Source organism: Mus caroli, unplaced genomic scaffold (assembly GCF_978045245.1).
Source record: "Mus caroli unplaced genomic scaffold, Mus_caroli_1 scaffold_14, whole genome shotgun sequence".
Taxonomy (NCBI): domain Eukaryota; kingdom Metazoa; phylum Chordata; class Mammalia; order Rodentia; family Muridae; genus Mus; species Mus caroli.
In genome coordinates, this window is record NW_028227269.1 from 74,696,305 (window position 1) to 74,768,393 (window position 72,089).

General features: G+C 44.0%; 2 protein-coding genes across 2 annotated transcripts in view; one reads left to right on the forward strand and one right to left on the reverse strand.

The window, feature by feature from the left end:
* Window positions 1-2,390: 2,390 nt before the first annotated feature.
* LOC110306936 (coiled-coil domain-containing protein 170-like) lies at window positions 2,391-45,100 on the reverse strand. Its single transcript, XM_021179105.2, has 10 exons — window positions 45,011-45,100; window positions 43,449-43,799; window positions 38,007-38,135; window positions 26,616-26,872; window positions 21,659-21,794; window positions 19,044-19,349; window positions 15,736-15,918; window positions 10,485-10,691; window positions 7,772-7,990; window positions 2,391-2,632 (listed from the first exon to the last, which is right to left on the reverse strand). The coding sequence occupies exons 2-10, from the start codon at window positions 43,584-43,586 to the stop codon at window positions 2,474-2,476; spliced, it is 1,734 nt and encodes a 577-aa protein (XP_021034764.1). The 5' UTR covers window positions 43,587-43,799; window positions 45,011-45,100; the 3' UTR covers window positions 2,391-2,473.
* Window positions 45,101-53,588: 8,488 nt separating this feature from the next.
* The window catches only part of Mthfd1 (methylenetetrahydrofolate dehydrogenase, cyclohydrolase and formyltetrahydrofolate synthetase 1), a 64,478-nt gene continuing 45,977 nt past the window's right edge, over window positions 53,589-72,089 (forward strand). Inside the window, exons 1-2 of the mRNA XM_021178764.3 lie at window positions 53,589-53,922; window positions 69,070-69,154. Coding sequence (XP_021034423.1) covers window positions 53,882-53,922; window positions 69,070-69,154 — 126 coding nt within the window. The 5' untranslated portion in view covers window positions 53,589-53,881. The remainder of the gene's footprint in view (window positions 53,923-69,069; window positions 69,155-72,089) is intronic.

The following is a 72,089-nucleotide window of genomic DNA, read 5'->3' on the forward strand; positions in this document are numbered from 1 at the left end:
GGCTCAAGCCGCACTGTTGGGATCTTCAGGACCTCATGTTTTGTAGCACCCCGAAAGCAAATTCTGAACAGGAAGGTGGCCCTGGTATGACCTCCTGCTATGACCGCCAAAGAACAGAGGCAGAATACAATATGTCTCAGGGCTGTGCCTTCTAGCTTAGGTGCTTCTGGTACCACAAGATCCTGTAATTACAGAAAGTGTTTTGTCAGAGTAATTGAAGCTGCCCACAACCCCATCATTAGAACTCAGAGATCCAAGTCACATTTATTATCTTGAGATAATGTTAAGATTCTAAGCAGCTCCAACCTTGAACCAAGCTGTTCGTTCTGCAAGAACTAAGCAGTCATATAAATCGTACTACCTGATCCAGAGCTTTTTGTACCTTTGTCTCCCTCTGCTGTTTGATTCGGGACACTGCAGTCCTCTCTGATTCTTTTATTCGCGAGAAAGGGCTGACTGTGGAAAGACCTAAGGCTTCTGTGCTTTGGAGCCAGCTTTCTGTCTTTTGTTTGGGTTGTAGCTGGCAGCATGTGTACTGATCTCAGGCAGCCTGCAGCGCAAGCAGTCAGGAGACCTGGTCTAGCTATCCTGTGTCCTGTGTAGACAAGGGGGATGTGGGGAAGCGAGCACAGAAAGGCTCCTTTGGGCATAGATACCCACATCAGCTCACTGTCTGCCAAACAAAAAACAAACAAAAAACAAAAAAACAAAACAAAACAAAACAAAAACCTACCTCACAGGCAGTTGCACTCCAGGGTCCCCTGTCTATCTCTAGGCTCAGTGAATCCGACCCTGGCGCTGCCCAAGTCCCAGCTCTGGGCTGGGGTGCAGCCCCTGGCTGTAGCTGTCTGCCTGGGGCTTGAGGTCAGAGCCTCTCTGGAGCTCTCTGTAGTCGCCTCGGACAGAGTCAACTTTCAATCCACACACTGCTGCAGCCTTAGATGGATGCCCCAGCCATTTATTCGGGGGGGGGGGTGGCGGGGGCGGGGCAATGAACTTTTCTCTCAGGTTAGTCAATAAATGCTGCAGTGAGCTTTCATAATTACACTAAAGAAAGATAGAGGCGGGCTGGTGAGATGGCTCAGTGGGTAAGAGCACCCGACTGCTCTTCCAAAGGTCCGAGGTTCAAATCCCAGCAACCACATGGTGGCTCACAACCATCCGTAACGAGATCTGGCGCCCTTTTCTGGAGTGTCTGCAGTGTGCTTACATATAATAAAAAAAAAAAAAAAAAGAAAGATAGAGGCTTGGGACACCTTTGTGTTCAAGGAAACCTTCAGTTCTAAGGATGAAGCCACAGGTGTGCACACGATAAGGCAAGCCCATGTAGAACCTGTTGTTTGAACTTAGAATGAGCTTACAGAAGGAAACACTGCTTTGAACTTGTTCTTGATACCTTTCTGAAAACTCCCTTTTTATGGAACATTTTATCTATAAAGTAATTCTTTCTTACATAGAGAACTTTTTGTCTAAAACGCTATAAAAAGGCTGATAGCAATAAAGAAAGGTGGTGTAGCTATTTTCCACTTCACCCAGAGTGTGTGTGTGTGTGTGTGTGTGTGTGAGTGTGTGTGTATGTGTTCTCTGTGTGACTTCCTTCCCTTTTCTCTTTTCTTTTTTCTTTTCTTTTCTTTTTCCTTTTCTTTCTTTTCTTTTCTTTTTTCTTTTCTTTTCTTTCTGGTTCAAAAAGAGTTAACGAGCTCTGAGCCTCTCAGAGGCTTCTAGCTGACTTGCCAGAGAAAGGAGCAGCAGCAAGAAATCCTTCTTTGTAATTTCCCAGTGTTTATTTAAGCATTAAGAGGCAAGTTTGTTTGTTTGTTTGTTTGTTTTGGGTTTTTTTTTTTAGTGCTTGTGGAAGGCACAGAACAATAACAAAGAGTTAAGATTCCCCCAGAGTTTATTTAAGCACAAAGTGTTAAGTTTCCCCAGTGCTTCTTTAAGCACAGAGAGTTGAAGAGAAAAGAAGCCAGCAGTTCTCAGCCACAGAATAAGTACAAGAGTGTTAAGTTTCCAGAGCCATCAGCTTCCAGCCCCCAGTAGAGTCAGGGAGAATGACAAGGCTGGAGACCATCAGGCTTTTGGCTTCTATCAACTCTGATCCACGTCAGCTCCAATCTCCAAAAGGCCAGGGCCGGGCCCCAGGCACTAAAGAGGATTGTTTATCCAATAAATCACTCATTCAAGGCATGGGCTATTGACTATAATGATAAATATTACAGCTAATTATATGTTTATGGTTCATATCCTGCATGAATGCAGTCAGCAAAAGTAATTAGATAAATGTCGTATATCTCAAGTGACAATACAGACTAAGCCAGAAATAATAGAAAGATCATCCCAAAGTGGAGCAAACTCCAAGCACAGGAGAGAAGAGATTTTCAGTTGAAACGTTGCAATTTTATTCACAATGTAGCTAGATTCTGGGTGCTGTAGGAAACAGCTGTATATAACCGCATATAGAGGTAGAACTTGCTCACTTGGCCTGACCAGGCTCACAGTGAGAAGCCATCTTTGATCTTTTAGAAATTTCATAAATTTGGACGACAAGCTTCAGCTGATTAAGGACATCCTTGTCTGCTGTTTTCATGTTAAATCCCAGCATCTTCATGATGGCTTCCCGGAAGTCAGCAAGCTGTAAAGAACCACCACACAGATCAGTATGTGACTGCTGAGCCGCCCACTCATCATGTACGATGCAATTAGTGTACTCTGCAATTCAGCTTTACGAAACATTTCCTTAATGCAATATGTCTTAGGGGTAGTAAAGGGTCCTGCTGTGCAGCTAAGCTAGCCTTGAACCCACCTTCTTCCTCCCAGTCTCCCAAGCACTGCAGTTACAACCAGGCTTCACGCCATGTGGTATTTTCAAGGTAGAAAAATCGTTTCTATTTACAAGAATTCTTTAAAATTTCCTGTGCATTTTTACCTTTTTCTCATTTTTCCCAATTTTATTACTACTTATTATATTTTGCTCATAATGTAATTACTTTTTTTTACATTTATTTGTACATACATACATGCATGTGGAGGTCAGAGGCCATCGTATTTATTTATTTAATTGTATTTGAGTACAATGTAGCTGTCTTCAGACACACCAGAAGAGGGCATCAGATCCCATTACAGATGGCTGTAAGCCATCATGTGGTTGCTGGTAATTGAACTCAGGACCCTGGAAGACCAGTCAGTGCTCTTAATGACTGAGCCATCTCTCCAGCCCCCAGAGGACATCTTTCAGAAGTCAGTTCTCGCCTTCTACCATGTGTCTCCCCAGGATTGAACACAGGTTGGCAGGGTTAATAGCAAGCAAGCATCTTTACCCACTGAGCCATCTTGCCAGCATATTTTTTGTAGCCATACTTTTTGTGTTCTGTTGCTCAGTTTAGCCTTATAATTCCTGGGCTGGAGGGACTCATGAACCTCAGTCTCCCAAACTGGGAACTGTCAGCATGTGCTACTGGGTTAACAAACTGCCTTTTGAGCTACTAATTTGTTTAATGATAATGGCCATCCTCAAAGCACATTTCTCAATCCATCCAAAGCCAAAGAGATCAACAAGGACAGCAAATAAGAAAATAGCCACAAAGCTAACAGAAAACTACAGCTTACACCATGCCCATGAGGGGGGTATTATGGATATCCCAAGCCAGCAGAGGCAGCACTAGAGGGCCTTAAACTTGACACCCACTGGTGTGGAACACAGTCACAATGCCAAGAACAAGCCTGAGAGCCGCAGGATCAGCACACTGACCTGTGGGGAATGAAAAGATATGAGACCCCAGTAATAGTGACTCTAGAAGACAGAGTTTCTGAGGGGAGGCTGCAGAGTGCTTGCAAGGGAGAGGCAGCTAGCAGAAAAGAGGAACGATGGAACTAAGGGATTATATAAAAAAGAGTATTACAGAAGGAAATGTCATATACACCCTCCGCCTCCAAATAAAGACTTGTCAAGAAACCACTTGCCCCTGTAATACCAGCCACAGTTCAAGGTCTGCCTGGGCTACAGAAGGAGTTCAAGGCCAGCTCTGACAACTGAGTGAGACCCTGCCTCAGGAGAGAAAGTTTAAGGACTGGGTTCAGAGGTCAGAGGCAGTGAGCTTTCCTAGAATCTGCAAGGCTCCCTGCAGATACCTCAAAAACCAGAAAAGTAAAGAGCACCCTTGCTTTAACAACAGAAGAGGCCAGTGCTCAGCTGGAATAACCACATATCTTAGTGGAAACGTGGAAGGTGCTCTAAACGAGAAATGTGGAGAGAGCTGGGCAACTGCAAGGGTTTGAATGTGAATGGGGGTAGAGAGGCTGCTCAGTGCTTAAGAGCACATATTCCTCTTCTAGAGGACCAGAGTTCAAGTCCGAGCATACATGCCAGGGCCTGAGTTCAATTCCCAGCAGCCACATGATGGCTCACAATCATCTGTGATGGATAAGTGACTCTGGCCTCAGCGAGAGTACCACACATGCATGGTGTATGCTCACACAGACATACACGTGATTAAGAATAAAGTAAATCCTTTGAAAATATAAAGTGATAGACAACGGTAAGTTATATGGAACTGCTTTAGGACAGAAATGGAAAGACAGCACCATCTAACCTGTTCTGGTGATAAAATGCATCCCAATACAAACACATACACATACATGTACACACAAGTACACACACGCATACATATATACACATGCATATGTGCACACACATATACGCATGCATGCATGGGCACACACACAACACCATGGACCATGATAGCCATGTTCAGATGCAGCACTTTGGCAGAATGAAATTATCAATTAAGAATTTTCAGACACGGAGAGGATATTTTAAGATGGAAGTGTATTTGGAATAGAGTTGGCTAAAGACTATGACCAAGGGGTCTCTTGAATAGGGACGGCCGAAACCAAGAAATAGCTGCAGGAAATCGCCTCAGAGATGAAGCGTGAAAGAGCATGCCCAAGGAGGAGAGATGTGACTGACGGTCCTGAGGGGACATGCGGGAGCAAAAGCAAGCTAGAAAACACACGTGCAGAAAAGAGAAAATGCCAGCACGGCTACCTGCCAGTGTATCCTACAGCAGTGGCTCAATTTCTAATTACTTAAGCAATTACTATAGAAATACAACATATACTTAATCACCCCCACACTATCACGAGGCCCCTTGGGTTTGACCCCCAGTACTACCAAAATATTTATATGTTTTGCTTTATAAATAAAGTGATGTTAATAGAAACTCTCAGAAAAAAAAAAAAGCCATACCTATGTTAAACATTGTATACAAGGCTGACTGTTGCAGGTGCAGAGACAAATTATCCTAGCTGTCTTGTTCTCTCCAGTAACATTTACTGTCCATTGTTATGTGACTATTAGGGAAGCTCTTTTAGAATGTACAACAGGCCCCTTGCTCCCACCAAGGCAGAGGCTAAGAATGGCATCAAGTAGCATCTGAGACAGAAAGCAGTGATTTCCGACTTCACTGTACAACATGCCTACCTGAAACAAACACGTGCCTGCGGTACAACCACTTGAAGCTTACCCCTGACTCAGGGATAAATGAGACTCAGACTATGGTTATTTTATTTGGCTTTGACAATTACGGAGGGACCACCCCTAATCTACTTTTCTAACTGCCGGCCTGGCCACCTCCCCATTGGGGTACCCCAGATGCTTGCTGTTTCTCCTGACCACGTGCTCACGGTCCATCTCCCCTCATGGCAGCTTCCTCTCTCCTCCCCTCGTTCTTCCTCCTTCTCCTCTCTGGTCTCCTACTTCTCTGCTTCTCCACTCCCAACCAGGTAACTCAAAACCCACCTATCCCCCTCCAGGGATTGGCTGTAACCAATTTTACTTAGCCAATAGTTTTAAATCAAGGAATAAGGTTTGCACAGCAAAAGCTTGTAAACTTGAGAAGTCACTCTATGGTTATCTGGACCTCTGGGTATAGACTTTAGCATTACAATATATAGCAACAGAACAAACAAACAAACAGAACAAACAAACAAACTGAGATGGCTCAGTGCTCAGAGTTCAGGCTGCTCTTGGTTGCAAGCACCCATATGGCAATTCACAACACCTGTGACTCCAGTTCCAGGGGATCTGACACCTTCTGGCCTCCTCAGGCATCAGGCACACATGTGGTATGCAGAATAAGTGCATGCAAAACACTCATTAGATAGATAGATAGATAGATAGATAGATAGATAGATAGATAGATAGATAGATAGGCAGGCTGCAGGGACGAATCAGTGGTTAAGAGCCCTATCCATCTCCTCTTCCAGAGGACCCAGGTTCAATTCCCAATACCCACACGATCTGTAGCTCTAGTTGCAGAGGCTCTAATACCCACTTCTGGGCTCCAAAAGCAACAGGTACATACACACATGGTGTATGTGTGTACATGCAGGCAAAACACACACACATAGGAAAATTAATAAAATATAATGTTTAAAAAGGTCTTTTCAGGCAAGTGGCACATGCCTTTTGTTGGCATTTTGTCTAAGCTCGACCTCACAGTAACCTGGCAACAGCCAGGTGTGCTTGACTCACTATAAAAGGGCTGCTTGCCCCCTCCTCTTTCTTTTGCCCTCCTGCTCTTGCTCTCCCTCCTTCTCCCCATTCCCCTCCCCCCTCTCTCTCTCCACATGCTCATGCCCGGCCTCTCCTCCTCTCTCTCTCTCTCCTCTCTCTCTCTCCTCTCTCTCTCTCTCCTCTCTCTCCTCTCTCTCTCTCTCTCTCTCTCTCTCTCTCTGCCTTTACTACCCTCTCAACTCCCCTCCCCATGCCCTGAATAAACTCTACTCTATTCTATACTGTCATGTGGCTGGAGCCTCAGGAGGAAGGGATGCCTCAGCAAGGGCCCACAGAGGCACCCTCTTCCCCCACACTTGACTGCACATCCACCAAACATATTTCCTCTCTCCTTATCTCTTTATAAAACACAATACCTTTAATCCCAACACTTGGGAGACAGAAGCAGGAAGATCTCTGTGAGGTCAGGGCTAGCCTTGTCTATATAGAGAGCTGAGGCCAACTAATATTATATAGTGAGACACTGTCTCAAAACAAACAGTAAATAAATAATAACAATAAATGTGTCTTTGATTTATAATGTTCTTTGTTCTGTTACTATAAAAACTTCATGAAACTGCTAGCACATGGGAACATGGTATTTGGGGTAGGCTAAGCCATGGTCACTTGTGTCTGCCTTCAGAATATGTTGTGTCTCTTATCCCCTTTGAGGTGACAGCCATGGGTTTTATCTCAAAACAGAAAATCTAGGCATGTTTGGGTGTGCTAGCCCAAGGACTGTGATATAGAACATAAAACACGGTTTCTTATCTGACATGCTTCGACCATCCTAGTTAGAGATTGTGTACCCAAACCTAAGCTAAAATAAGCATATATCCCGGCCCCTAGCCATATTGTATTAACATGGAGACACACTTGACCCAACCTGGGGTTATGGCTCCTGTCACAGACCCTAAACATAAAACTACATGCTTCTCAGTGGCCATGTTTCCTGTCACATGGGAAAAACAGCTGCTATTGAAACGGACAAGCTGTCTCACAGACACGAAGAAGAGAAGGAAAAAGGCCTTGTCAGATATTAAGTGCTGTTGCTGGTGTACGAGGACACATCTACCCTTCCGAGAGGCTCAGTAGTTCAAACCATCTATAATGCCATTAGCTAATAAATCCTTTATTGTCAAAGTTAGGTGAAGTCTAAATTGAGGTAAGTGTTGATCACGTCAATGAAATTAGTTTTTAGCTTCATAAGAAAGAGACCTCTTGCTCTCGTCCTGAGAGCTCTTTCAGCACAGCCTTGACTGTGGAAGGGTCCGGAAGGCTCTGGGCTGGGGTCTGGTGGGCCCTCTCCTTTTCTGGTCTTGCTTCCTGCTCCGCAGGATCTGATGGGGTTTTCAAGTTGTCTGTTTTGGCTGCTGTCTTCTCTTTCAAGGTTTCAACTTTTGTTACGGATTGCCTGAGCCTCTCAATTGTTTTGTCCTGTGTAAGGATAAAAGGTAAGGGGAAGAAAATGTGCTTAGATTTTCTGGAAATAACAGACATGACAAGTCATTTTTCTTTGTTTTGAGGCAGGGTCTCACTGTGTAGCACTGACTGGTCTGGAACTTGGTAATGTGGACCAGGATGGCCTTGAATTTCTAGAGGTCCTCAGCCCTCTGTCTCTGAGTGACAGGATTAAATAGTTGTAATATAACTCCTGGCTCACATGACTTAAACACAAAACAAAACACGGGAACCAGGAGGTGGTGCCTTTAATCCCAGCACCCAGGAAGCACAGGCATGCAGATCTCTGTGAGTTCAAGGCCAGCCTGGTCTACAGAGCAAGTTCCAGGACAGCTACCACTAGTAGAGAAACTTTGTCTTAAATACAAACAAACAAAAGCAAGACAGACATCCCCCCCCCCCAAATACCAAACAAACAAACAGAAAAAAAAGACTCAATCTAGGGTTGGAGAGATGGCTCAGCAGTTAAAAGCACTGCCTGCTCTTCCAGAAGACTGGGGTTCAATTCCCAAGCAAGCACATGGCAGCTCACAACTGTCCATAACTCTAAGATCAGAAGCCCTCACACAGATACACAGGCAGGCAAAACACCAATATACATAAAATAAAATAAATTACTTTTAAAAAATACATAGGAAAAAAACCTCATCAGTTTCTGAGTTAAAAGAATATTTCTTCATTATAGTATTCATTAATAACCTATCTTATCCTAGCAATTCTCTATCCTAGACATATAGAATTTAAAGAGGCTTCGCACATTTTCTGTGTTCTCAATGATATTATACTCTACATTAAATATCAAAACCGAAAGTAACTGATTTTGCAGTAGAGAAATATTGATGAACGGCACACTAGTTGGCCAATTATTTAGTGCATGTTTGACTTTAGATGCAACTAACACTAAAACAGTATATAGCGCAAGAGGCTAGAAGGCTGAAAACAGAAAAAAAGAGAATTAATTAAAATAATCTTTTGACCCAACAAAATACTATAGTAAAAGCCAAGTGTGCATACTTGTGACCTCAGCAATTTATAGGCTGAGGCAGGGGGATCGGGAGTTCCAGACCAGCCTGAGCTATTGGGTGAGCTCCTCTCTCAAACACTTCATTAAACCAAGAGAAGGAGCTGGAGAGAGAGCACAGCCCTTGGGAGTGCTCACCTCTCTTGCAAATGACCTGGGTTTGGTTCCTCTAACCCACATTACAGAGCTCACACCCTCCTCTAACTCTGGTTCCAAGGGATCTTGGAATGCCCTCTTCTGGCCTCTGTGGGCATTTGGGTGCATATAGCCAACAAAGTCATGTAGGTGCATGCCCATAAAATAAAAATACGTATAAATAAACCTTTAAAACCTAAAACAGAGAGCTAATGGTTCATAGTCCTGACAGTTTGACTACTAGTTACTTTTAAGAAGTAGTGAGCTACGCTTGGGCTTCAATAGGAAAAACAACATTTTATCTGGTAGCTTCACAGATGCCCAATTTATGATCACTTAACAGCGGTTCTGAACCTGTGGGTCATGACCCCCATGGGGGTCAAATGATGCTTTCTCAGGTGATGTTATTACAGTTATGAAGTAGCAATGAAAATAATTTTATGGTTGGGGTCACCACAGCATGAAGAACTGTGTTGGAAGGGACGAGAACCCCTGTCTTATAGGCTTTAATATTATTTTACATGTATGCAAAATCACTATAAGAGTATAGATTTTAGACATTCCTAGTGTGTATATGCATGTGTGTGTGTGTATTCATGTGTGTGCATGCATGTGTGCATGCATATGTGTGTGCATTCACGTATCTGTGTGTGTGTGTATGACACAATAAGTGACCTAGAAGAAATGAAGGTGTTCAAAGGAGACACTGTGTCTCTCAATCTGACTGAGACTATCCCAACAACAGTTCCAAAGTAATGGAAATTTCCACAGAAATCTCATGCTGAGAGAAGGAAAGGTCACCAACCAGAGGGCAGACCTGTCTCCTAGGAGGAAAGGTTATAGAATTCTAACAGCCTGTCAGATTAGTGAGACAGAGACCCAGACAATGATGGGTCTCCTCAAGTGCGGAGGACCACGCCTTGACCAGGAATGTGCACATTAAATATGCATATTTAAACTCCATTTAAACTGTGATCTCACTTCAAGACCCCAAAGATGGACTTGGGGTGAGGGCAGTCACTAGATCTCTTTGTCCTTCTTCGTGATGTGGCCAAACTGAGTAAGTCTTCTAGCTTTCCACTCTTAGTTTCCCTCTTTTAACTCAACACGATTAACCTGGATCTTTTCCACCATAATAGTCCCTTTCGCCTACCCTGGTCCCTCAAGAGCGCCCCCACTTTATTCTGCAAACCACACTTTATAATGAACTAACCAAGTAGGAAGTGTAAGAGCTCACGGGGAGACACAGGTGAAAACAGAAGGACCCCAAAGCTCGGGCGGGTGCGCATTTGAAATCCCAGCCCCTGCACTTACTTTAAGGACATTTATTCTCGTCAGTTGAGTCTTCATGTTTTTGTTTGACAATTTCAAATCACTAAGCTGCTTCTGAAGTCTCTGGATTTTCTCCTCCATCCTTGGGGCTGCAGCCATCTCGGAATTCTGCTCAATACCCAATAACATCTCTAACTTTTTGAACTTGCTGTGTTTATCTATGTGGGCAGTCCGGGTCCTGGAGTTTTCCTTTGAGAAATTAACAGTATTGAAATTGAAAACTGTGCTTTAAGATGTTGTTCTGGGTGAGGCCTAATGATAATTGCATAGGTAAAGTATCTGCCAGCATAAATATAAACTAATAAAATAATCAGGAAAATCAAATGTGCTAGCATAGATGTGTCCATCTTTTCTGGGAAAGTATTAACATATGTTAAGGATTTGGATAAAGATTCACATACATCTTGATACTCTTCATAATTTGTAATAGAAAAAATAGAAATTGTGTAAATGTCATACGAGAATATTTAAAATATGCATAATATATATGTATATATATTCCCTACAAGTTATTTTTAAAATATCTATTAAACATAAATAATAGAGATATAGCTAAATAAAAAATATATAAAAGAAACTGTGCTTATTTTAATTATGTTAAGATATTCAGAGAATACCAAGTTGTGGTGGCACATGCCTTTAATCCCAGTACTCTGGAAGCAGAGGCAGGCAGATCTCTCTGAATTTGAGGCTAGCCTGGTCTACATAGTAAGTTCCAGGACAGCCAAGGTTACCCAGAAAACCCTGTCTCAAAAAAAAAAAAAAAAACATAGCTACAAATAGAAACTCTGTCTCAAAAGTATGTGTGTGATATATACAAATGTATACATAGAAGAAAATCAAAAGAAACTATTTCCATAAAATACTGGTTGTCTCAGGAATTTATTGGTGTCTTGGACGTAGGTTTGTTAGACAGGAGCTCATGTATTCATTCCTGGCTGGCCCAGAACTCACCATCAGGATAGCCCTGAACTTCTGAGCCTCCAGCCTCTGCCTCAGCGTGTTGGAATTGCAGGCATGTGCCACCATGCCTGGTTGATGTGTTGCTGGAGATGGAACCCAGGGCTTCCTTTATGCTAAGCAAGCACATTACCCCCTGAGCTTCTCAGTCCATGTGTTTATATTTTTATTAATTATATACCACCTTACTGGAGTGTCACATCGAGACCAATAGTTTTCTTTCTTGGTATTCTGAGAATGTTGGCTATTTTAGATCTGACTTTGACTCATTATATTGTTCATAATAATGTATTTCTTGTAGATGCCCTCTTCTCCCTCATCTTTTTCTCCCCTCTTCTCCTCTCCCCTTTCCTCTTCTCTCCTCTTTGCCCTCTCCCCATCCCTACTGTGGAGGAAATCAAACTAAGGTGTGTGTGTGTGTGTGTGTGTGTGTGTGTGTGTTTTAAAGACTTTTTTCATTTATATGAGTACACTGGAGCTGTCTTCAGACACACCAGAAAAGGGCATTGGATCCCATTACAGGTGATTGTGAGCCACCATGTGGTTGTTGGGAATTGAACTCAGGACCTCTGGAAGAGCAAGCAGCCAGTGCTCTTAACCACTGAGTCATCTGTCCATCCCCCAAAACCAGGGTTTTTAAACATGCAGTGCACATGTTCTACTGCTGAGGTCCACCAAGAGTCCCTAGATGTGTAGATGTATTGCCTCTAGATGACAAAATATCCTTTTATAGTTTCTTTCTCTATTTACACAAATTGTCTTAGTTACTGTTCTATCGTTGCAGAGAGACTTCATGATCAAGACAACTTGTGAAAGAAAGCATTTAGTTGGCACTTCCTGATAGTTTCAGAGGGTCAGTTATGACCATTATGGTGGGGAGCATGGCAGCAGGCAGGCACTTCATCAGAACAGTAGCTAAGAGCTTCTATCTTATTCACGAGCTGAAGGCAGAGAGAGACAGGGTCTAGGCCCAGTGACAAACCTCCTCCCATAATCCTAATCCTTCCCAAAACAGTTCTACACACAACTAGGAAATAATCATTCAAATATATGCACCCATGAGGGCCATTCTCATTCAAACCACTATACAAATATTGCATATTTTCACCTTCCATAAGTGGTTTGCCTAGCTGTCTATTTTATCTTCCTAAAGAACAGTTTACTAGTTTATTTTGACATATATATTACAGATAATTAGAACATAATAGACTACAATATAATGTCATTATGATTTTTATATGCCTGAGGGAAAAAAATGTCACCAGGCTCAATTGGTTGTGATGTTCACTTACTGCGGAGGTAAGGCATCAATCACAACATCTCTGAAAGATGCCTAAGTAATTGGCTCCTGGGAGGACAGAGGCAGAAAAAAGGATGGGATGATTATCACTGTTTTCCTGAGACCTTTTAAAGGGATGGAGAAAAGGATTGCTATTTGCGTTTTCTTAAAATTTAATAAATGGTTTAAATGTCTTGCATAGGCATGAATCATTATTGTTCAAGAGCAGATGTAGAAGGTTTGCTCTGAGAAGGCTAGGCTGACTCCATGACAGACTTAAAAATGGCAGATGAGAAGACAAGGTGTTTACAAGAACTGGGCAAGATCAGGCAAGTCCAGGCCTCAGAGGCTGCCCTGCCACCTGGCCTGAGGCAAGGACAATGGGGTCAGCAGCAGTTTCCAGACTTCCTCAGCTACTTCCTTGGGAACAGTTTCTAGACCTCCCCAGCAACAGTTTCCAGACCCCACTGCCTGGTAACGGTTCTGGAAAGTCCCTAACATGGAGCAAGATGAAGGTCACCTACCCTGGAATTCCCCTAATGTGCTTTAAATCTGGCCTGTGAGCTCACTTAGTTGTCTCTCTATCTTGGTAATGAGAGACCCCAGCATGCTGGACTTCTGCAGAATAAAACACTTTTTGCGTTTATATACTATTTGAGTCTGGGGTATCATTGTTCCTCAAGCTTAAATGTCATTTCAGAGTGAAGCATGACTCTGGTGGCATGGTGGCACATGCCTCTAATGGCTGCAGAGGCAGGCAGATGTCTGAGTAAGAGACCAGCTTGGTATGTGTATCAAATTGCAGGGCTACATAGTGAAGCCCTGTCTCAAAAACAAAAACAAATGTCACTTCATAATATGGAGGGGTTTGTTAGATTTACTTAATCTTCTATGTATGAGTACTTTGCTTGTATTCATGAATGTGCCTAGTACCTGAGAAGGCCAGAATAGGGCAGTGGATCCCCTAAAACTGTTGTTCCAGATAGTTATGAGCCATGATGTGGGTTTCAGGAATCAAACCCAAGTCTTCTGCGAGAGCAACAGTGATCTAAATTGTTGAGCTATCTCTCCAGACCCAGTGAAAGAGAGTTTGTTTGTTTGTTTGTTTGTTTGGTTGGTTGGTTGGTTGGTTTAGAAAAAAAAAACTCTTCAAGCAACAAAACAAACCCAAACAAACAAACAAACAAGCAAAAAAACCTGAATGGTCCCAGCTCTTGGGAGGCAAAGGTGGGTAGATCTCTGTGAGACCAAGTTGGTAGCAAGTTCCAGATCAGCCAAGGTCACATGATAAGATTCTGATTCCTGGCATGCCAAGGGAAAACAGCTAAAACACACACTGACAGACAGGCTCAGACCAACTTAGCCAACAGTAAGTGATCAAGAGAGATTGCACTCTGAGCCATTATCATTCTAGAATTGTGTGGCGTAGGTTAGCACACGGCACATAATTCAATGAACAATGTTGCTCTCCCTTTCTTCCTTCCTTCCTTCCTTCCTCCCTCCCTCCCTCCCTCCCTCCCTCCCTCCCTCCTTCCATTCCTTCCTTCCTTCCTTCCTTCCTTCCTTCCTTCCTTCCTTCCTTCCTTCCTTCCTTCTCTCTTTTCTCCCTTTCGCTATGCATGCGCTTTCTCTCCTTCCCTTCCCCTTCCCCCTGTCTCTCTCCCCATAGGGACATCCCTAGCCCTAGTTCCTTAGGACCAGTGACCTCTCCCACCATCAGTTTCCCAATAAACCTGCATGTATATACTCTAATCTGTTGTGAATTGACTCATTTCACCAGCTTATAAATAACTTTTTAAAAAAGGCTAAAAACAAAAAAAACCAAAAAAACCCCGGAAACGCCTGGAAATAAACTGTAGCCATTCCCATTCTTCCTGTTTGTCTCTTCCCTCACAGATACATAGAAGCAGGAGGCAGAGGTCAGTGGTTTACACAGGAATGAGTGAGGAATATCTTCAGTGCCCCCTCAGATACCCATCAAGTCTACTTTTCACAATACCTTGAATTCCACCACTAGGGCATTCATTTGAGTGTCTTTCCTGATCATCGTCATTTAAAAGTGAATCCAGAGATGTATTAGCCAGGGGAGTTGGTACACATCTCTAATCACAGCTAGACTATGAAGACAGAGGCAGGGGGATATAAATATAATGTCATCCTAGTCTACCTTGAGAGCTTCAGTCTAGCTTGGGTTGTGTTATATTGTTAAACATCTGTCTAAAAACAAAACAAAAAACCTATTAAAAATGAGATTCATATTAACAAGTGCCATCATAAAGCTTATCAAATATATGCACAATAGAGAAAAAGAGAGGAAAGAAGAGAGGATTTTTAAAGAAAAACATAAGCAATAAGGATTTGAAGCAGATTCCCCTTTGGCCATTCTCAAAAACATGTGTAAGTCAGATGTGGTTTGCACCTGTGATCCCAGTGCTTAGGAGGCTGAGGTAGGGATGCTAAGAGTTTGAGTACATCCAGGACTATACAGTTACATGCTAACACACACACACACACCATACACACACATACACACACACACACACACACACACACACCATACACATACATCATACACACACACACACCATACACACACACCATACACAAACACCATACACATACCACACACACACACCATACACACACACACACACACCACATCATACACACACATACCATACATACACACATACACACCATACACACACACACCATACACACACACCACATCATACACACACCATACACACACACACACGCCATACACACACCACATCATACACACACATATACCATACACACACACATACCATACATACACACCATACACACACACACACCATACACACAAACACCATACACACCACACACACACACACACACGAAATATATAACTAGTACAAGCAGCTTTAGTAATGTTAAAGCTATTGAGAACACAACCCAAAATGTGATCCTTCTCAGAGAAACATGCGGCCTTTGGGAAGAATCTCTTACTTTCTTCCTGCCCACATCTAAGTTCCTCAGAGAGCAGCTGGCAGCAACCTTTCCTTCCAGGGATCCCAAGGGTCTTCTCTGTTCCGTGTAATTTTCTTCAGTCTGGGCTTCTTCATAAAGGTGGTAGAGCTGCTTAAGCCTCTTGGTGAGCGTCTGGATTTCCTGCTGCAGGGCTTCAGCTTTCTGCAATACATGACATTGAGTAAATGCTTCCCAATGTGTCATTCACGCGCCCCTCACCATCACTGGGTAGATGAGTAGAGCTGACATGTACTTTTTAATTGTGTGTGTGGGTGTTTGCCTACATGTATGTCTGTATACCACCATCACATACATGCCCAGTATCCAAGGAGACCAGAAGAGGCATCTGATCCCTTGGAATTGGAGTTACAGATAGTTGTAAACTACTATGTGGGTGCTAGAAATCGAAACTGGGTCCCCTGCAAGAGCAGAAAGTGCTCTTAATCACTGAGCCATCTCTAGCATTGGCTGTTTAGATTTTTGAGACAGCAGCTTGTTCTGTTAGCTAGGATAGTCCTTGAACTCACAGCATTTCTCCTGCCTCAGCTTCCCAAATACTAGTTTGTTGGAAGCTATTAAGACAACTCTTAATCTCTGAATTGGGCCTCTCCCCCCCCCCCCCGAGAAGAAAAGGGGGTCAAAAGCTGGCCACCGACGCACCGCTCCAAGAACAACCACAGATTGTTCCAGCCCTAAGTTAGCGCTGGATGTCCTGACCTCAAGATGTACCCTGATACCGCCAAGTTCCTGCTCCCCCCCCCCTGTAGTCGCTGCCCCATCCCTCCTGCTGAGAAGTACTCCCCCCCCCCCCCCCCCTGCCCCATTCCTCCTGCAGACTCCTGCAGAGGTGCATTTCCGCTGCCCCATTCCTCCTGCTGAGAAGTACTTCCCCTTTTGCTTGTGCATTTAAACCTTGGGCCTGGCAGACTCCTGCAGAGGTGCATTTCCGCTGCCCCATTCCTCCTGCTGAGAAGTACTTCCCCTTTTGCTTGTGCATTTAAACCTTGGGCCTGGCTAATACATTGGGGCCTTGATGCAACTCAGAACGTTTCTGTGTCCGTGTAGTTATTCGCACAAGGCCCTCGTCTCTCTCTACCCCCCAATTTGGTACTTAGGAAAAGGCCCCCTCGAGACCCTCGAATAACTGGACCTGCTGGACGGGTCACTAGTTAAGGATCATACATCTGGATATATTTGTCATTTTAAGAAATAAGTAGGGGCTGGAGAGATGGCTCCGTGGTTAAGAACACTGACTGCTCTTCCAGAAGTCCTGAGTTCAATTCCCAGCAACCACATGGTGGCTCACAACCATCTGTAATGGGATCTGATTCCCTCTTCTGGTGTGTCTGAAGATAGCCACAGTGTACTTACATATATAAAATAAATCAGTCTTTTAAAAAACAGAAAAGAAATAAGTAGAAAAATCTTAGTACACAAGGATAAGATATATTCATAACGTCAAATAAAGTTGTTTAACAATTTTGTTGTTGTTCCTTGTGACAGGGTCTTCATATGTAGCCCAGGCTACCCTACAACTCATAATCTTATCCTCACCTTGGATTATAGGCATGTGCTATCATGCCTAACTAATATAGTGCTAATTAGGTTAATATTTATTGAATGTATACTAAACTATACTAAACATTTACCATGTGCTAACCCATTTAAGCTTTGCAACCATGCTAAAAAGTAGGAGTGACATCTCTTAACTCCAGTTTACAAATGGAACTAACACAGTGGACATAAATAACCTTCCCAAGAACACACAGCTTGCAGATGGTGGAGCCATTCTCTGGACTCTGTAGGCACGCACACAAGTAGCATATATTCACATAGACACAGGCACATAAACAAAAATAAAATAATAAAAACAATCTTTAAAAAATTACAAATGTGAAACTCAAGAAGAATGAAGACCAAAGTGTGGACACTGTGCACCTTCTTAGAATTGGGAACAAAACACCCAGGGAAGGAGTTACAGAGACAAAGTTCGTAGCTGTGATGAAAGGATGGACCATTTAGAGACTGCCGTATCCAGGGATCCATCCCATAATCAGCTTCTAAACGCTGACACCATTGCATACACTAGCAAGATTTTGCTGAAAGGACCCAAATATAGCTGTCTCTTGTGAGACGATGCCGGGGCCTAGCAAACACAGGAGTGGATGTTCACAGTCAGCTATTGGATGTATCACAGGGCTCCCAATGGAGAAGCTAGAGAAAGTACCCAAGGAGCTAAAGGGATCTGCAACCCTATTGTTGGAACAACATGATGTACTAACCAGAACCCCGGAGCTCTTGTCTCTAGCTGCATATGTATCGAAAGATGGCCTAGTCGGCCATCAATGGAAAGAGAGGCCCATTGGACTTGCAAACTTTATATGCCCCAATATAGGGGAATGCCAGGGCCAAAAGAATGGGAATGGGTGGGTAGGGAAGTGGGGGGCGCTATGGGGGACTTTTGGGATAGCATTGGAAATGTAATTGAGGAAAATATGTAATAAAAATATTAAAAATAAAAAAAAAAGGAAAAAAAATTACAAATGACGAGTCAGGCAGGGGTGGCGCATGCCTTTAATCCCAGCACTCAGGAGGCAGAGGCAGGCGGATTTCTGAATTCGAGGCCAGCCTGGTCTACAAAGTGAATTTCAGGACAGCTGGAGCTCTGCATAGAAATCTTGTCTTGGAAAAATTACAAATGAAGCCAAAGAGCTTACTAGTTGGCTAATGTCAAAATCTACATATTAAACTAATAAAACTGGGGTTCTGGGGAGAAGACTCACATGGTAAAATGTGCAAGCATAAAGATCCAAGTTGCAATACTCATCTCTCATATAAAAAGCTCGAGCACATCTGCAAATCAGGTGTGAGAGGCAGGCAGATCCTAGACCCCACTGGTCAGTGAACAAGCCCAGGTCAGCCTCTGACCCCCACACGCACTGGCACACATATGTATGCATATCCACATGTTTAGGTGCACTCCCACAAGCACACACATTTTTTAAAAAAATATTCAGCTAGACAATAGTGGTGTATGCCCTCAATACCAGCAGAAGGAGCTCTGTGAGTCTGAGGCCAGCCTGGTCCACAGAACAAGTTGCAGGACAGCCAGGGCTACCCAGAGAAACCCTGTCTTGAAAAAAAAAACAAAACCAAAAAACAGAGAGAGACAGACAGAGACAGAGACAAACAGAGACAGAGAGGAAGAGAAGAAAAAAGAAAGAAACAAAAAAGGAAAAGAAAAAGAGAATTAAATTGGAAAGGATAACTTTTCTGAGCACACTCACACATTTCCATGACTGTTCGTTTGCACCCATTTCCTGGATCCTCTCTTTCACCGCTTCTTCTGTGGCTAGTATGGGGCCGATGCTGTCACTCAGGAGAGTAGCCAACTGTCCGAGGAAATCCTGGTGATGGGATTGCTCAGGTGTGGTTTCCCAGCCGCAGGAAAACAGAGCTCTGTCCAACTCAGACGTTAGCTTTTCTTGGTGGATCAAATCTTGCTGACATTTATCACCAGTAGTTTGCCCACCAATTGGTCCCTCAGAGTAAACAACACTGCCTCTCTTCAAGTTGTAGACTTCATCATTGTCCTGAATGTACCAACACAAGGATTAAACTTCCCGTTTGAAACTTAATATGGGAAAATCTATGTCACTTCTTATGTATGAACTGTGAACTCAGTATGAACACACCACCTCAGGAGAGAGGGCCCTAATTTGAAACATTAAAGTCTCATAAGAAACAAGGGCACTGACTTAAAATGGCAAGGAGGAGGAACCGAAACAGCCCTCATGAGAACAAACTCTACAGAACACTCAAGGAATTTAAAACGTTATTGTATTTTATTATGTATAATTATCTTTGTTATTGTCGTGAGGGAGGCGGGAGGCGGCGTGTGCCACTGTAAACATATGGAGATCGGAGACAACCTGCAGGCTCTCCTTTTATCAATCAGACTGCCACAAAATGTGCCTTTACCTGCTGAGCCTGCGCACTGGCTCTTTGTGTGTGTGTGTGTGTGTGTGTGTGTTTTGATTTGGGTTTGGTTTTGGTTTTTGGTTTTGGTTTTTGGTTTTTGGCCGGGGTAGGGAGGAGTAAGGGAGGTGAGAGAGGTGTTTGGTTTAGGTCCAATCGGAGGACTGAAGCACATATTTTACATATCAAAGCAGACCTGGACTCCAGGTTCTCCCAGCATCCCTCAGTCCCTATTTGGCATACCCTGCCCCAATCTTGAACTTTCCGGTCCAGGGGCTGGGCTACCCTTCCCCCAGAGGCTCCTTTTCTTCTCTCTCTGCGTGTATCCCTTTTTTTTTTCTCTCTCTCTCTCTCTCCCTCCCCACCCTTTTCCCCATGGTGACTTCCCTGGCCTGTGAACTTGCCCGCCTAAGAGCAGCTTCCAGATGGACATGGCTTTAATCTAATCTAACCGGGCTTGAACTAGTTTATTTCACCGGTGGTGTTGAAATAATCTATCAAGAGGGTCTCGCTGTATAGTCCAAGCTAGAAATTCTTCCCTAGTGCTGGAATTACAGCCATATGCCACCATGCCCAGCTGGAAATGATCATTTTGTAATTCCTAATGAAATAACTGATTTGGGCAAGGATCACCAGTGAATATTGAAGCCATTAGGTAAAGAGCTGTCAAGGAAACATGTTTTCATGAAGACTTATATTCATGTAGGGCTGAAACCGTAGCTCAGTGGTAGTGTGGGTGCTTACCTAACCTTCTAGAGGCCCTAAATTCAACCCCTAATACTACAGGAAAGAAAGAATCGATGCTTAACAAATGTAACAACCTCAATAATATAAGCGAAAGAAGTCACATCTCTTCCTCCTGGCCTATTTCTGTTGCAAAGATTCCAGCCCCGATGCCCAGATAATGGTTTTGGAATGTCTCTTAAGAGATAGAACAAGATAAGGTCACCAAGCCTGAAATTCCCCTAGTGTGCTTTAAATTGAGCCTGTGAGCTCACTTGAGGGTCTCTCTATCTTGGTAATGGGAGACCCCCAACACGCTGGACTTCTGCAGAATAAAACACTCTTTGTGTTTACACACTATTTGAGTCTGGGGTATGATTTTTCAGAGAATCATGGACCTTACAATGTTTATACAGATGTGCATGGCTGTGTGTGTGTGTGCCAGAAAGTGACAGGTGTGCTTCGCTAACACTCTGCTTTACTCCTTTGAGAAAGGATATACACTGAATCTAGGAGCCAGAAAACCACCGAGATCATCCAGACTTAGCCTTTTCTGTGTCGGGGATCTAGGCCTGGGGATCTAGGCCTGACCATGCCTGCTTGTTACACAGAAGTTAGGATCCCCACACTGGTCTCCTGCTTACACGACAAGCTTTCTTAACTGCTGGACCATCTCTTTAGTCCTTGGGGATTTGTTGTTGTTGTTGTTTTTCCAAATAGGATCTCCCACATTAACTGAGAGCCACACAGTTCCTGGTTTTACATAGTAACTTGTGATGGACTGAGGAGCTCACAATAAACTTTCACAGCTCCACTGCTAATGGTCTGCCTTCTCCCCTTCTCTCCAGTGCACTTCCTTCTGGAAGATCCACAGAGCTGGACGTCAATGGCCAGAGCTGATCAAGTCTGAACTGGTCAAGTCTGGTCTACATCCAGGGACAGGAAGCCCGGTGTGTTCAGCAGCAGAAGCCAGTCTGGACAAGACTCCGACCTCTCACTTCCTCATCACCCCTCCCCGTAGTCGGCTCATGGCCTCATTCCTTGCCTCCAAATCTTCCTGTAAAATCACGGAGACCCTGCAGTTCTCCTGGCAGTCCTGATGGCTTCCGTCACGCTTTGGATCTTCCATCCACAAGATGACTGGCACCCTACCGGATACTAACCCTTTCCTCCGGGGGAAACAGTCAAAACTGACTCTCACCTTCACTGGGAAAATATCCAAGGAATCTTCCGGTCCTTTCAGATTCATATAGGGTGAGAAGCTGCTGGGGCAGGACCGCCTTTTCTCCAGAAGCTCCGCCTTAATCTCCAAGGGCTCTCTTCCCACCAGATGTTTCCTGGGCAGAACAGCAATGGTCAACAATGTAATGAAGCCAACTCAACTGATTTTCAATATGACTAAAATAATTACTTTTTGAGACAGGCTTTCTCTGTGTAACATCCCTGACTGTTATCGAACTTATTTTTGCAGACCTGGAAGACCTCAAACTCAAAAATATCTGTCTGCCTCTGTTTCTTGAGTACTGGGTTCAAAGCCCATCTCTACTTTTTTTTTAAATTTCATATTTAAAATACATTAAATATATAGCCACATCACAGTCAAGCTGCTACCAATTAAAAACAGCAAGAAAACAGGCATGAGTTAGCTTCAAAGAGCAGGGAGGCAGTTGGCTCGCTTTCCTACAGAAATAATAAATGTCAGAAGAGAACGTCTACCATTCCCCTTCTATTGCTAAAGGGTACAACCAAAAGCAAATGGGGAGAAAGGGCTTTTCTGGCTTACATTTCCATGTCAGAGGGTATCATCAAGGCAAGGCAGGGAGGAACCTAGAGGCAGGGCCTGAAACCGAGGCCCTGGAAGAGTGCTGCTTACTTCCTGGCTTGCTCTCCATGGCTTGCTTAGCTTGCTTTCTTATCCCCAAGACTGGTGGCCCAGGGGTGTGACACTGCCCACAGTGGGCCATGCACTCCCACATCAATCATCAATGAAGAAAATGCCCCACAGGCTTGCCTACAGGCCCATCTGATGAAGGGATTTTCTCAATTAAGATTCCCTCTTCCCAGATACATCTAAGTTTATGTCACGTTGACAAGAAGCAGTTCAATATTTTAAACTGCTGAGAGATGGACTAATGGACCTCTATTGACTTCCAGGCCAGCCTGGTCTACATACCAACTTCCAAGGCTATATAGTGAGACCCTATATAAAACGGGGAGAGGGCCAGAGAGTTTGAGAGGGAGCTCGGTGGCTATACTTAACACTCTGGCAGAGGACTGGGTCCAATTCACAGCACCCATATTGGGTGGCTCACAACCATCTGTAACTGGCTGGCTCCAGGAGATCCAACTTCCTCACGTTGCATACACTGTGACCCTGCTTGAGGATGTAAAAGGTACAGCTGCCTCTGTTGGAAAGCAATTTGGAAATGCCTTAAAGAAACTAGATATGGATACATGTAATCCCAGCATGTGGGAGGCAAGAGAATTACAGTACAAAGCCACATTCCCGGAGACAGGATTAGAGGCCAACCTGAACTATAATGAGATCCCACCTCAATGCAAACCAACAAAGCAAGTATGTAGAATTATGAATTATGTAGAAGCCTGTACAAGGATGCTTATAGCAGGATACGTCATAAAGCAGAAAGACCCCTAGAACTAAACCACATGTCTTTCAATGCCCAAGACACATAGTTCAGTGTAAGAGGAGCTAGGGTACTGATTAATGCTACAATCCAGGAGAGTCCTGAGAACATTGTGGTGTAAGGGTCCAAAAATCGCTGAAGGAAGACCCCAGACTCAGATAATATGAAAAACAAAGAACATTTATTCTGCAGAAACAACCAGCATGCAGGGGTCAACCAGTCTTTGAAATGGCAACCCCAGATAAAGGCACGCAAGTCCTTCTTATAGGGAACCAGGGGAACTGTCTGGAAGGATTAGGTAATTTAAAATTTCACCGGTGGGTGCAAGAGGGTCACAGGTGACCAGTGGTCTACATTACTATGTCATGAATGTTCAACCATGGGATGAGATAGGGCTGCCCAGAGCAGATGTCCCGTTCTGAGATGAGATATTTCCCCATTTTTGAGATTATCCTCAGACTGTTCTTTGGGAGGGGGTTTTATGATCTTTTTCTGGATTTTATGTCTGTTCACAGCGCTTATGATCTAGTTTCTGGGACTTATGGTCTATTCCTGAAGCTGGTACATTACGGCCACTTTTGAAATCAGGCCTGGTCCTCAAAATACAAACAAATGGGGCCCTTAAATGGGGACAAATGGGGTTTATATTGTCCTTTCAGTGGTAAGGGAAAGGAAAGGAAACCAAGAGGTCACATGTTTTATGGTTATACTCACACTGGATGTCTAGAGTTGGAGCATCTATGGGGAAGGAGGAGCAGTGGTTTCCAGATGCTGGAGAAGCATGGCTTCCATGGGTGTGTAATCTCCGTTGGAGGTGATGGAAGGATTCTAAAACTAGGTAGTGCTGATGGTTGGTCAACCACTAGCGTGTCTATGCTTTAAGGTGGCTAGTATACTGCTTAGGAAAAAGTGTGTGTGTGTGTGTGTGTGTGTGTGTGTGTGTGTGTGTGTGTACATACACACAGAGGTTAACCTACAATAGCATTCTTCAAGAGTCCTCTGTCAGGGGCTGGAGAGATGGCTCAGTGGTTAAGAGCACTGACTGCAATTCCAGAGGTTCTGAGTTCAATTCCCAGCAACCACATGGTGACTCACAACCATCTGTAATGGGATCAGATGCTCTCTTCTGGTGTGTCAGAAGACAGGTATAGTGTACTCATCATATAGATAGATAGATAGATAGATAGATAGATAGATAGATAGATAGATATGTAGAGAGAAAATTGTTTGTAAAAACTTGAGACAGTGAGAGACAGGCTCTCTCGCTGAGACCCAGGGATCATCAACCAGTCAGGTTCTGGGGCCAGCTAGCAAGCCCCCAGGAATCCATCTGACTCAGCATCGCTGTGCTGAACACTGACACACTCATATGACCACACTCAATAGTTTGAATTGTGCAGGGGAGTAAACTCAGGTCTTCACACTGCCAACACAAGCACTTTACCAACAGAGACATCCCCTCACCTCCTGGCTTAGAGTTTGGTTTCTGCTGCTGGGGTAAAACCCTGACCAAGGCCTCAGCCTCAGAACTGGCTGGGGTTATGCTACAATGTTGTCTAATTGTCTTTTTTTCTTTTCAATCCTTGACCCTGCCCTGGAGAACCTGTTGACTGACTGAGTTGGCTTGGTCAGATGGCGCCTCAATGTTGAAGCTCCAATAAGTCAGATACAGTGAAGGACACTGCAGGAAGTGAACGCAAAGGAAAGTAAAAGAAGATTTGGGCCAGCAGTGAGTAAACCCCATAAGAATGGGGCAAGGTCATGGTAAAACGTGTTTGTGTATGTATTTAGAGTTATGCTAAAATCTAGAGAAGCAAAGATAATTCTCAAAGATGCTTTTAGTCTTTGGACCCTGACTGGTGATAGTTTACACCTGAGACATGAGAGAATGGGCTTGAGAAAAGCAGTCCTACGCGACTATCAAGGGATGCTTTGACGAAAGAGAAGGAAAATGACTGTAAAATGTTTCAGAGCTCTCCCGGGGCAGGAGGAGGTCCAGAGACATCCTGCCTCCTCCCTGGCTCCTCCTGGAGAACTGCTTAGTTCTGGTTCTGGGTCCCGTAGGTAGGATGTCTGGGTCCCTTTTGTGAGACATCTAGTCCTCTTCCCTCTCTGTCTATTGTCTGCCCTTGGCACACCAGTCTGTCTATGTCTGTCAGTTTATGTCTGTGCTTTTGTTTCATTGCTTGAATGTTGTTCTGTGTTTTATGTTCAAAAGAAAAAAATGGTTAAAACTTTATCTGCTGGTCGTTTACCCCTTGATTTAGTTTTAATTCATTTCAAAAAAAAAGTAAAAATTAAAAAGCAGCGTCAATTGGCCTTTGGAGCCCTCCACCTGTAGCTAGGAGTCTAGTGCAGATGGAGAAGCCCTGCCAGGGGCTGATTGTCTGCACAAGGTGCTCTTAAAGGGGCCAGCAGCTTCTTGGCTTCTATGATAAGGGAGCTGATGGCTGTTTCTCCTACAAAAATCTCTGACTGTGATTATTGGGTTCAGCAGGTGACAAGGTGCTCCTTTCTTGACAAACTGTGGAGCAGAGACCGAAGGAAAGGCCATCCAGAGACTGCCCCACCTGGGGATCCATCTCATATACAGTTACCAAACCCTATTGTGGATGCTGGGAAGTGCTTGCTGAAGAGAGCCTGATATGGCTGTCTCCTGAGAGGCTCTGCCAGAGCCTGACAAATACAGTGGCAGGTTGCTCGCAGCCAACCATTGGACTGAGCTCAGGGTCCTGATGGAGGAGTTCGAGAATGAACTGAAGGAGCAACAGTGTAAACTGGCCAGACCCCTACCCCCACCCCCAGCTCCAGGGGATTAGACCAACAGCCAAAGAGTACACATGGAGGGACCCATGGCTCAGACCACATATGTAGCAGAGGATGGCCTTGTTGGACATCAGTGGGAGGAGTGGCCCTTGAGCCTGAGGGTGTTCGATGCCCCAGTGTAGGGGAATGCCAGGGTGGAAAGACAGGAGTGGGTGGGTGGGTGGGTGGGGGAACATCCCTGTAGAGACACGGGGAGGGGGGAGGGGATAGGGGGTTTCCGATGGGGAGACTTGAAAAGGTGAAAACATTTGAAATGTAAATAAAGAAAAAAAAAAAAGAAAAGAAAAGAGAGAGAGAGAGAGAGAGAGAATGAGAACCCTGACCAAACTATCCTGGGGAGGGAAAGGTTTCTTTAGCTTATAGGTCACAGTTTTTCAGGGCAAGAATTCAAGATAGGAACCTGGAGACAGAAACTGAGGTCATGAAGGAGTGCTGCTTGCTCCCCATGGCTTGTGTAGCCTGATTTCTTATATAACCCAAGACCCCATGCCCTCCTATATCAATCGATCAAGAAAATGCCCCAACAGACTTTCCTATGGCCCAGGCTTATGGAGGTATTCTCTCAATTGAGGTCCCCTCTTCCCAGACTGTCCTTGCTTGTATCAAGTTGACAGAAAACAAAAATAAAAAACAAAACATACACACACACAGACACAGACACACATACACACACACACACCACCCTACCTTAGACGGTTCTCTAGGTCTAGAACTCTCTCAGTTAGATCCCAGTTGTGTCTTCCAAAATTCTGAGAATTTGTGTTTTTCAAAATCTTCATCTTCATTAGAGAATCAATAAGGTCCTGAAGGTTCTTGATGTCATCTCTCAGGGACATTATCTGTAGCTCCTGCTGGGCATTCCTTTCTTTGTAACTCTCTAGCTCAGTCTTCACCTCCTGCAAAGACGTTTCTTTCACATATAGCTTGCTTTGAAGATTTCTCAGCTGAGGAGTAGGGGAGAGAAAGTTAAAGTAACTCCTTGCTTTAAATATCATGATGTTAATTAACTCACTGTGAATATAAGTTACACATTGCTAGAGAATAAAATGAAGCCTTTCAACTCTATTTCTTAACAGCGTATCTTAATGTTTAAAAGCCCTTTAAAGTAAAACACAATGGCACAGTAAGCTTGAAATAAATAGTTTATCAACATTAACACTGTGTGAGTCTTTAGTACTTCCATAACTATTAAATTACAGGAATAATGGATTTGGGGGTTTCTGCCAAAAGTGATGCTATAGCCTTAGATGTCTTGCTTTCTGGTGTGTGGCTCACACACAGGCAATGTTCATAGGTCTGTCTTAGTTCCTGATCTTATTTGTGCTGGTGAGAAAAGGAAAAGGGGGAGAATCCAAAGGAAGAGCAAAGGCTTAAATGGCTCACTGTAGCCGGGCGTAGTAGTACCTGCTTTTAATCCCAGCACGTGGGAGGCAGAGGCAGGAAGATCTCTCTGAAATCATAGGCCAGTCTGGTCTACATGGTGAGTTCTAGGACAACCAGGGCTATGTAAAGAGACTGTCACAAAAAAGGGGGGTGGGGCCAGCTATGTGATAAAGGAGAGAGGTGGCTTGGCAGTTGAAAGAACTGGTTATACGTCTGGAGAACCCAGGTTCAATTCTAAGCGCCCACATGCTACCTCACAACCATCTCTAACACTAGTTCCAGGGGGAGCCCACACCCTCTTCTGGCCTCCGTGGGAACAGATTGGCATGCAGAGCACAGATACAAATGCAGATGAATATTATTATTAAAATGTTAAATAGAGCCACAGTGACAGTTTTAAGCATGAAAAATGTCTAATACCTTTAACACATCAGTCACCCAATCTCAGGGGTTGAAATCCAAGTGTGTCTCACTTTGTTTCCAAACATTCACTTTGCGCTTGATTTCACTGGTTCACCTGCCTGTTTTCAGGTACATGCTGCTGACGAGTCCTAAGAAGCTCACCCCACCAGGGTCCAGAATCACAGACAACCCAGAAGACAGTCACAACACAGTCTTCGTGGCGTTAGACAGCAGGCTGACTCGTCCATCATCTCTCCTATCTTCCAGGACAGGTCAGGCCCTGGCTCTAGTAAATAGCCACTGGTTCACACCCAAGTGACCACTGAGATGCACCAGCCCTAGCTGGTCAGAGCTCCTGCAAGCTGTGAGAAAGGATCACGGCCCCAAGGTTTTATGAAGCAGCTGCAACTTTGTCTTTCTGGCTGTTTACTGCCTGAGAGGCCGCTCCTCTAGATACCACCAATGGAGACCAGCTAATTCCTCCCAGCTCTGCACCTAATAAGCACACTGAGGTTTCAGATCACTGTGATAGTAAGTGCGGCTCCATAGTGCACGCCCGACCTCCCGATCCCCACTTTTCTGTTCAAACAACGTCTGGGTGTCAGTCATGCCTTCATTCCTAGTTAGAGTTGCAGAGCCAAGCCACGGGGAGAGATGCTTGTGCAACATCTCTGTTTGCTAGTAAATAAAATACACATTTCTGATCTACAGTGAATGCCTAAGCATTCTGTGGAATTTCACACCTAGGCAGGGCCAGCATCTGTAAAAGCAGCTAGAAGAGTGTGCATCTCCTCCAGTCACACCAAGCTTATGCGGGTAAAGAGAGGGCAAGCACAAGACTCAACAATGGTTTCATTACAACTTCAGGGCAATTCTACTGAAGTAGACAGTAGACAGTGAAGAAAAGTCTGGGACACCACACACACACACACACACACACACACACACACACACACACACACACGCTCCCCGGGGTCCAGATGCACTTCCTTGCTGCCTTGTGCTGCACTCTGGAACCTCAGTGGGCAGCTGCGGTCTTTCTGACAGACAGTCCTGAGGGGATGAAGGAGTGTGGGAAGATGGGCTTAGCCACTCTGTATAGTCACCTCCCTTACTCAGGAAGTCTCTGGCACAGGTTAAAAGCACTCACTAGGGGCTGGAGAGGTGACTCAGCGGTTAAGAGCACTGACTGATATTCCAGAGGTCCTGAGTTCAATTCCCAGTAACTCATCCTTAATGGGATCTGATTCCCTCTGCTGCTGGGGACAGCATACCATGACAAGTCCTGCCCACAGCAGGCTGGGATAGAGACATCTCAGTAGCCTGCGACAGCTCTTTGTAAAAAAACAGTTGTTCCCATTTCTCCTAACCTTATTCCTGGACAACGGCTGTATAGATTTCATTTGTGCGTGACTGCTTTTCAGTTGACCTTGGTGTGCATAATTATTCTATTCTATCTGACTATCCTTCTTCTGCTGCTCTGATGAATTCTATGAAAGTAGATGTTCCTTGATGTAATGATTCTTAAACAATTAAAAATTGAGGCATAGGGGCACAGCACAGCACAGTCCTAATAGCCCAGGTGTATGCTGTGCACTCTCATCTTGGAAACAATGTAATAACTGCACAATGGTAGTTCCAGATTAATGTTTGACTTGCAAAGAAAGTTTGAAGAAATTATTAGAAAATGAAATAGAGCCAACATTGGGACCCTGAGAAAGGAAAAAGTTATTGAAGTTATGAAATAAGTTTTGCACAACATTAGAGAGTGGTCCCTGGATAAGCAAGGATAGAATGCATAAAATTATATCCTAGGAAAACTAAGTCAAAACACTGGGACTCTTAGGAGAGTCACTGCGTGCAATGTAGAGAAGCAGAAAGCTAGCAGAACTACTTACTGAGTTAGGGTTAACTTGATTCTTTCTGGCCACTACCTGGCAGCTTTGCCCATGTCGTTTATCATTAGGACTTCACAAGAAAATGCAAATAGCTGGCCTCAGAGCTCTGAGCTCCGAAGTATAATAAGTTAAAGTTTAAATAATGATAAGTTTACAATTATTATTATTTTGGCTACAGGCCTGGAAGTAGGGGAAGCTTGAAACTTTGGGGAGCAATTATAATTCTTGATTCTTTGTGGGATGTGGTTGTTCTTTTGAATTTGATTTGGCAATGATTATACAATGTCTTTTTTTTTTCTACCTGTTTTTGGAGAAACAATAAAAGACTGGGGCAAGAAAAAGGCGAGAGAAAATATGGTGAGTGAAGTGGGCATGAGGTGTGTGTAAGGTGAGTCTGATGTGACTGTGGAGTGAGTGGAGAGAGTGCGAGGAGAGAGTATGAGGGGAGTGAGTGGATAGTGTGAGGAGAGTGTGGGGAGAGTGAGTGGAGAGTGTGTGTGTGAGTGAAAGGAGAGTGCATGTGGTGTGTGTGAATGAAAGGGGAGCACACAGAGGTGTTAAGAGTGTGGGAGTTCGAGAAAAGAAAAGCACACAGGAGAAAAGCAGAGTGTAGAAAAATACAGAGTGTGTGCAGCCTCAAGCTGCGAGCAAGAGAGAGAGAGAGAGAGAGAGAGAGAGAGAGAGAGAGAGAGAGAGAGAGAGAGAGAACAACTTTAAGCCTTGAAAAATTGCCTGTTAGTTTATACCCAAAAAGTTGTCTATGTCTGTTTATTATGCGCCTTCCAGATATCCCTGCTTTCAGTTGAGAATTCCAATCCTATGTCAAGGTTGGACCCCAACACTCTTCTAGTGTGTCTGAAGACAGCTACAGTGTGTATATATGTGTGTGTGAATACTGTGTGTGTGTGTATATGTAAATACATACATGTGTATATATGTGTGTGTAATTATAAATATATGTGTTTGTACAGTATATATAAATATATATATGTGTGTATACAGTATGTAAAAAAATAAATCTTAAAAATAAATAAAAGCACCTACTAATCTTACAAAAGACCGAGGTTTTAAAAAATATATATATATAATTTTTTAAAAGATTTATTTACTTATTATATGTAAGTACACTGTAACTATCTTCAGACACTCCAGAGACGGCATCAGATTTCGTTACAGATGGTTGTGAGCCACCATGTGGTTGCTGGGATTTGAACTTGGGACCTTCAGAAGAGTAGTCGGCACTCTTAACCACTGAGCTATCTCAGCCCCCAAGATTGAGGTTCTATTTTTAGCATCCAGCACCCACATGGTGGTCTACAACATTCTGTAACTGCAGTTCCAGAGGATCTGACATCTTCTTTCAGCCATGTATATATACATGCAGTCAAACACTCATACAGATAAAATAAAGATAAATCTTTAAAATGCACTGAATTTGTATTTGACTTATAATATCCAACTTTATATGTGATTTAACTTCTTATTCCTGCAGCCCGCCTATGCAAGAGTTTTATCTCAATGCCATATTCCCTAAGCTAGTGCACACAAGCAGCAACTGAACAGGCTCACATTTATTCTTTCTATATCTGGCCTTACCCAAATATAGCTTCCTTGCACCTGTGTCTCCATTATAGGGTAGAAACACATTGCAATTATTTTTGTATGTTACACAAAGAGATAAGTTTAATTATAACCAAAAAAAAAAAAATGAAATGCATGCCATGAAGAAGAAAACCACCTTATCAAGACAATTGGGTCCCTGCGGGACTAAATGGTAGGTTGCCTGGGAAGCAAGAAATGACTCATGCCGGGGCTCAGGTATCCTGCTGCAATCGCTAAACTCCCTTTTATAACATGAACATGAGGATACCATGTAATCATAACCGTCACTAAATTTTTATTTTTTGAGACAAGGTCTCATTAAGCAATCCAAGCTGATCGTAAACTCAATATCTTATTTACTCAGGCTCCCGAGTACTCTAGGAGTGTGCAACCACGCCTGGCTTGAATTTTTTTATTTTTAAAATTATATTTATTTGGGGGGGTAGTGGTGGTGGTGGTGGTGGTGGTGTGTGTGTGTGTGTGTGTGTGTGTGTGTGTGTGGATGTGGATGTTGCACCTCGGTACATGGTTATAATCTACCATGTCAGGACTGCTTTCTTTAGCTTGGTGCAAAATGAAAAAGGACTCCCTTTTCTTAGCGAGGCTTTCTCTTCTCTGCCTGATCTAGGGAGCCTAACCCCAATCTTTTACCTAAGCAATATCACATAATCTTTGGCAAAATTACAAGTTCAACTTTCTGGAATGCCTCTCCATGCAAATGAGGTGCCCCCAGAAATCTAAACCTCCGCCAGTGAAACTTTACCCTAAGAATCCCTTCCCACTTTCCAGTGTTAATATGTATATGTCTGTGTCTGTGTCTGTGTCAGTGTCTGTGTCAATGTTTGTATATATCCCCTGATTTGCCCTGAATAAAGTGTATGCATATAAGCTGTCTTGTTGAAATTTTTTTTGGGTGCGGGGTGGGGTATATTTCAAGACAGGGTTTCTCTGTGTAGCCCTGGCTGTCCTGGAACTCACTCTGTAGACCAGGCTGGCCTCGAACTCAGAAATCTGCCTGCCTCTGCTTCCCAAGTGCTGGGATTCAAGGCGTGCACCCCCGCTGCTCGGCGCTGAAATTCATTTTTAAAAGCTGCTTCATTGAATAGCGTCTAAGAGAGCTGTCTCCCTCCAGCACTCACTGACAGAACTGGATCCTGCTAACCCACCCATTCTGGACTTCGCTTCACCCTTCCCTGTCTGGTGTGTACTGGTGTGTAGCAGTGTCTGGGCATCCTGAAGGAAGAAGCAGAAAACGGAACCGCGAGTGTGTGTGTGTGTGTGTGTGTGTGTGTGTGTGTGTTACATGCAACAGCACACATGCAGAGGTCTGAGGACAACCTGAGGGACTTTGTTCTCTATTTCCATCATGTGTGTCCTGAAGACAAAGCTCGGGTTTTCAGCCTTGGCGACAGACTTTTACTCTCTGAGCCATTTCCCCGGCTCTGACTTTGTCATTTTTATTAGATTAGAAGATGCCAGTAGAGGCTATGGAGTATGGCCTGAGGGAGGAGGTGTAGTTGGAGACCAAAACTAGATATGCGTGCATTGCTAAGCATGCCCCATTCCCAGGCTCTCTGTAGACTAGGCTGGCCTCTGAGGTAATCCCCTGTGATGGTTTGTATATCCTTGGACCAGGGAGTGGCACCATCTGGAGGTGTGGCCTTGTTGGAATAGGTGTGACCTGGTTGGAATGGGTGTGTCACTGTGGGTGTGGGCATAAGATCCTCACCCTAGTTGCCGGGAAGTCAGTCTTCCACTAGCAGCCTTTGGATGAAGACATAGAACTCTCAGCTCTGCCTGTGCCATGCCTGCCTGGATACTGCCATGCTCCTACCTTGATGATAATGGACTGAACCTCTGAACCTGTAAGCCAGCCCCAATTAAATGTTGGTTTTTATAATACTTGCCTTGGTCATGGTGTCTGTTCACAGCAGTAAAACCCTAACTAAGACACCCCCTTCCAGCTGGGCGTGGTGGCGCACGCCTTTAATCCCAGCACTTGGGAGGCAGAGGCAGGCAGATTTCTGAGTTCGAGGCCAGCCTGGTCTACAAAGTGAGTGCCATGACAGCCAGGGCTACACAGAGAAACCCTGTCTCGAAAAACCAAAAAAAAAAAAAAAAAAAAAAAAGACACCCCCTTCCACAGTTTCCTTCCTGAGCACTGGGTCTCCAGGTGCACACCACCTCGCCTGGCTGGAATGGTTTTTAAATGTATATAGTATCCAAACCATGTCAAAATGGTGAGAACTTTTCAGATGTTTATGTGCACACAGAGGGTAGCTTCAAAAAATACTTTGAAAGCCAAGCATGATAGTGCAGTAAGCTGGGCACTGTGGCTCACGGCTGTAGCCTGAGCTAACTGGGATCCCGGAGAGGAGACTCAATCAAGTCCATGAGGTTAAGGCTAGCCGGGACACCCCAGCGAGACTCCATCTAAAACCGGGAACCGAAGAAAATCTTTGAAATGCTTGAAAACAGTTTACATATTTCTTTCAAGCAAGACACCTGAAACCTTTCTTGACAGTTTGGTTTAAAAGCATTTTTTTTTTTTAAGGGCCAGGAAGGTAACTTAGCAGATAAGGGCTTTGTCAACAACCTAAGCATCAGCCCCAAGACCCACAGGGTGAAAGGCGAGAAGTGACTCTCAGAGCATAGACCCAGACTACAGTTCAGTGGGTAGAGTGTTTTTCTTACAAATGACAGTGTGTGAATACACACACTGGACATACTATTACTACCACCACCACCACCACCACTACTACTATTACTACTAATTGCATCCAACTCCAGCTTAACAAGACCACAGACTTTCCAAGCGTTATCACGGAGACATACTGGAGGCAAGAAGACTGACAGGCATGACGTGGTGATCCCATGTCCTTGTCACTACAGTCTGTGCCATGGCCTGGTGGGTGGAGAGGAGTAGGGCCTGGATCCTGCAGGCAGAACTGTGATATTTACTAATGTTTCCTCCTACAAGCATTCTCCCCTGACCCCCATCTCTCTGCTCCCCCTCTCCTCATCCCAAGCCTGTGTTGGCTTTAGGCACTTCAGATCAAGAACAAATGAGTACTCTGACCCTACACTATAGGAAATTTGATCTCTCAGGAAACCTACTTCCTGACTCCTTATCAAATATGACTAATAGGTTATATTACATTAACTTAGGTCTTGAAAACCCATTTACTGTGTTATTAATTACAATAATAAACTGATAATTCTGGTTAGTTTTATTTGTCAACTTGGGTACAAACTAGGGTCCCCTGGGAAGAGGCAACCTTAACTGAGAAAATGTCCCCATTAGATTGCCCATAGGCAAGTGGGGTGGCATTTTCTAGATGACTAGTTGATGTGGGGAGGCCCAGCTCACTGGGGCAGTGCCGCTCCTGTATAAGAAAGCAGGCTGAGCAAGCCCTGGAGAACAAGTCAGTAAGCAGCACTCCTCCACGGTCTCCACTTCGATTCTTGCCTTTAGGTTCCCACCTTGACCTTTATGATGGACTCGTGATCTCTAAACTGAAATAAACCTCTTCCTCCCCAAGTTGGTCTTGGCCATGGTGTTTATCACAGCAATCAAAAGCAGACTAGGACAACATATATTCTGTTCTGTCTCGGTTTGTGGGTGTGTGTTGTACATGTGCATGTGTGCCACGATCATGTGTTTGCGATGGGATATGCCCAAGTGTGTGTACTGCAAGAAGCCAGAGGCCAATGTTAGCTGCCTTTCTCACCTCACATGCTCTGCACTTTATGTTTTAAATCTGTATTATTGATGCTACTGCTGCTATTGTGTGCGTACACATGCGTACATATGCAGGGTATATGTTTATGTAGAGGTCAGAGGGCAACTCGGTGAGGTCTTTCTTCTCCACCTTTACACAGTACTGTGGTTTGAATGAGAAATGTCTCCTAAGGCTCACATATCAGAACGCTTGGTCCCGTCCCCCCATTAGCAGTGTTGCTGGGGAGCCTATGGAACCCTCGGGAGGAAGAGCCTTGCTGGAGGAAGTATGTCACTGAGGGCAGGCTTTGAGAGCTTACAGTTTCACCCCAAGTCCAGTTTGATGTCTGAGTCCCATATGCTGCTGGGATGTGATCTCTTAGCCTCCTGTTCTTGCCACAATGCCTCCCCCATCACTGTAGACATTTAGCCCCCTGGAACTGTAAACTAAAACAAATCCTTAAGTAGCTTTTGGTCATGGCATTTTATTGCAGCAATGTAGAAGTGACTAATACACATGGATTCTGGAGATCAGACGTAAGCCCTCAGGCTTCCCTTGTTAGGCAGATGTTTTTGCTAGCTGAACCTTTTCACCTGCCCCTCCACCTTAACTTTTGACACAAGGTCTCTCACTGAACCCAGATCTCACCCATTCAGCCAGCAAACCTAAGGGGTCCTGTCTCTGCCTCGCAGCATTTGGACTACGGTGCACTTCACAGCACCTGGATTTTTAAAGGGGTTCTAGGGATCCAAACTCAGTTCTTCATACTTTCATGACAAGCACTTGACCAATTAAGCCATCTCCCCAGTCCCTACTTTTGTTTGTTTGTTTATTGGAGACAAGGTCTCATGCAACTCAAGGCTGCTCTCAAATTCAATTGTCCTTCCTCAGCCTTCTGATACTGGGATGACAAGTATGAACCATCCCACATAGAGGCAAATATGCCTTTAAAATGTAAAATATAAAATAAAATGGAAAGAAATACAAAGTTCACGTAGAAGCATGTGCTTGCGTGTGCACACACACACACACTTTAGCATGCAGATGGTCATCAGAAGACAACATGTAGAGCCGGTTTTCTCTTCTATTATGTGGGTCCTGGAGATTGATCTCTCAGGTTGTCAACCCTGGAAGCAAGTGCTTTACCCACTGAGTCATCACGACAGCTCTGTGACTAGTGTCCTCGTAAGAAGGGAAACTTGGAGCTGGAGAGATGACTGCTCAATTAAGAGCCCTTGATGCCTTTGTAGAGAACTGGGACTCAGTTCCCAGTACCCACATCAGGTCATTTGCAGTCACCTGTAACTTCAGCTCCAGGAGATCTAATGTCTCCCAACCCCCTGGGATCACTTTCCCACAAGTTCACAGACACATACAAAGACACACATACACACATAAATATAAATAGAATAAATCTTCAGAAAGTGTAGTCTCCCCTCTTCCAGCCTGAAACCTGCTTGCTCAGGGGTGGAGCTTTCTGCTCAATCGTTTTGCCATGCCCACTGCTGGAACCTGCCGCTTTGCTGTTTAGAGCCATACACGTGGTCACTCTGTTATTGGACCCCAAGATTATTTGGCGGGAATTGGGCCCCCTTCCCCTGCTTCATAACTGTGTGCAGAACAGTAAAATTGAGCTTTGATCAAAATGACTGTCTTAGCTACATTGAACTTTGATCAGAATGCCTGTCTCAGCTGCTTCATTTTCTCTTGTCGCCTAGCCCCTCTTCTCTTCCAGGTTTCCAAAATGCCTTTCCAGGCTAAAACCCAGGCTATGATCTGCTGGCCAGACACAACAAGAAAGGAAGGAGGTGAAGGGATAGGAGGATGGAGGGAGGGAGCTTGAACACACATGCTGAAGGGGGGCTCCAGGAGAAGATCACCATCTACAACCCAAGAAGAAACATCTCAGGAGGAACCACCCCACGGGCACCTTGTCCCAGACTTCTAGCTGCTATGACCACTGGAAAACACTGCTCTTTAAGCACCCAGTCTGATACTTTGCTACAGTAGCCTTAGGAAGCAAACACAGCCACAGGGAGAGCTGCTTACCCATAGCTGGCCTCTATTTGTAAGCATTCAGAAGGATTCTACTTGGAGGTAGCCATAGAGAGGCAGAGCAAACATAAGCAGCTACAGCGCAGTGCCCTTCACAGTAACAAAGACCAGTGAGAGTCTAAAAGGCCATCACAGTCAGCAAACCCTGAGGATGGTCAGGCTCAATTAGAGAATCTCTACAAGCTCTCCCCAGGACTCATCACTGGGAGTAAAAGTCAAGGCACTTCCTATAAACATGGGTTGTGTGGTGCACTCCGATATTATTGAGTAGTAAATAAGATTAGTGGATATTTGCTATCTGGTGAAGTATTGGACATAGGAACTCATCCTTTCCATTAAAAATATTTTGGACTGGAAAGCAGAGGCAGGCTGATATCACACACACACACACACACACACACACACACACACATACACACACAGAGAGAGAGAGAGAGAGAGAGAGAGAGAGAGAGAGAGAGAGAGATGCTTATAGTTTTTATTATGCCACAATAGTTTTTTACTTTAACTTTTAAAAAATTGTATGCATATGGGTATTTGGTCTGCATCTATGTCTGTGTGCCTGATGCCTGCAGAGAGCAGAACAGGGCATCAGATCCTCTGGAACTGGAGTTGCAGAGATACCATGTGGGTGTTAGGAGTTAAACCTGGGTCCTCTGGAAGCGCACTCAAAGCTCTTAACTGCTGAGCTAACTCTCTGGCCCCTGTGTCATAAATTTTGAGCATGGTATTCCGTTAGCAATATTCTGACTTCCAAAAGCACTGAATGAGGCACCATCTTCAGTAGGAGCGTTAAAGGCAGACATGAATCTAAACTGTGCTCCTCAGTAAGGAGAGAATTCAGCGTGGGGTGGGGACAAAACTAGGTTAAGATAACGCCTCCAACCGTTAGCAGAACTCTCTCTCTCTCTCTCTCTCTCTCTCTCTCTCTCTCTCTCTCTCTCTCTCTCTCTCTCTCTCCCCTAACTTTTCAGGAGATAAAATTCCCACTTTCGTTTTTTGTAAAAGCTATATACCTCAGCTAAAAGAGTCTTGTTTTTCACCAACATGCTGGCAAGGTCAGGATGGACTGGGTCGGCTGCCTTTGTGTTGTGTATGATTGGGTTCCCTGTAGGATCCATTTCAAGAGGTGGATCAAAACAAGCCTATAAAGAGAAATGGCCAGTTAATTAACGAAATATGTGCCCTGTGGATCAAAACCCACAACACCACACAAACACTTACAATAAGTAGTTGCAAACAGGACTCGGCTTTAAGATATTTATCCTAAGATACCATCCCAGCAAACCCAACAGTCTCCAGGAAAACAGCAAGCATCATGCTGCCCTGCTTTATCTTCTCCTAGAATGAACACTTACCTAACAGGTTCTACTGGCAGGAAGCAAATGCAGCCCATCTGGATTGTGTGCTGTGACCTCTGAGAGTACAGGAATCAAGGCAACGTACATAAACCATCCCGAGACATTTCCATGTGTAGCTAACTCTAAACAGGGCAAGGGGGATGGCTAAGCGGGCAAGCATATGAGGTCAAGAGTTCAGATTGCAGCATCCCTATAAAAAGCAAATCATGGTCCTGAGCAGGCCTGTAGACTGCACTGGGCAGGCCAGGGTGGAGATGGGAGGATTTCTGAGGCTTGGTGGCTGCCAGTCTAGACAAAGAAAAACTACAAGCTCCAAGTTCAGGGAGTGACTCTGCCTTCGAGGAAAAAAATAAGGGATGAGGGTGGTGGACACCCGACATGCTCTTCTGACCTGCAAGCCCATTCACACATGCACACAAATATACACATATGTGTACATACACCAAACACACACACACACATACACATGCAGGCACAGTAAGAATTTTAACAGTAAGTCCTGGAGAGATGACTCAACAGTTTAGAGCACATGTAGCTCTTGCAGAAGACCTGGGTTCAGTGCCCAGCACCCACATGGCAACTCACAACCATCTGTAACTCCAGCTCCAGGTGACCAAATGTCCTCTTCTGACTTCCCAGGGCACCAGGCAGGCACGTGGTGCAGATACATGCCTGACAGCAAAACAGTCATGCACACAGGTAAATCTAAAAAGAAAGATAGTTTCTAGGGACTAGAGAGATGTTAAGAACACTTGCTATTCTTCCAGGGGACACAAAGTTGGGTGGTTTACAACCACTTGTAATTCTAGCCCAAGAGATCCATCCCACTTCCTCCTTTGGCCTCTGAGGGCACTCATACGCACAAAACATACACACATACTTATATGTAAAATAAGCTCATTTTTCCTTAAAAAAATAAATAAAAGAAGCAGTTTCTAAAAAGAAAAGGGGAAAAAGGTAGCTACTGGAAAACCAGGCACGGTGGCATATGTCTTTGATCTAAGCACTCAGGAGGCAGAGGTAGAGGGATGAGCCACCATGACAAGCATTTTCATATTTCCCTTTCCTTTTTTTCTTTTTGGTGTGTGTGTGTGAGTGTGTGTTAGTGGGTGTGGTTGGTGTGTGTGTGTGGTGTGTATTCTGTGAGTGTGTGTTTGTGTGGTTAGTGTGTGTGTGAGTATATGTTAGTGTGTATGGTGTATATTGTGTGAGTGTGTGTGTGTATGTGTGTGTGTGTGTGGTTTCCTTACATGCTGTCCACCTTGTTTTCTGAGATGTTTTTCACTGGCTCTTTCCTCATTTACCTGTGTCTGCTTCTCTAGTGCCAGAATTACAGGCACATTTGGTTGTGCCTGTGGGCTTCTTCTGGATTCCAGAAACTGATCTCAGATCCTCATGTTTATGATACAAGCAGTTTACCAAGTGAACTATCTCGCCAGCCTCCCACATTTTCTTATCTCAGCAGCTGGGATGGCAGATAAAGTAGAGACAGTTCGTATTGTTCATACTTAGCTGGAAACATACTTCCAAATTACCATAGTGCATAAAATAAGTGTTTCCTAAAATTCAGTGGAACACCAGAACTGTCATCTAGTATACCATACCAGATTAAATTATGTTTGAGACAGGATTTAGACACACAGCCCAAACTGTAGTCAAACTGTGAAACTCCTGTATCCCAAGCACTTGGAACACACGCCCAGTTTATGTTTTAAGATTCAAGAACAGAATAAAGATATTTTATAGAAACAAACCAAATTTACGACAATGTATTCTTACTTTAGAAAGCTTCTAATAATGAATTCTGCAAAGAAAGAAAACAAACATATCGAGTGTGAGATATAAAAAAAATAGGGAGTAGACATGCTGGATACTGTGTCGAGTGCCTATGATCCCAGCACTTGGGAGGCTAAGGAGGAAGATTGATGTGAGTCTGAGATCAACCTGGACCACAGAGTATTATCAAAACGGTGGAGAGGGAGTACGAGGAGGAGGAGGAGGAGGAGGAGGAGATGATAGTAAAGATGCCAGTACTGAGTTATATCTTTGGTAGAAAATAAAGATTCTGAGAAAGACAGAGAGAGAGAGTAGCGGGGGGCGGGGGGGGGGGGTGTGTGCCGCAAGGTTGGGCTGGAGGGATGGCTCAGTGGTTATCTCCAGGGCTAGTAGAGGCAGAGTCAGGAATTCTGAGGTTGCTGGTTTCTAGCCTAGCACAGACTTGTACGCTCACAGGTACATGTGTATGTACACCATATACAATTACATACAAAACACACACACACACACACCACGAAAGCAGTGTGGTAGCTTGAACAAGGAACGCTCCTCCAACCCTGTTAAGCCCAGGCATCTGAGCACTTGGTCCCCAGTTGTTGGTGTTGTTTGGGAAGGGTTGTGGGGAGGTGGAGCTGGAGGAAGAACGTCAGTGTGTGAGGGCTTTGTGAGTTTAAAGCCTCTTGCCACTTCCAGCGGGACCTCTGCTCCTCATTTGTGGCTGAGATGTGATCTCTCAGCTTCCTGCGCCTGGCATCCCACCTGTTACCCCCACCCCCATGACAGACTCTTACCCTCTGAATCATAAGCCGAAGTGAACTCTCATGTTACGTTCTGCTATTGTGTTTTAGCATAGCAATAGAAATGCAACTAGTACAAGCAGTTGGTTTTCTTTCTTTTTAAAATTTGTTTATTTTTTATCTTGGGTGTTCATTTATCTATTTAGAGACAGGGTCTCACTATGGAGACCCTGGCTGTCCTGAAACTCACAGAGAGCTGTAGAGCAGGCTGACCTTTAGCTCACAGAGATCCGCCTGCCTCTGCCTCCCCAGCTGCTGGGGTTAAGGTTCCACCTCCCTGGACACAAGAAGCTGCTTCTCTGTTTTTGTCAGTCTGTTGGCTGCTGGTTTTGTTGTTTTGTGTGGTTGTTTGTTTTTGCTTTTTGTTTTTGTTTTTGTTTTTGTTTTTTGGTTTTTGTTTTTGTTTTTGTTTTTGTTTTTGAGATGGGATTTTTCTGTGTAGCCTTGCCTGTCCTGGAACTCACTTTGTAGACCAGGTTAGCCTCAAACTCAGAGATCTGCCTGCCTCTGCGTCCTAGGCATTGGGATTAAAGGCATGTGCCATCATGGTCTACAGAAGTTTCTTTTTTTAAAGGGACATCCATTAAGAACAGAAAAATAAGTTTAAAAATTACAAAAGTTTAGTACTAAAAAATTCAAACAACCAATAAAGATTCGAGTTAATTATGATATATGTGTGTGTATACATACATACATGTATACGTATATATGTTAATATAATACTTTATTGTTTGAGAATTTCATACAAGCATAAAATGTGTTTTGATCAAATCCACCCTAATAATAAAAGGTTCATAGCCGTGAAAATAATGTTATGTGTTGTATAACATCTAAGCAAATAGAAAAGGGGGAAGGCATGCAAAAAATAAAACAAGCACAACACACACACACACACACACACACAGTTCCTCATGCTGAAATGGGGTGTAATAAACAAACCACATGTAATAAGATTGTAGAAATGTGGCCAAATATTTTTTTTTGAGACAGAGTCTTTTGTATCTCAGGCCTCCATCAAACTCCATATGTAGCCAAGAATGACCTTGGTATCCTGCATATCAGGTATTTGCATTGCAATTGGTTACAAAATTACACTATGAAGAACTGTATTTAAGGGCTGCAGCATTAGGAAGGTTGAGAGCCACTGCTTTAGTGGTAATAAGATAAAGTGTTAGGTAGATATTTCTAGCGCTCTTAAGATGTCAATGGAAGGGCCATCTTTTGCTCCAAGAAGATATTTAAATTCCAGAAAAATCCCCATTAAGGTCATGAAAGAAGTCTGTAAACCCCGTAGTAGTAGAGTGCACCTGAGGGGGTTGGACCACCCGCTTTGCTACTAAATCACCATGGCTGCTCCCTGGTGGGGTTTCCTCATCTACAAAAGAGAATCAGAGACCCTCTGCTGGGTGCTGACTAGGAGAAATGGGCACTAGTAAATGGAACTACCAAAAAAGGTCAAGCAAACCCAAACTTCTGCAGGTTGTGTTAGATCCAGATGTTTCAAGTCTTGTTCTGAGGAAATCAGCAGTGGGAGGGTTTACCAGATGGCTCAGCAGTTAAAGGCATTTGCTGCTAATCCTGAAAACCTGAGTTCTGCTCTTGGACCCACAAACTGAAGGAGAGAATTGACTCTTGAAGGTTGTTCTCTGATCTCAGCACACACACAAGAGGTAGGTAGGTAGACCATTTAAAAATTTTTTCAAATGTAAGTGGAGACTGGTATGATCTGTATTCCTAGCACTAGGGAAACTGAGGCAGGAGGATATAAAGTGTGAGGCTTGCCTGACTACATAGTGTCAGGCCAGTCATGTATACAGTCTCAAAAAAAAAAAAAAAATCAGAGAGCTAGGTATGGTGACTCATACCTGCAATCCTAGAACTCTGGAGGCTGATGTAGGAGGAGACATAAATGTGAGGCTAGCCTGGGCTATAGGATGAGATGATGTCTCAAAAAAACAAACAAAAAAAGTGGGATATCATTTAGCCTCTGTTTTTTTTTCTTTTTTTAAAGATTTACTTATGTATTTTATGTATGTAATTTACACTGGCACTCTCTTCAGACACACCAGAAAAGGGCATCGGATCCCATGACAGATGGTTGTGAGATACCATGTGGTTGCTAGGAATTGAACTCAGGATCTCTGGAAGAGCAGTCAGTGCTCTTAACCACTGAGCCATCTCTCCAGCCCCCTTTCCCTTTGAAACATTTGTTTTTGTGTGTACGATCGAGTGTGTGCCCCAGCTTGCATGTCAGAGAACAACTTTTGGGACTTGGTTCTCTCACTGTCTACCTCGTAGATCCCAAGAATCAAACTCAGGTCTTCAGGCTTTCGCAAGGAACACCTTTACCTGCTGAGCTCTGTTAACAGGCCTGAGTTCATCTTCTGTATCCTTCTCTAACAAAGAAGCGCTAAGCACAATGGGCAGTCAGAGGCGAACCTTCCCTTTCTTAGACTGGCTTTTACTGCTACACAACAATATCTTACTTCTGAAAATGAGGACAAAGTACCAGAGTCCAACTCACCACTGGGACATTTTCCCGAGCCGATAGATGTGATAGGTGCCTGGCTTCTGGCGGCTTAGCCTCACAGGCCTCTTTGGTTTGGCTATTGGCAAGCCTCCCTGGGTCCGAGTGACTTACAGGCTGGAGTGGCCTTGACATGTTGGAGGCACAAGAAGCATACAACAGATCCACCAACGGTGACCCACGGTGCCTCTACGGGAAGTTTCTGTATAGCGCGCAGGACGAGAGGTAGAGGTCTCTCAGGGCCAACAGTAAAGATTTCCAGAAACTTCTAGGAGTGTCTCCAGTGCTTAGGCCCCAAAAGGAGCTGCCTGCTGAATTTGTTTCTTGGAGAAAATGTGGACCTAGTTTCTAAAGAGAGTGTAAAATAGTTGAAATGTCATTATATCATACATTTAAATTTTAATTATATATTTCTAATATATATGTGTGTGTATGTATATATCAGTCCTTGCTATGTATGTCATAGCTTTATGACCTGTGAATTTCTCTCATTTAAAATTTTTCAACTATCATAAATGCTAACTATAGTACTTAAGAAACAACCAAACCACAAAAATTCAAATGTAAATTGATAATGTGTATACAATAGTTTACAGAGCTCTTTATACCCCAGAAGAAAGTATAAATGCAACCCCATATTACTTTCCTTTCAGTGTTAAGGGTCAAAACCAAGGTCCTTGTGTGTACTAGTGTTACTGGAGGTCCGGGTCTGGGCTGAGTGTTTCCAGGTTCCCTTTTTACATATTTATTTATGTGTTTATATGTGTGTGCCTGAGTGTCTGTGTATGTTCATGAGCCCCCGGTAATCAGAACAGGGCACTGTATCTCCTGGAATTAGAGTCATCAGTAGTTGTGAACAGCCATGTGTGTGCTGAGAACTCAGATCTTCTCTTAGAGCCTTCACTTAGAGAAGTCAGTGTCCTTTATCACTGAGCCATCTCTCCAGGCCCCAGGCTCCCAGGTGCTTGGTGCCTTACTCAAAGCACTGAAGCAAGCACACATGGATTCCCAAAGAAACAAGGAAATTGTTCTAAGGAGCGCGATAGCGCAGATCAGAATATACCAGACCAGCAGGCCACTCAAGGAAGGGTACTCACCGGCCCTGATTATTATTTAGGGTTTTCTTTTATGGAGGTTTAAGAGAAGAAAGAAGGCCAGTGAGAGGGTCATCCAGTTAAGGCTGCTTACCTCCACAACCCTAAAACCTGAGTTTTTATCTCTAGGGCTCACCTGGTAGGAGAGAACTCAAAGTTGTCCTCTGACTTTCATGTATGTACTTATGTGTATGTACACACACACACACACGCACACACACACCTTCTGCAAGTTGTCCTCTGACTACCATAGCGCACCATGGTAAGTACACATGAACACATACGTAATTAAAAATTTTAAAATAGAAGCGGAGTTCTATCGAACAATGTTTAAGGTTACAGCTTACTTTCTACAACTCTGAAAAATCCCACCTTCATACTCTCTCTGTGTGTCTTTCTTACATGTAAAATGCAGCTTACATATGGTTCAATTAGTGAAAGAGCAAAACATAATTTTTCTTTTACCATTACATGATCAAGAGAAAATCCCAAATCCAAGATCAATTCCCAGGAGACCCCCTAGTGATCGGGCATCCTGAACAATTTGCCAGTAGAATGTTTCCACGTCACAGCAACCGTTGCTAGGTGAACGCATCACAGACAGCAAGGAAGGCAGAGACATCTCAAGGTGGCAGTTAGATTGTGGTTATTTCCCTAAGGAGATAAAAGCACAAAGCACTTTTCACCAAATATTAGTGGACATTAAACAACAACAACAACAACAACAACAACAACAACAAGCAGTCAGAAATGTTAAGGAAAGTGAGCCTACCCAAGTGAACGAACACTACCAAACATGAAAATCCTGTGTGGAGGCTTTTGTGAAGTTCTTAGGATGGATCAAATGATTACACTCCGACACACACACACACACCACACACACACACATAATATATGTGTATATATAGTATCATATCTATATCTACATTTATTTATATAAAACTTCTGATCCCTAAGAGGATAGAAATGGTGATTTCATCTATTATTTCTAAGGAAAAGATGATCAGTCAAAACCCGAAAAATTTATTCTAGGAAAATATGTTTGTAGCAAAGGAGGTTTGTCCTGTGTGTGTGTGTGCCCACATGCGCGTATGTATGTATGTATGTGTACATATATATATATATATATGCATACACATATATATGTATATATGTATATATATGCATATGGGTATATGTATATACATAGTATACATAGTCTTGATGCCAAAATAGCAAATAATACAATTCAAACCTGACCTCAGTCCAGGGTCTGAGCCTATGCATAAATCTTTTTGAATCTATAAGGCCATTCAAATATAAATTTAGGGCTGAAAATGACTGTCCGCTGTCTTTATTTAGTTATATACAATAAAAAATAAAGAGCCAGGCAGTGGTAGCCCAGGTCTTTAATCCCAGCACTTGAGGGGGGCAGAGGGAGTCAGATCTCTGAATGTGAGGCCAGCCTGGTCTACAGAGTGAGTTCCAGGGCAGCCAGGGCTACACAGAGAAACACTGTCTTGAAAAATCAACAACAAACAGGTAGAAAGAAATTAAGATTCACAAGAATGAGAGTAATAGATATTTAATCCAAATAAGCAAAATTTTTCTATATAAAATTCTTAGGACTGCAGAGATGGCTCAGTGGTTAAGAGCTCTGGCTGCCCTTCCAGAGGTCCTGAATTCAGTTCCCAGCCACCACATGGTGACTCACAACCATTTGTAGTGGGATCCGATGCCTGTTCTAGTGTGTCTGAAGACAGCTACACAGTACTCATATATATATATATATATATATATATATATATATATATATATGTATGTATAAATAAATCTTTAAAAATAAATAAATTCTTCACTGATACCTCTGCAGTTTGGGAGTAGCTCAGTGGTAGAAGGGTTTCCTAGGAGCATAAAGACCCTGTACTTTCACTGCTATAAAACTTGACTGAGTTTTATAAAACTTGACCCTAGTTTTCCTGCCCTTTTATTCTTTAAATTGGTAGAGAATTGTGTTGCCCTGCAGCACAAGATGATGTCATCCTGCCAGCATAGATGTATAACATGCCTATAATTCCAGCACTCTGGAGAGAGAGGGGTGCTGCAATTAAAATTGTAGTCATCCTCAACTATAAAGCAACTATAAAGTTCAAGGCCAGCCTGGGCTACATAAGAATGTGCCTCAAAAACAAAAAACAAACACACACACAAATAAAAAAAACAAATAAACAAACAAACAAAACAGGCATGTATACCTGTTCGTGCAGAATTGGGAATTTGAGGCCAGACCACACAATGAGATCGATGGCACATATGTTACCTGTCTTCACATGTGTAGCCACTGTTTTTTATTTGTTTGTTTTGTTTTCTGTTTGCTTGTTTTCTAAGACAGAGTTTCACTAGGTACCTTCAGCTGTCCTAGAACTCACTATGAAGACCAGGCTGGCCTCGAACTCATGGAGACCCATCTGCCTCTCCCTCTTGAATGCTGGGATGAAAGGCGTGTGCCACCAGGTCCCAGCTACTATTTCTTTAACAAAGAGATGCTTTAGGTCTACTACTAAAATTAGTATCCTGGTTAATAATGCTTTCATATTTACCTTTTCCTGTGTAAACATCACTGTAGGATAAATTCTTAGAGCTGAAAAAATCAAAGTAATTATACATTTTGATTTTTTTTTTTTTTTTAGTAACAAAGGATCGAACTATTAAGTCTGGATCAGCCTTGTACCTCCCAAGTGCTGATCTTAAAGGCATGTACCATTTCATCCTGACACATTTATGTGTATACACACACACACACCACACACACACACACACACATTATACATATATATTATACATGTATCATATATACATACACACATATATATATAATAGCAGGGTCTCACTTATGTAGATTTAGCTATCCTAGACCTCCCTATGTAGATCAGCCTGGCCTTGAACTCACAGAGATCCCTCAGTCTCTGCCTTCCAATTGCTGGGATTAAAGGCATGTGCCAGTATGGTACACTTAAATTTTTGATAGCTATGAAATTAAAAATGGGGCCTGAGCAAAAATAATATACAGTATTAATAGCAACTTCCATTATTAGCATTTGAATGTTTTGTCTTTCTAGCCTCAGGAAAATGTTCATTTTTGTCTGGACTCATTTGGCCAGTCCTCAGGACTGCACAGACGTGCTTCTCTTTCTGTGAAGTGCATCCTCCTTTGCTTTCTAAGGAGCAGGCTTTATTGTTTCCCTCTGGTATGTTAGCCTCTCCGTTTCTTTCTTGTTTCCCCCTAGCTCCTCATCTCTTGAAATGCTTTTTTCTTTTTTTTAAAGATTTCTTTGTGAACGGGGCTAGAGAGGCAGCTTAGTGATAAAGACCATTGGCTTCTCTTCCTGAGGACCCAGATTCCATTGGGAGCACGTGTGTAGGGTGACTATGGGACCCTCTGAGTAACTCCAGTTCCATGGGATCTGTTCTGGCATCCTGGGGCACCCGGCTTGCAAACACCCATGCACGTAAAAGAAAAATAAACAAATTAAAAAGTATATATGATATATGTGTGTGAAAGGTCTCATATGGGGGCTCAAGGAGACACTGGGATGGATTATTGATTAGAAGAGCTATCAGTGCCATGGACAGACAAACAGAGACAACAGGAGTTAAGACTCCAGGACCAGAGATGAAACTGCACGGTGAAGACGCTGAAGAGAGGAAGTCAGGGCTCAGGAGGCAGAAGCCGGATTCTCACCCTGTACTGAGGATAGGTACAGGCACAAGCCTGCGGCAGATCCTCTGACTCCCAGGCAGGAGGCAGAGAAGGAGGTGGGAAGTAGGATGTGTAGCCCATTCAGACTCACTTGGATGTAATCTCCTCTTGCCTCGAAGTTTTAACTAGAGACGCATAGACAGTGTCTCAGCAGTGCGCCAGTGGGTGATTGAGACAGAGGTAGAGCAGCTGTGTGGTATTGTAGCCTGAGTAGCAGCTGGACTCTGACATTACATTCTTAGCGTGTGTGTGTGTGTGTGTGTGTGTGTGTGTGTGCGTGCGCGCACCCCAAACCTTCGTATGGAGGTCAAAGGATAACTTTCAGGAGTCAGTTCTCTCCTTCCACCCTGTTTTGAGGCAGAGTCTTCCATTGTTTGTGAGGTGTCCAGCTTCTACATGCCTCTCTTGTTTCTGCCTCCGACTCACAGGAAGAACTCCGGGTCACTGCACCCTGCTTTTTCACTTTGGGTATGGGTTGGAACTCAGGTTGGCGGGCTTGCAGGGCATGTGTTTTTACCCATGGGGCCACCTCCCCTACCCATCTCCTGGAATTCTAAACATGGAGTGTTCTAGGGACTGGATGTCCAGGAGGCATCTAAGAACATTTTAATTTAATCGATTCTCTTTGAGAGTCTTGTCCCCCAATATGATCCTTTCACCAAAAAAGTTAAAATGGCAGTTCTACCTGCCTAGTCACTCAGACCAAGTCCTTGCTTTCTCTCTCACACCCCTAGCCCCCCTCTGAGTCCGGTTTCTCTCACACCAGATGCCCAGAGAAACTTCTCTTACTACACTTGTAAGCAGGGCACTTAGACTGAGCGTGGGGATCATTGGTTGTGTGCTTGCCTAGCACGTGTGTTGTGTGAGTTTCAAACTTCCACAGTGCAAGTAGACAAAAAACAAAAACAAAAACAAAAACAAAACATTAAAATATCATTTCCCATCCCCTTCTGATATGAGCACCTATCGTTTTAGTGTCCCTCTCCCTCCCCTCTCCCTCTCCCCTCTCCCCCCTCTCCCTCTCCTCCCTCCCCCTCTCCCTCCCTCTCCCTCTCTCTCCCTCTCCCCCTCTCCCGCTTTCCCCCTCTCCCGCTTTCCCCCTCTCCCCCACTCCCCCTCTCCTCTTCTCCCCCTCTCCCTCTCTTAGTTCCTTGGTTTTTCCTTTTTGTTTTTCAAGAAAAGATTTCTTTGTGAAGCCCTGGCTGTCCTGAAACTTGCTCTGTGGACCAGGATGGCCTTTAACTCAGAGGTGCCTCTGCCTCCCTGGTGCATACTACTTGCTCTGCCCGACTGTGGTTGATTGAAAGCCCTCCAAGGCTCAGATGGTTAGATACTTTGTTTCCCAGTGAGTGGAAGACTAGGAAGTATGGCGTTGTTGAAGGAGGTATGTCCCTGGGAGAAGGCTTTGAGGTTTTAAAGCCTTTTAAAGCCTTTTCCTGTGAATTGTCTGCTTCCTGTAAGGGTTTGACATGTGAGCTCATCGCTGCTGCTCTCGCTGTCACTGTCATGCCTGCCTGCTGCCTGCCATGCTTCCTGTGATGGTGATGGACCCTCTGAAACCATAAGCCCCAAATAAAACCTTCTTTCTATAAATTGCTTTGGTCATAGTGTTTTATCACAGTATCAGAAAAGTTACTAACACACTGGCTCATCTGACTTTTTTTTTAATAGCATGTCTTTGGGCTAGGGGCGTCACTTAGCAACCAGTGTAACATTTGCCCACCGGGTACAAGATCTTAGCTTTTGTCCCTAGTGCAGAAAAATAAATAAATAAATAATAACATGGCTATTCTTTCATCTCTAAAATTACATATTTAATCGATGTTTGTATCCTCCACCAGAATATAATTTACTGTGATGCTCAGCTCTCTCGGGTGCTGTCAGCATTTGGAGCAGAATTATTGTCAGGAAATGGCTGTTCAACAGTTACTTGCTCGATGAATGAATTATACAGGTTATACAAAGCTGAAAACCAGTCTGATTAGAGGGCAGAGGCAATAGCCTTAGGGATGAGGCATCAAGGTTCGGGGCCTAACCTAGTCATAGCTTTGTGCCTTGGGCTTATGTGCTTAAGATCATTTCCCTACCTGTTAAATGAGGCTTGGGCCTCTTTCTCACCAACAAAGTAGCTAAATTAGTGAAAATCTTCTTTGAAATCCAAGATTCAGAAACACTAACTGCAATTTATGAACCATTTTCTTGCATTTAAAAATCCCTGGGGACTGGAGAGATGGCTCAGCGGTTGAGAGCACTGATTGCTCTTCCAGAGGTCCTGAGTTCAAATCCCAGTAACCACATGGTGGCTCACAACCATCTGTAATGAGGTTAGATGCCCTCTTCTGGCATGTCTGAAAGATAGCTACAGTGTACTTACATATAATAAATAAATAAATCTTTCAAGATAAAAGGAAAATAAGAAAGGAACCTTATTTGTGTATGTATAATTTGTGTGTGCAGGAGCCATGGATGTCAGAAGAGGAAGTTGGGTCGCCTAGAACTGGAGTTATAGGTGGTTATAGTCTGTTGTGTGGGTGTTGGGAACCAAGCCTGGGTCTTCTTCAAAAGCACCAAAAGCTCTTAACCACTGAGCCAGAACTTTTTCTCTCTTTTTCTTTGCTTTAATGCCAGCACTCAGGAGGCAAAATCAGGCAGATCTCTGTGAGTTTCAGGCCAGTTTGGTCTACAGATCAAGTTCCAGGACAGCCAAGGCTACAAAGAGAAACCTTGTCTTTAAAAAAGCCCCCCCCGCCCCAAGAATAGTAAAGGAGGGGCTGGAGCTGTAGTTTATTAGTAGAACTCATGTTTAACCATAATAGAAGCCCTGGGTTGGATACCCCCCCCCCCAAAAAAAACCCCAACCAACAATGAAGACAGTGTCAATTTTCTAATCATATCATGGTGACAGTTACACAGCTCTGTAAATGTAAACACTGTAAACAAAAAACCATACACTTGTATTCTTTAAAATGGGCAAATGTTTCTTTCAGTCTACATATTATACTTGAGTTAAACTGCTAATGAAATAAAACAGAGATTATCTAACTATATATGGATGTAATGGAAAACAATCCCAGATTCCAGGCAAAAGTCACAAACTAAAATACACACATTAGTGCAGAAAAAAAAAAAAAAAAGCCCAACAACAACAAATTCAGTGCAAGCTGTGCCCTGGCATGGGGGAACTTAGCTGCTGGTAGAAGCCCCTTGCCTAGCTAGCATGCCAGGCCCTGGGTTAATTCCTAGGGCAAAAAGGTCGGGCGGGGGGTGGGGGGAGCCACATGTCCTGCTATCGGTTAAAAGAAGCCACTCTTAACAATGGTTGCTAAATCCATAGCCATGTGGTGATGTTCTAAGGAAGGACTTATCTGTAGAACAATGTGGGGGAAACTGTAGCCAGGCCAGGGTAATTTTGGGAAGGAGCCAAAGAAACTTATTCTAAGAACTAACATTTTGTCTACAGATTATCATTTATAGGAAAAAAAAACTATATCCAATGTATCAGGCCCTAGGGCAGGTGGGGACTTCCCTGTAGCTGAACAGCTTCTGTTGTAAATAGCTGTCTGAATCCAGACATCTCAGGGACAGCTTGTAAGGAGGCAGTTGTCTGAGTCCAGTCATCTCAAGAACAACTTCTCCATCTTGTTGCCAGGGTCAAACAACCTAGGAGCAAACACCTACCCCACTTCTCAAATGTTTTCTTAATTGTCTGTTAACAGGTAAAGAATATAGAAATTGCTGTTTTCTAAACCAAGGTACATATGTTATAACAATATATAACCAACCGCCTGTTCTGCCCTAATTAACTACATGCGGCTGACCAGCTCCTTTGTCCCCTTATCACTCTGAGCTCCAGACCTAAAGTCCAGGAGAATGAATTAAGGACCTTGAAGCCAGGTCCCCTGGATTCTGCCCAGTCTCCAGCGGGTACTCCCTTGCTTAAGCCAAAATGTCAAACAAAATACAAATGGATAACACTGCAGCTCACCCCAGCTCTCCTCTCACTTTGTGTTCCCATCCTTTTTAAATGTTGTACAACATCCTTTCTAGGTCATGTTTCAGGTCCTGAACTGGCTGCCTCCCTGAGCGCTCAGAGAATAAAGCTTTCATTTTTAAGCTTCCACGTCTGAAATAAGTCTTCTTGGCTTCTACCTCCACCCCAACAGTACAAATTCAGCCCAGTTCCAGCAGCAGAAAAAGCAAAGCCAAGTCAGCGGCTCTGATGTCTTCCTCTACCACCAGGCTCCCAAGGACATGGCCAAACTCATTTCTGCACCAGGGCAGATGGGGAGGGATGTCAGCCTTGCTGGCATCTATCTGATGAACAAAGTAATCTCTGCTTCAATACTGATCTGCTGAGAGCAGAGGATCACTCGTCCTGAACTCTGCTCCCTCCACACTGTTGGAGCCCCACGCTCCTGCTCTGAGGCCCCTCTTAGCTGCTGGGCTGAGCCTGCATTTGGGCTTCAACCCTGGGAGGATAGCAGGTTTTAGTTATGGAAGGCTGAGTTCAGTGGGAGCGAACTTGTCTCTATGTCAAGGCTGTGGATTGATCCTCCCTGCTGTTACTAGAATTGAGAGTCAGACCCTGGGCTCTGAGAATCTAATAAAGCAGGTTAGTCACCATCCTTAATAAGTCGATTAAACAAGTAATGGTAATATATAGAAAAAGGAGATTTAGTCAATATGGCCACATTGGGAAGAGGAACAAAGAGAAGTCTTATCTTCTGAGTTCTAATATGAAGCTGAGGTTTAAGTAAAGAGTCAGACTTGATATAGAGCTGAACAGTGAAGGTCGAGGTGTGGACCGGTCCATCACTGTCTTGGCTTCAGTCCTGCAAGGTGATCTCTGAAATCTCTTTCCCCGGAAACAAATTTCTACTCTGGCTGGTGGAAAAGCAATTCCCTGGAGTGCTTTCTCCGAAGATGGCTAACCAGAGGGACACAATTGCCTCGTTAGGATATCCTCACTCTTGCTAGGAGGGTAACAGAGAGGCAGTTATCCCAAGTGTCCCCCACCACACTCTGAAAGCTAGGGCCTATGATAACGTGGAAAGCCGCATTGCCTGCTCCAGGTCAGTAGCCGTAATCAGCTTAAAGCCTCCAAGATCCTGCCCGGAGAAGCCAGTACGATCCAAAATCACACTGCTTTGCAGGACTCTGTCGCCGCAACCTAGGTCACGCAAACTTGCTCAGACAGGCCCATTCCTGCCCGGACTCCGCCCAGTTCCACCGCGCCCCCTACACACTATCTCTGATTGGCTAACAGCGAGGCGGGAAGCTCCGGGCTCATCAGAGGCGGGCTCCACACAGGCTCTTTCCGCAGCCAGTCATTGCCGCCAACCAGTCTTTGGTGACAACCCTCTTGCTGCCTGGGCCCACCGGCTCCCACAGACGCTCCTGGGCCTCCGTTGTCAGCGGGTCACGACGTCTTTCCGGGTCGCCTGCGCACCTTCGATGCTGGGAGCGCGACGCAGGCGCACTAGCTGATTTCCCCCGGGAGGTCCCTGAGCACGTGGGTTGTGCTGTCCTGCGCGCGCGGAGGGACTGGAACCTGATTTTTGCTGGTGTTCACCGTGGGTGGCAGACTATCAAAGGCCATGGCACCAGCGGGAATCCTGAACGGGAAACTGGTTTCTGCGTAAGTACTTGCCAGTGATAGTGGTGGTGGGCTCAGAGCAGGGCATGCGGATCCCCAAGCGCCTGGGCTCTGTAGGAGAGGTGCTTAGATGGGGTTTGCAGGAAGAGAGGACGTCGACACGGGCTCCTAGAATCTGAAGACTGGTTTCCTGAAGCCAGAGAAACACATACCCGGCCCAATGTGCAATTGCAATAGACTGCCTGGGGTGGCTGCATTCCTACGTTTGGCGGCAAGTCCTGACCTGACCTTGTTCTCAAAAGTGTAGCTGCTGGCATCATTCTGCCTAGACACGGGCTACCTGAGGAGTCCAACCTCAGAAACCCAGCATAGCCGCTTGTCTGGCAATTTGGTGGTGATTCGATTGTGGCACGATTTGACACGGGTGATTGGTCAAATCAGAGGGTCTCTTTCTAATTTTTTGTTTGTTTTCTGACACAGGGTCTCTCTACGGAGCCCTGGCTGTCCTGCAACTTAACTCTGTAGACCATGCTGATCTTGAACTCACAGAGATCCCCTCCTACCTCTGCCTCCTGAATGCTGGGATTAATGGCTTGGTGCTACCACACCTGGCCTAGAGGGTTTCCTCTAATTCAGCGCATTCCTCATTACACCAAATGCTGTCTTTACTTTCTCTTTCACCCCGCCGGCTTCACTTCCAAGGTATCGCAACAGGCAAGGCAAGCGCCGCACTACTCAGCTACTACGCCAGCGCTCCCATGCTCAACCCTTTAACAGCCTACCTATCCGTCCTGGCGCTAAAGTTACTTTTCAGTTTGGCTCTTGTGTGCTGACTCTATTCCATATTCCGTCTGACCACCTGTTCTGGCCGTGCAGATTTAAATGCTTAACTAGTGGGAATGTTTGCCAAGTGTCGTCCCAAAGAGTAGCACCCTTTTGCTGTTTGGGAGAGAGGGCTGGGAATTGAGCCCCTAAGTGTGGAGCCTGTAAGTGTGCTTAACATTTGGGCTACATTCCTTGGTTTTTGTTTAGGGAGTGAGTGTTGGGGACTGCTGAGGAGAGAGAGAGAGGTCTGTTTTTGTGAACTTGCTGAAGGTTGCTTTTCCGACACTAGGTAGCACTGGTTATTTATTAACTGCTGCGGCTAACAGTGTCCAGTAAACACTTGGTTTTGTCAGAAGAGACCTTGAGAGAATGATGGTGAAGCCTACTCTGGAGGAAAGAGAGCTTTTGTTGAAGATTGGGAAAAAAAGAGGAAAAATATAAATTAAATGGTGAATCTTTCACTAAGGCAAGGAAGAACTCCAGATTTTTGGACTAGAAATCATAATACATACAAGTTCTTTTTTCCTTTTCTTTCTTTCTTTCTTTCTTTCTTTCTTTCTTTCTTTCTTTCTTTTTGGACTAGAAATCATAATACATACAAGTTCTTTTTTCCTTTTCTTTCTTTCTTTCTTTCTTTCTTTCTTTTTTTTTTTTTTTTCCTTTTTCTTTTTTTTTAAAGACAGGGTGTTAGGTAACCCAGGCTTGCCTCAAACTCAGTTGTATCTGGTTCTGGCTTTGAACTACTGACTCAATGCTTATTTACACCTTCCAAGGGCTGAGATCACAGGTCTGGACCACTTACTTCATCAGACTTTTGTGTGTTTGCTTGTTTTTCAAGCCAGGGTTTCTCTGTGTATCCCTGGCTGTCCTAGAACTCACACTGTAGACCAGGTTGGCCTCAAAGAGATCTACTTGCCTCTGCCTCCTGAGTGTTGGGATTAAAGACATATATCACCATGCCTGCTTTTTTTCCCCCTTTCTTAAACCTTAATGTGGTGGCTGGAGAGGTGGTTCAGGGATTAAGGAGAGCACATCTTGTTCTTCCAGATAACTCAGTTCAGTTCTTAGCACCCTGTTCAGACCATTCACAACTGCCTGTAACTCCAGCTCCAAGGGAAAGATGCCTTCTGGGTACCCACGGACAGGCATGGCATACACTTATACACATACACATGCACAGAAATAATGTTTTTTTGAAAAACTTATTAAGTATATTTTAGGTTAGTCACATATTATGGGATGCAAATAGGTAGTAATAATGTATATGATTACTAAAGTGACAAATGTAAATTATAAGACTTGCTAAGATGAACTTACTGGGCACAATCCTGGATACAGTAGTCTTTGATTACCCACAGTCCTCTGTTCTACCCTGGAGCTCCTGACTTGTCACTCTTCCATATTTCCCACTTTGTATTCTTTGGGAAAAGTCTGGTTTCTAGCCCTGCCCCGTTTGATTTCTAGCTGTGTGCTTGGATTTAACTTCCCTATGAATGCAATTATGTAGCATTTTTCTTGCAATGTCAGGGTTGTTTTTCAGCATAGTGTCTTCTGGTTCTGTCCATGTGACAGGTCTCCTTTTTTAAGGAGTAATATTTTACAGTATGTCTAATTCTCTTTCTCTATTTGTCTGTTGAAGCCATGGCTATTCAGTGATAGAGGAACTGGCACCTGCAATGCCCTGGCTTCAAAAGAATCTGTAATGTCATAAGAGCAACCATTAATAAGGTCACAACCTAGATTGGGTGGTCCCGTATTTTAGCTCTTGTGAATAATGCTACAATTGTTATTAGTGAACAGGTTTCTTTACAAGGTTATAATTTAATTTTCTTTGGTTACTTATCCAGGAAAGGGATTGTTAGTTCTGGTAATTGTTTTTTGTTTTTAATTTTTAAAACCTGATTTGATTTTTAAAAGTTTAAGTGGATACAGAGTCTGTACATATTCATAGGATACTTTGTAACATTTTTTAGTTACCATTTTTTATTTTAGTGTATCTGTGTTTTGTCTGCATGTATGTCTCTGTGAGGGTGTCAAATTGATTCCCTGGAGCTGGAGTTAAGAATTGTGAACTGTCAGAGGGGTGCTGGTGATTGAACCGCAGACAGTGTTCTTAACCACTGAGCTGTCTCTCCAGCCCCATCATGTAATGTGTGTGTGTGTGTGTGTGTGTGTGTGTGTGTGTGTGTTTGAAACAGTGTTTCCCTTGTGTAACCTTGGCTATCTTAGAACTCATTCTGCAGACCAGGATGGCTTCGAAGTCAGAGATCTGCTTGCCTTTGCCTCTGGAGTGCTGGGATTAAAAGTTAAGCGCCACCATGCCCTGCCTGTCTAATTTCAAAACAAAAAGAAACACCCTAAATTAACCCGTTTACTATAGGCTGGCAACGGTAGCATTTACTGGTCTTTCAGTTCCTCAGTCTTGATGTTGAGTTGACTGTGACAATAGAGGTGGCATTGTAGATCCAGGCCCCACCAGCCACTAGTACCAGTAAGATCTTAGAGCCAGACCCCATAGCTCATTGCTTCACCTTGGTTTTTGTCACAGAAGGATATTTCTGATTTTTAAAAGGCAACTCCATACTACTATTTTTTTTTTTTTTTTTGGTTTTCGAGACAGGGTTTCTCTGTATAGCCCTGGCTGTCCTGGAACTCACTTTGTAGACCAGGCTGGCCTCGAACTCAGAAATCCGCCTGCCTCTGCCTCCCGAGTGCTGGGATTAAAGGCGTGCGCCACCACGCCCGGCTCATACTACTATTTTTAGTGGTCATATGAATTCATGTTTCCACCAACAGTGTACCAGGATTTCTTTTTTTCTGTGCTTCCCTATTTGTTCCATATATATACATGTGTGTGTATACACACACACACACACAATTACAGTGAGTTTGAATGGTGTGTACATGTGGAGACCAGAGGACCACCTGTAGTTCTCTTCACTGAGGGATGAACATAGGAATCAGGGTTGTCAGGCTTGCGCTGTAAGGACTTTAATGGCTTTGCCCTTTTGATAATACTTCCTCATGGGTGTGAAGTTTTTTGGGGGAGGGGGGATGTGAAGTTTTATCTCAGTGATTTTAATTTGCTTTTCCCTCAGAAGAGGTGCTGAGGCGTGTGTGTTAGTTGCCTATTAGTTTTATGTCTTTGAGTCTTTTTCAACATGTAGATTACTGAAGTACCTGTTTCTGGTTATGAATATACTATATATGAGTAAATATATGCTCACACCGTCTTACTGTGCTCTTTCTTGAAGTGTTCGAATTCGATTGTAAAGAGATAATTTAGGTTTTCTTCTTGGTGGGTAATGAGGAATTGGTGGTATGGGTGTGTTTCACTTGAATGGAGAGGAAATTAAATATAAGCTCCATTAAAAAGTAGCTGGAGCCGGGTGTGGTGGCGCACGCCTTTAATCCCAGCACTCGGGAGGCAGAGGCAGGCGGATTTCTGAGTTCGAGGCCAGCCTGGTCTTCAGAAGTGAGTTCCAGGACAGCCAGGGCTATTACAGAGAAACCCTGTCTCGAAAAAACCAAAAAAAAAAAAAAAAAAGTAGCTGGAGAGGTGGCTCAGTGGTTAAGAGCGGTGACTGCTCTTCCCGAGGTCCTGAATTCAATTCCCAGCACCCATTTGGAAGCTTATCTGTAACTCCAGTTCCAGGGGATGTGATGGCCTCTGTGTACCAGGAACACACTCAGTTCATATATAAACACACAGCCAAAACACCCATATACAAAAATAATAAAATAACTTAAGTGATATGAAATATATATGCAGCTTTGTTTATGTCTATATCTAAAATACCTAGGAACTTTCTCACTTCTTACTAGTTGTGTGGCTTTAAGCAAATTTCTTAACTTCTGTCCTGTAATTTCCTCAGATGTAAATAAAAATTAATACCTAGTTTATTGGGTTTCTAGCAAAATGAAATGATAGTTTTAGTCTTGTGAGACAGGGCATCTACATTACCCTGGCTTCCCTGAAGCTCACAAACATCTTGCTCATGTCCCTCCCATCTAAGTATCGGGATTAAAGGTGTGTGCCACCATGCCACCTACCTAAATGAGTTCTTTTTTTTTTTTCTAAAGATTTATTTATTATTATATATAAGTACACTGTAGCTGTCTTCAGACACCAGAAAAGGGCGTCAGATCTCATTATGGATGGTTGTGAGCCACCATGTGGTTTCTGGGATTTGAACTCAGGACCTTCAGAAGAGCAGTCAGCGCTCTTACCTGCTGAGCCATCTTACCAGCCCCCTAAATGAGTTCTTAACAGAGAAACGCTTACAAATCTTCCTGGCACATAGTGAATGTTTAGTATACATTAGCTATATTAATAATCTATAATTGATGTATACATGAACGCCTGCTTGGTTTTCTTTTTGAAAGCCGTAGCTAGCTAGCTTGAGATCTATTCCAGTGGTTCTCAACATTGGTTGGATATTAGAATCTCTTGGAGATTTTTGTCCTTATTCAAAGTGATAGGATAGAGGGCTGGTGAAATACCACGAAGGCTAAAGGCTCTTGCCACCAAGGCTGAGGACCTCAGTTTGATCCCTAAGATCCACATGAAGGAAGGAGAGAACTGACCCCTGTAAATTGTCCACTGAACTCTATAGCCCTGTAGGCACAATGTTTTGAATGCCTACCCTTAGGTTATTCCAATGCTGATTTTTTTTTTTTTCTGCTTTCATATCTTGTTTCAATCTGGACAGGACACCGTGATGCTTATGCCAAGAATCTCCTGTCTCAAGTTTGTGTGAACATTTCTTAGGGTTTATTCTCTGCCTTGTCAGTCAATGCTGATCACCCCAATGGCTGGGCAGAATAGAGAATAAGGTGGAACATCCGCCAGCCAGAGGAAGGAGAGAGGGAGGTTAGATCAGCTGGTAGGATGGAGGAATTGGAGCCATGAAGAAGGTTCTGAAGAACCAGATCAAAAATAATATGCAAGTATCATGGGATGGGGCTGGGGAATAGCCAGATTAGCTTAAAAGGTAAAGGTTTAACTGCCCAGCTATTGAGGTGCAGTTTTGAATAAATCTTATTTTTTCTGTGTGGGTATTGGGGAATAGCATAATATAAAGAAATACAGCCACCTGATTAATTCACTGTTTATATTAATAATTTATTTACATAGCCATACACACAAAGGAAATAAACAAATATAATAGAACTTCCTTTCTTTCTTTCTTTCTTTCTTTCTTTCTTTCTTTCTTTCTTTCTTTCTTTCTTTCTGATGTGTCTTGGCATGGTGGGTTAAGCTTGTAAGTCTAAAACTTATGATGTGGAGACAGGAGGAGAATTCAGGGCCATCCTTCATACAATGAATTCACCAGGTACAACCTTGGCTATCTTTGGAACACAGTTTCCTTGTGCTCTCAGAAAATACTTCCCAGAAGATTTTACCTTAGTGATGCTAGTCTCTTAATCACCATTAATTTTTTTAGCTCCAGCTAACCAGCATCAATTGTCCCGGTAGTCCTTTCTATTCTGGACTCTAAAGACAGAGCCACATGGCAAAGCTGCTGAGTTCTGCTGCTTGCTGGGGCTGGAATATGGTTCCCTTATTCTTTTACGAGCTTTCTATTTTCCAACTCCCTCACTGCCTAGGGTTGGCTGTCCTGGAACTTGCTCTGTAGACTGACCTTGAATTCAGAGATCTACACGCCTCCTAAATGCTAGAAATTAATGGTGTGGTCCACCATGCCTGGTCCACCATGCCTGGATTTAGCTGGGCAAAATCTTGTCCCAAAGTCTTACTCTGTTGTATTTATTTTCTAGAACATAGAATTCAGCTCCATTTCAACTTCCTGGTACCCCTTTAATACTCAAAACATATATTTTATATTTTTCCTTTCTAAGCTTGCTATGCTTATTATTCAGAATGCTCTTCATGAGACTTATCCAGAAAACAAAGTCTCTGCTGAGCTTTTTTGAAATTTCTTTTGTCAATGCAATTAATATAAATTTCTTTACCTTAGCCTCAGGGAAACTTTTAAGATAAAGCCAAAAAGCAGCCAAATTCCTCACCAAAAATATCATAAGAACAATCTCTCGGCCACTTCTCTTCTGAGACCTCTGGAGCTAGACTTCCACAGTTCAGATCACCCTCAGCAACAAAGTCTTCTTACTTCATTCCTACTAGGATGGCCTATTAAGCCCCACTTAAAGCATTTCACTGCTCTCTAAATCCAAAGTTCCCAAGTCCACATTCTTCCAAGCAAAAGCCTGGTCAGTCCTAGCACAGCAATACCCCACTCCTGGTACCAGCTTCTGTCTTAGGGTTTTACTGCTGTGTGTTCATATGACCAAGACACCATGACCAAGGCAACTCTTCCAAGGGCTACATTTAATTGAAGCTGGTTTACAGGTTAGAAGTCTAGGCCATTATCCTCAAAGTGGTAGCATGGCAGAGCCCAGGTAGGCATGGTGCAGGAGGAACTGAGAGTTCTGCGTCATTATCTGTAGGCTGCTAGAAGACTGGCTCCCAGGTTCCAGACCAAAGTTTCTGTTGTGCTTACAGACGACCTTTTTCTCTTTCCTTTTTGAGACAGGATCTTAATATAGCTAAGCTGGCTTTGAACTTAACTGTGTAGGGTATGATATCTTTGTGGACTTCTGACCCTGCTGCCTTCCATATCTGGAATGCTGGGATTACAGGCATATGCTACTACATGGTTGTAATTTTTTTTATTTGTTTGGTGGGTACTGGGATTCAAACCTAAGACCTTGTAAGGCAAGTGTTTTACTTTTGAGTGCTATCAACCAACCCTAAGAGTTTTCATTTTCTTTTTAAATTTTATTTATCATTGCTTATATGTAGGTGCTGATGCATTGTGTCACGGTGCATATATGGAGACGACCAGAGGACTCTGTAGAGTTGGTTTTCCCCTGACTGGGACGTTCCAGGGTCGAACTGAGGCTCTCAGGCTTGTCCAGCAAGGGCTACCTTACTACCTCACTGGCCCTGGGCAGTTCCCTTCAGTATACTCCTATGGTGGCTCCTTGTCACTTTGACCTAGGAGCTGGTGTGCCTGTTGACAGTTCTCAGTGAACAAGAATTTGGTAGGTGAGTTTGCCTGCTAGTCATTACAGTACCTGCGTGCTTGCACCATAGCTGTGGGAATCCTGGCCCAGAGGTGATCTTTCAGCTTGAGCTGTGTATACATAGAACCTCTTGGTGGTAAGTTGTCCACACTTTTCCTTTTGCTAGGACAAAAGATCCTCCTATCCTCCCCCTATAAAGACATCCTATCCTCCCCGCTCCCTGGTAAAGCCAGGACTTAATACCTACCCCTGAGCCATGATTTCCTTAGGCTATTTGTTCCTTTTTGGGGTGGGGGTGGTTTCAAAATGTAGTTTCTCTGTGTCGCCCTGACTGTCTTGGATCTAGCCTTTTAGACTAGGCTACCCTTGAACTCAAAGAGATCTGCTTACCTCTGCCTTCTGAGTGCTGAGACTAAAGATGTGCGCCACTACATCTGGCTCTCTTACTTTTTGATATGGTTCCTGATAAATTGCCCAGGCTAGCTTTGAACTCATTCTGTAGGCCAGGCAAACCCCAAACTTGATGTCCTCCTGCCTCAGCTTCTCAGCTAGAATTACAGCCCTCTGCCACAAGCCCGGGTGTGTGTGGCCTGGGGGACAGAGTCAGCTATGTGTCCTTTGCATATTTATTCTCTTGCTCGGTGGTACTTTTTCTATGCCAGGACATCTTCAAAGCCCCAAATCCTAACTGAATAAAACAGCCCAAATCTCTCCCCTCATTGAGTTTGCTGACTGATAGGTACCTGTGCATGCACTTGGTAAATCGGATGTCCAGTAACAGAATGTGCTAGGGAGAGCTAGGGATTTCTGTGGGTGGGCTCAGTGTTAATGAGAATGAATGTCATATTCTTTGTCAAAGTGTCCTATGGGCTTGGACAGAGCTGTGAGCCTGTCAGTATTAGGGAGAAGGAGGCTGGGAACCAAGAATGAATAGCCCGTGCTTTGGACCTCTGACCTCAGTGGTTTGTAAATAACTGCCTGGGATCAGCAGGGATGGCCCCAGGGCAAGCTGAGTGGCCCTTGAGTGAGTAGCAGAATTGACTTTGGAGGTGAAATTTGCCCAGGCATAGGGTGAACTGTAAGGGTGTTCAGCATACATAGGCGAGGGTCTTAGATGAGAGCACAGGTCTTCCAGGGATTTATTCTGTTTTGTGTGATCTGTTTGGCTTCCCCTTTTGTTTATTTATTTGTTTTATATACCAGCTCCTGCTCTTTCTTCAAGCAGATATATTTTAGACTTCCATGTCTCTTACTGGTGGCAGTGTCCAGGGGACAAGTCCAAGGGACTTGTAGCTATTCTGTGTCACCATAACCAGCTCTGACAACCAGATCTATGGTTAGATAATGATAGATCTGGTATATAATAGAGAGATAATGACTAAATCTGGTGTGCGCCCTGTGCTGGCAGACCCACTGGCACGATTTCCCCTGTTGGCATAGAGTTGGTCGCAGCTTCTTGGTTCTTTGTATGCAGAGCCAGCCCATCTTGTCTCCTAACTCTCTGTCTTGTAACAAAACCAGTGGCTTATAAGCCAAATGTTTTGTTTGACTTGCAGAAATTATTTTTAAAAATTAGATTACATTGCAACACATTCATGTCTGTAATTATACTTAAAAATCTGGATGCCTGACTCTTTGAAAGATGATGTAGAGTTTAGCAATTTCTGTTCTGCATTCTTGCAGTACTGGCGTTGAAACTGAGGCTATGTGTGCCAGGCAAAAGCCTGGCCAGTGAGCTACATTCCCAGCCCTGTGGGCTGAATGCCTAAAGTCAGGAGCTTGTTGGATCTGAGTAGGTGGTGATCTGCTCCATCCTTGAGTAGGGTAGCAGGCAGGGAAACAGAATCAAGTGTCTGTCTGTCTGTCTGTCTGTCTGTCTGTCTGTCTGTCTGTCTGACTGACTATCGTGAAGTAGGACCTCACTCTGCTTCTACTGTGTGGATTCCAGACGTCTTAGTGAGGGTTTCATTCCTGTGACGAGACTGTAGTTGAACCAGTTTAAACGTGTCCCTGTCTAGCTTACAAATGAATGAGACCCAGACTATGGTTATTTCATTTGGCTTTGACAATTACTGGGGGTAAACCCTAATCTACTTTTCTAGCTGCTGGCCTGGCGACTTCCCCAGTGGCGTGCCCCAATTACTTGCTGTTTCTCCCAGCCATTGGCCATGGCTCATCTCTCATGGTGGCTTCCTCCTCGTTCTATTCTTTCTTATTTTCCTTTTTTTCTGCTACCCCCAACCAGGTAACTCAAAACCCACCTACCTCTCTTCCCTCCAATAATTGGCTATACTATTTTTATTTAACCAATAGTTTTTAAATTAAGGAAAAGGTTTGCACCACAAAACTAAACCTATAGGTATAGGAGTTAGTATTACAATACATAGCAACAGACCAAAACTCAGGAAGAGACACCGTAACCAAGGCAATTCTTATAAAGGAAAACATTTAATTTTTTGATTTCTTGAAACAGGGTTTCTCTGTGTAGTCCTGCCTGTCCTGGAACTCACTGTAGACCAGACTGGCTGGCCTTGAACTCAGAGATCCACCTGCCTGTGCTTTCTGAGTGCTGTAATTAAAGTTATGTGCCACTACCAGCTAGCATTATGATTCATTTTATTTTGGAGTGCGTTTGTCTGTCTCATGTATATGTATATCCATGTGTGTCTATATTCAATTTTATTTTAACTTTTAACTTAAAAGCGATTCTTGTCAGGTAGTAGTGGCTCACACCTTTAATCCTGGCACACTGGAGGCAGAGACAGGTGGATCTATGTGAGTTTGAGACTAACATGGAAGGCTGCAGGCAGATAGGGCGTTAGAGGAGCCAAGAGCTCTACATCTTGATCTGAAGGCAACCAAGAGGAGACTGCATTTCTACAGTGGGCAGAACGTGAGCATAGAGACCTTAGAGCCCGTCCCCACAGTGACCCACTTCCTCCAACAAGGCCACACCTCCTAAAAGTGCCTTTTCCTATGGGCCAAGCATTCAAACACATGAATTTGTGGGGCCGTATCTATGCAAGCCACCACCCCAGGGTGGAATTGAAGTTGTCCGTCATGGCAGCAAACTCTTCTACAAGTCTATCTTTCTAGCCTGGGATTCGGCTCTCATTCAGTAGCCCAGGCTATCCTCATATATAGCAGACCTATCAGTATAACAGCTCTCCTCCCCCAGCTTTCTGAGTGTCAGTATTACAGGTGAGCCGCCCTGCTGCTTTAGAACTTGCTAGTTAATCTCTCTCTCTTTTTTTTTTTTTAAATTTATTAAGATGTTTTTATTGGGACAGTGGATTAAGAACCCTGCCTGTTCTTCCAGAGGATCCAGGTTAGGTTCCTAGCATGCATATATATATATATATGTGTGTGTGTGTGTGTGTGTGTGTGTGTATGTGTGTGTGTGTATGTATATATATAAATATATATGTATATATATATAAATATATGTGTGTGTATATATACATCTTAACAACTCACCCATCTGTAACTCCAGTTCCAAGAATATGACCCTCTTCTGTCCTCCGCAGGTACCAGGCACGCACGTGGTACACATACCTACATTTAGGCAAAACACCCATGCACATGAGTAAAATAAATAAATTCTTTTAAAATTAAATTTTTTATTCCATTTAATTTTGTGTGTGTGGTGGGTTCATGGTCTGCTGTTACTTATTTTTATTTGCTGGAGGGCAGAGGGGAGGAGCTTGGTGTTGTCATGACCCAGCCTTGGAGGACAGGGGACACCTGGTAGGGAGTCAGTTCTCTCCTTCTATGCGTGGGTCCCAGGGATTAAATTCAGGTTATTGGGGTTGTCAGGTGTCCCTTAACCCACTGAGCCATCTCTTCTGCCTTATAGACTACTGTTAGTTGTTTGTTTTTTTGTTTGTTTGTTTGTTTTTTGAGAAAGGGCCTCTCTATTATGTAGCTCCATCTATGTTGGAACTCAGGCTAGCCTTGAACTCATAGAGATCCACTTGCCTCTGCCTCCTGAGCTCACCCCATCCACATAGTCTGATCTATTTCTTGCACTTCTGACATCTACCCACTAGATGGCAGTATCATCTTGAAACTGCATCCCGAGTCCTTGTTTTCACGTCTTGTATCACATCACTTGGCTGTGATTATTCTACCGGCGTCCGTCAATCAGATCCAGAGAGATTTGAGTGCTACGCTGGCTTTGCTGGCTTTCCGGTTTCTGTGCACACTTCCATACCGATTGCTCTTACGTAGAGACTGACAGACGTCTTCTCTAGGTTGTAGGTGGTTGGTGAAGAATGCCGTGAATCTGGCGGGAGTATTTGTACTTGGAGGACCATGCGTTTCTCTGGTTGCTTCTTCTGGCTTCACTTGGCTCTGAAGTCCTTACATGGAAGATCTAGTCCAGGGACAGTGGAGAGGCATGGGTGCTGTGGAAAGACTGGGGGCGTGGGGGGGGGCAGTGGAGAGGCGTGGGGGCTCCCACAACTGAAGACTGCAGTGATTGGGAAGTCCTTCTGTCACAGCACTTAGACTTCTGGAAATTTGGGGCTATAAAAATTGGAAGAAATTACTACCATTTAATTTACTATAGTCTGAGACCAGCCTCCTGAAGACAGGTGAAGCTGTGTTTGCCCTTTAATGTCCGTTGCTCCAGCTGTAGCCAATTCTTAGCTTCCCTCCTTCTCTTTATTTTAGGGTTCTTAGTAGCCACCCCAGAAGGCAAGAGCAGAGTACCTTCTCTTCCTCAAAGCAATAGAAATAGACAGCTTATGGTGAAATGGAAAGGGGCTAGTGAGATGGCTCAGTGGGTGAAGGGCCTTGCTACGGAGCCTGACGTCTGGAGTTCAAGACCTCCCTCTACCGTGGGAGGAGAAAAGTGACCCCCCCACCCCCACCCCGCAAGTTGTCCTCTGACCACATCCATACTATGGTGTGCACACATAGTACTTTTGATCTATTTGTCTTTGAGACAGTGTCTCACTTTGTAACCCTGGCTAGCCCTGACCTCATTATGTAGATCAGGCTTGCCTTAAACTCTTAATTATCTGTCTGCCTCTGCCTCCCAAGTGCTGGGAGTAAGGCTGAGATATTTATCTATACTAAGGCCCTGATTTCTGCGCTTCATTCGTTAGCCAGTCTAAATATGTAGACTTAAGATGACATCTAACGTTGTCCTCCAATGTCCACGCATACATGCGAATACCTGTAGACATGAAAACATGCTTATTCACAGAAGAGAGAGCTGCCTGTTAGGAAAAGATTAGGACAGTCAGTGTAAATGACTTCCAACCAACATCTCTTTATCCCTCAAAGGGAAACTTGGAGCTTAGGTTCTTTTAAATGGTAGCATGGAACATTCTGTCCTATAGTCTTGGCCTACTGAGTAAAACCAGTGTTTTCCGGCTCACCACCTATGGCGCTGGCTTCCCATAGCTTTGCCACCTGCTGAGTATTTTTATTTGTCCCTAGACTCCAACTGTAGGTCTCAAATGCCCACTAGCCTTTAGACCATCCGGTAAATAGCTTGACTGCATTGGCATGAAATCTGCTCTGGGCCTCAGCGTGCTCCCAGCTGATAGTTTTCTGTCACCTTCACAGTCCCCAAAGCTGAGTCCACGTAGCTGTGACATCTTCTATGCAACTCCTGCAGATGGGTCTAGAATCGGTTAGCCTGTCAGCCACACTATAATCTGCTCTCAACTCTACTGGCCGGGCCCTGCAATGGTAGTTTCTTTCTAGTGCCTCGGCTTGCAGCTCCCTGCTCCATTTCCAGTTCAGCAACCAGAATGAATTCGAACAGTGTACGACCGACCATGTGATCTGTGTTCAAAACCCTGTCATGGCCTCCCTTCACACCAGAATAAAATAGTCTCTGTGCTGGCCATCACTCCTGGTTTCCAGGTGGCCAGCAGGTGCCTGCTCCAGGTCCTGGCACGTGCTCATCTTTTTGTCAGTTGATTCGAGGAAAGCCACTGGCCTGTTGTGAGCCTGTGCTTCATTTGTGAGTGGCATACAGAATGCCTTCCTACTTGACAAGGGGGTTGTCTCAGAAGTGCCCACCTGTTCTACTGTTGTTTTTCTTTCTCCTCCTTCTTCCCCTTCTCTTCCAGCCAGTTTTTGTGTCTTTCTAGTAGTGACACACCATTGATTTTGCTTAGGTTGAAATAAGCTTTGGCCTACCACATGCCCCTCTGCCTTCCTATCCCATCTTTGTTTTTGAGTCAGGCTGGATTCAAACTCACCTTGTAGCTGGCAATAACCCCACACTCCCAACCCTCTTGTTCCTACCTCCCAGTTGCTGGGGTTAAAGGCTTTCACACCATGCCCAGCTTGGCCAGTAGAGTGCATTTTGTACTCCTGTTGTCTGACCTTGGCCCTCCAGTACCTTGATTGACAGCCTAGAGGGAAGGGAGTGGGAAGAAGAGGTGAGCCTGGGAACTTGGCAGCAGAGCTCAGAGCTTGCCCTCAGCTCTGTCCTCATAGCACAGCTCATTGTCTTGATGGGGAGCAGCAAAGGTGGGGACCACAGGGACGTGGACACCGGCAGCTGCCAGGCAGTCTGTTCTTGTTTTACAGCAGAGCTGCCTCCATGGTCCAGGTCAAATCCAGTTGAAAACCAGTAGCAACAACAGAAGAAACTCCAAAACTATGGCCTATTCTTTTTTTTAACTTTATTCTTGTGTTGAGTAATGCTTTGAAAAAAACAAGGTCACTAACTAGAAATAAAATTTGGGGTAAAACAGTTTTTTTTTTTTTAATTGAGACAGTCTTTGCTATGCACTAACGTGCCTGATACTTATATGTAGCTCAAGCTGGCCTCAGAGGCCCAGTAATTTGCTTCCGTCTTGTTGAATACTGGGATTTCAGGAGTTTCCCCCATACACCCAGATTTTATTTTTTATTTTAAGACAGGCTCTCTTAAGTTGCCCAGGCTGACCTTGAACTCACTTGTAGCCCAAGCAGACCTTGAATTTTTGACCCTCCTGAGTAGCTGAGCCACCATGCCTGCTGGCCCTTAAGATCATGATAGTCACCAGGCTGCGTCTTCTGCAACGGCGATTCTCTCTTAATTGTTGAGCTACGTCTTCAGCCCCCAATTGAGGTATTTTAAACATCTCCCCCTGCACTTGCCTGGCTCAGTCCTCATCGTTAAAAGTTAGAGAACAATCTAAGGTCAGTTGAGGGAAGTTGGTGGGAAGGCCATGAGACACGCACCTGTTAGATAATGTCCGTCAGCGAAGGTGGTTTTCATTTCCAAGAGATGTATCCAGTGCTCTGCCTCACTTACGCTTGCCATGAAGTAAGTGGTAACTCCTTCCACCTTTTCTTTCCCTCTAGGCAAATCAGGGATCGACTGAAGAACCAGGTAACTCGGATGCAGGAGCAGGTACCTGGCTTCACCCCTGGCCTGGCGATCCTGCAGGTACTGGAGCATCTTATTCCCGTTAACACCATTCTTACCTAGCCTCTTCACAGCAGTAGAGGCTGCAGCACTTCAGACCTGGGCCTCCCACCTTGTGAAACCTCAGACACACCCATGGCTTCTCACTGTGGGCTCCCTTCTCTGGAGCCCACTCTGGAGCCCAATAACTCCAAGTTATTGATAGGAAGTAGAGTCTAACAACATAGAGGGTAGTATCTACCCAGCTCTTGTGCTGCTTAAGGATTATTGTAAATATAAAGGCTTTTACTTGGGAACTAAAGGGTCAAAGGTGGGGTAGAAACCCTGGGTTAGGATTAAAAATTTTCAGCAACACTGGCTGGCCCGAAATTCCCTACGTTGCCAGGTTTCTAACTCAGAGGGCTCTATCTGCCCTCCTGTATACCACCATGTCCCTCCCTAAAAGATCTTTATTTTTAATTATACATTATTTATAATTTAATTATTTTTAAGTACCTGTGTAAGTGTGTGCCCTTGTGTAGGTGTGTGCACATGTGAACGCAGGCAAGCCAGTGAGTCCAGGAGGAGGGACCAGATCCCCTGGAGCTGGAGTTAGTGATGGGTATGAGCTCCCCAGCGTGGGTGCTGTGAGCGCGATTCTTCCTCTGAACCGCTGAGCCAATGGAAACTCTTGATATGTTAACATAAACATTATGGAGAGAGAACCGTGTTTGAGACAGGCCCTGCTTTGTACCCCAGGCTGACATTGAACTTCAGTGTACTGAGATTATAGGTGTGCACTACCATGCCCGCTTTAGAACTCTTCAATAGTAAAATTTGGTGAGAAGACATGCATTACCTGCGGAAAACTTAAAAACAACAACAACAAAAAAAAAACAACCTTACACATTCATTGACATAGTGTGTGTGCATGTGTGCCCTATCGCTCCTGTGGGATTCAAAGGCAGCTCCAGGAGCTATCTTAGTCAGTGGTACTGTTGCTGTGACGGTACCCCACGAAGGGAAATGCTTGTGTGCCCTGTGTATGCTGGGAGAAGTCAAGAAAGGAGCACACACTGGCATGAGAAATGGAGGCAGGAGCTGATGTAGAAGCCATAGACGGGTGCTGCCTACTGGCCTGCTTGCTCCTCATGGCTTGCTCAGCCTGCTTTTCTGTAGAACCCAGAACCACCAGCCCAGGGATGGCACCACTAATAAACAAAGGGCTGGCCCCTCCCACAGTAAGAAAGTAACGGATGGGCATTATAGTGTATATGTATAATCCCAACCCTTGGGAAGCTGAGGCAGGAGGACCACTGGCAGCCTGGCCTATGTGAGTGTGAGGGCAGCTGTGGCTATACAGCAAAACCCTATACAAAAAAAAATGCAAAGTAAACTTGTTGGACTTAGTAAAAACTACATCTGGAGGGAAAAATACGGCAGAGAAAAATGCCCTGCACCAAAAAAAGAAAAAAAAAAGAAAAAGAAAGAAAGAAAGAAAAAAAAAGCCGGGCGTGGTGGCGCATGCCTTTGAGGCAGAGGCAGGCGGATTCCTGAGTTCGAGGCCAGCCTGGTCTACAGAGTGAGTTCCAGGACAGCTAGGGCTATAAAGAGAAATCCTGTCTCGGAAAAAAAAAAAAAAAAGCCCTGCAGACTTGCCTATAGCCTGATCTTATGGAGGCATTTCCTCAATCGAGTTTCCGTCCTTGGTAACTCTAGCTTGTGTCAAGTTGACATAAAGACTACAGGAGTCATTTCTCCTTCCACTGTGTGGGTCTTGGAGAGCTGGACCCCTTCTGTTTCCACATTGGTCTCCTGCTATGTGCTGTTCTGATTGAAGAAAACCAGTCTGGACCTGTAGATTGGTGGTAGAGCACTCACCTAGCATGTAAGGGACTCTAAGTTTAATTTTTAACATTCTCTCTCTCCCTCCCCCTCTCTGCCATCTTTCTTATACACCCCAGAACCACCTGCCCATAGGATTGCACCATCAACAATGAGCTGGGCCCTCCCACATCAATCACTAATTAAGAAAATGCTCCACTGACTAGCCCACAGAACAGTCTGGTGGGGCCATTTTCTTAATTAACGTTCCCTCTTCCCAAATGACTCTAGCTTGTGTCAGGTTGACATGGAATAGTCAAGAGTCAACAGTTTTGGGTTTTAGTGGTTTTTTTATTTGTTATTTGAGACAGATTTGGTGGCCACAGTTTACGGCCTTGGACTTATGACCATCACCTTGCCCCATCCTCCTGAGGGCTGGGATTGGCAGTGTGTAGCACCAGGACAGCTCAGTTCAGTTTTAGAAAATATTTGCAAAATACTGAAGCCTGAGTAATCACTGTTGGTTCTTTCAAGAAAAGTTGGTTTTCTGTGGAAGAGCGCATCTGGTTCATCTGGCAAGGCAAAATAACACAAATGCTTTGCCTATTAATAGCACCGAGCTTCCTTCACAGACAGCAGGGGAACTGTGGGAACCTCCGGATTCTTTACATAAAATCCTCAAAAGACGCCCAGGTTGAAGTTTAATAACATCAATGGTTGGTGTTACCCACCAAGAGCATTCCTTAGTGAAACTGCCGTCTGTCTTTCCTGAGGGACCATGGCTGGTAGATACACGGAGAATAGTGGGGTTGCTATGGTATCCTTGGTCTGTGCTGCCACCATCAGACTTGCTGCCACCAGCAGACTTGCCCACTGTTACTTCATACCACCAATACAAAAGCCAACCCAATTTAAAAAAAAGGAAAAAAAAAAAAAGACAAATGACATCATACTCTATAAAGGTTGTCAGAATTTAAAGTGGCATTCCTTATGACAAACCTTTGCAAAGCGGTTCACAAAGGGACAGTCGTCACACATGACTGCTTCCTAACTGTATCATCAAAGTCTCTACCAATATACTATAACTTTACAGAAAACCACAACCACCTCATACAGAAAGCAGTTCTGCTCAGCAGTTTACTGCCTGTCCAAC

What these genes read in the sequence shown, in the direction of transcription:
- LOC110306936 (XM_021179105.2), bottom strand. Translation starts at nt 43,586, where the DNA reads ATGTCAAGGCCACTCCAGCCTGTAAGTCACTCGGACCCAGGGAGGCTT. An exon ending in ACGAACAGTCATGGAAATGT is followed by an intron (nt 15,919 to 19,043) that starts GTGAGTGTGCTC and finishes CATGTATTGCAG; the next exon opens with AAAGCTGAAGCCCTGCAGCA. An exon ending in CGAGAATAAATGTCCTTAAA is followed by an intron (nt 7,991 to 10,484) that starts GTAAGTGCAGGG and finishes ATCCTTACACAG; the next exon opens with GACAAAACAATTGAGAGGCT.